Raw genomic sequence first — 72089 nt, forward strand, 5'->3', positions numbered from 1 at the left:
TAGATGACGGGAGAGGCAGTGGGTAGGGATATACTTATTGAATAAACAGAGGCAGTAATATGATAGCTGCTGAAATTATGCCAAAAAAATTGAAGATTAAAGCTGGATGAAACCTTAGAGAAGACTTTACCCTCTTCTGGCCCAACTGGGAAAATGAGACCTAGAAAGAAAATTTTTTTCAAAAATTCACAGGCAGTTATTAGAGGAGCCCATTTGGAATCTGGGTCATTTAATTCTCTATCCAGAGCTCTCACCACTCCCAACACTACCTTCTACAATGGCATGAAAAAGGACTCACAGGTAAAAGACCCTAACGTGCCTTTGGAAACTGCTGCCCCAATCCTAATGAAATTAAAAAGAGCTTGCTAACTCAGGCTCTGTCCCATGTCACTAAATCTTTAGAGACTGAGAAACGAAACGGGGCATTTAGATCCTTTCCTCAGGCTGACCCTTCATTCTGTTTACACATGGGCTGGCCAGATGTTAGAGAAATAAACATTTGCAGCTGTTATGTTGGGCGTGGGGGGAGGTTAGGGTGGAGTCCATGAGGTTCCCAGGTTTTGATCCAACACAACAGAACACATTTGATTTTTACTGCTAGCTTAGAGTTCACTGCCTTTCGCTATTCCCCATAAAGCTTGAAGTTTGCCATTTCATGTCGAAACCTACACTGATTGATGAGAAGGGTTTCGATAGGTAACTCGAGCCTATCACCACAGTGGTGCATGTGACCAAGGCACCTGCTCTACTGACTGCTGTATTATAACTTTGGGGGCTGCTCTCTCCTCATCCCCTGCATTTCCTGATGCAAGGTCCAGGGTTCTCCCTAGAGGCAAGGCCAGGAAGGGTATATTGTGAGAGACAGTGTATTTCAATGAGCAGAACGTGAGTTCGGGGGTTATGTAAGACCCAGTTTTAATCCTGGCCCAGCCACTCACTGGTCATATGATTGTGAATCAGTTGCTTATCTCTGAGCTTTGTTATCCTTAGTTTTCCTTAAAATAGGAATACTAATACTTATTTTTCAAAGTGAAAGGATATAGTGCCATAATGTATTTGACATTTATAGTATTCAAGAGTGTCCAATAAATTACAGCTATTATTATTATTTCTTGAGGGTTTTTTCTTTTTTCTGGAGCTTGTATGAATGATGTAGATAGTAATTTGTGACACTCTAGGGGAGAACATTAGGCCTCTTGCCCTAATACTGTTCCTTAAGGGCTCAAAAAATGTGATGACTTATTGTTATTGTCAATAATAGTCTATTTTATTTATATGTGTTTAAAATTTTTCAAAGCCCTCTTCTATTCTATTGTGAAAAATTTTAAATCTGTAGCAAAGATGAAATAATTTTATAACAGCCATTTATCTACTTCTTAAATTCTACCATTAACACATTACTGACCTTGCTTTATCATTGATCTATTCATTTATCCAGTCCTTCATCCATCAACCTATATTTTTATGTATTTCAAAGTAATTTGCAGCCATCAATATACTTACCCTAAACATCTACAACATGAATATCATTAGCTAGAGTTCAATATTTGTTTACTATTTTTTCCTTTAGCATACATTTATATACAAAGAAATGCAGTCTTAATTATAAATTCACCAAGTTTTGACAAATGCACGACTCTGTGTATCCCAAACCTCTATTAGCATACATAGCACGTTAGCATCACCCTACAAAGTTCTCTCATGTTTCCTCTCCATCACTCCCTATCTTCCTCAGCTAGAGAGAAACCTTGTTCTTATTTTTTCACCGTAGATTAGTTTATCTGTTCTAAAAATTAATATAAATGGAATAATATAGCATGTACTTGCCTATATAAGTATGCCTTCACTCATATATTTTTGACATTCGTTCTTATAACTGTATGCATTGGCAAAAAGCTGTCTCTAGTGAGTGGTACACATGCCCCCTTGAGAATACTGAATTAGTAACAACAATAAGCTTGTGTGTGTACAGAAAAAAAGTCTCAATGAATAATCACCAAAACATGTATAGCTTTTACCTCTGAAATATTTAATTAGGGCAAGAGGAAGAAATGGGAAATTTTTATTCTTGAATATACACTTCTATATTGTTTGAATGTTTTACCATATACGGACATTTTAAATATAGAAAACAAATAAAATATTTTAAAAACAAAATAAAAAAACAAATAAACTAAACTTCTTGTGGAGTAGGAAGAAGGCTGAGAGTCTCATGCTGCCTGAGCCAAGGAGCATGTCTCTTGGCTTCCCTGAGCACTCTCTGTGCTACTGGATAAACAGAGCCTGGAAACCGAGTGGGGATCGCAAGCTCTGAATGAGAATAATACTTAGAGAAAAAGAGCACCAGAAGCATAAAATAAGGGCAGGTTTCAATAGGAAAAAGGCACAAAGAATAATTAAGATGGTTGAAAGAAAGAATCCTGAAAGAAGACTAATAGAATAGCCCAGTGAGAAGAGCCATAGAATGCTACAGCCATAGATATGTAGAGTCTTAAGGGACATTTATCGTGACACCCTTATTTTGAAAAGTACAAAATAAGACCCTACTTAAGAAAATGACATGTAATCTCACTTAATAATTGAACTTGAGAGCTCTTAGAGATTATCAAAGCTCCTTAGAGGCTGTTCTATGTCTGTGCTTCCTCTGAACAGTGCTAGATACTAAGGTGCTAGTTATTGAAAGAGTGAATCTAATGCGGTCTCCTCATTTTACAGGTATGGAAACTGAGACACAAACTGACACTTGCTCAGAAGAAGACATATCTCACCCAGAGGATAACAGTTATTGATTACTAGCCTGCACAAAGACATTGCAGTAAGAGATAGATTGAAATTACCTTTGAGGGATCTAGGTTAAATATAAGGCAGACCTTCTTGGCAGAGAATGTTGTGAAACCTCTGTTTCTTAGAAATCTTTAAGAATATAAAAGAGTTTCACATGTTGAAAGAGTTTAAATGTGGTACTCACTACTCACCAGGCTAAAAGATCTCATTTCCTCCCAGTTTAAAAAAAAAGAAAAAAAAATTAAGACTTAGGTTTCTTCTTGCAAGTCTGACCCCTAGTGGTCACCATCTCTGGGTTGTACTGAAGGGAGAAAAAGGCCAAGAAAATGAGGACAACCAGACTTTGTTTTGGGAATTGAAAATGAACCTCAGATATTTTCTAGTTAAATGATCTAATTTTATAAACAAGAGGTCTAAGACCAAATGAATACAAATAATTCCCCAACATCAGCGACTTTGTAGTAAAGCTTGAAGTGGAACCCTGAAACTTTTTTCTGGTGCTTTAGGTTCAAGGTCCAACTCTAACGTCCTCCAGATTCTCTCATCTTTAGTGAATCTAGAAGCTGGAGCCTGATCAGATAGTTGTGCTTCAGATATACCTATGGTCCTGTTCACTAGCCATTAAAAAGAAGTTATTTTCTTAAGCTAATAGAGGATTGAAAAATAATCTTTCTGTTCTTAGCACCGTGTTATGGGCAGATGACCTCAGACAAACTGCTGGCCTCTTTGAGCCTCAATTCATTAACATGGAGGAAACTGTATGATCTCTAAGGGCTTATCCAGCTCCAATGTTTAAGGCTTTCAGGCATACATTGTATCCTGGCAAATGATGGAACTGTTACCAATTCAAAAACACTCCTCTTCTTTAGAATAGGGATCCAGAATCTGGGATCAACAGAATCCTGTAGGATCAGGCTTCATGAGCAGATCTATGGACTCTCTGAAGTGGCATGTAGTTGTTAATGCATCTGTATGTTTTCTTGGAGAAGAATCTCCATGATTTCATCAGGAGGGTCTAGGGCCACCTAAAAATTTATAAAAATCACTGAGTTAAAATAGACAGTGGAATGAGATTCCCAAGAAAGTGAAAGACATAAGCTCTCACACTTAGCTCTAATTCCATAGGCAGACTCAATATCTCTTTAGCTCCTTATAGACATATAGATAGCAGATATACACTGCTTCTACATTCAGGGTATGGGAATCCAGTTCTCATTCTCTCCTTCTATTATTTGTTGAGAAACACTGATTATTCAGTAGACGTAACTCCCGCTTAGCTGACAGAAGCCCTCCATCCCCTTTGCAAAGTATTCTGGCCACTAAATACTCATGGATGGTAGGCTGCTCTTTAGTGTCCTGGTGCCCATCTCCTCTCACCAGCTGTATGTTTACCAAGCATGAGTTGATCCCCCCAAACCTATTTATGTCATTTGTATTAGTTAATATAATTATACAATTTAAATATTATGCAAACAGATGAACTATGAGTGTGAAAATAAAGAGACTTATTTCAATGAAAACTAAATTAATTGCTTTGGAAAGGCTCAAAGGGGATGAGTTCCTGAAAAATACTCTCAAATTGGTTTGTGGATGAGGCATCCATAAAAGGATGACAAAAATTAAAATCTAGGAGAATTCTTCAAGTTTTTAAAGTTTTCCTCCATTAAGACAAACAACAAAAGCAGACAGATAAAAACAAAACAAAACAAAAAAACCGAAAATGGAAATAATGGAGGATACATTATAGGAGTGGTTTAGTCAAGAAAAATGAGAAGAAAATCTGGAATTAGAAAATGCATGCTTAAAGAAAGGGCTTGACAAACTGACTGGCAAATGAATATCTTAAGTTAAAATATGTGCAATCATATGATTCCCAACTTTAAACCAACTTTGCTGATTAGATGACACTGGTAATAGTGTTTTGGGTTTTTTTTTAGGATTAAGATTAAAATATCAAAGTTAAGTCCAAGAAAACTGATTTACTTGAGTCTCCTGGGTGCTAATTTCTTGAGGGTTTGGTCTTTTTTAAAAAGTCCCATAAAATCTCTTTTTATTCCTCAAAATCTATTTCTTGCAGGCACTTCTCACAGACTCTTTTCTTTTTGACAGTCAGTAAGCTTTGCCTCAGATCCAGGCACCAAGAATTCAACATTTAAAACCTCTGTTAATTGAGTATTTGTTCACCTTAGCAAACTAGTCATATTCACTGAAAATCTGGAACCAGATTCATTGTTCAATGCCTCAAGATTTCAACAGTGCAAGGTCATTTGTGATCTGTCAATATCATGTTCTCCCTTTTCAGAGTGTATGAGCTATAAACATGGACATGCTCTTTGACTTAGTTTTTTCTGGGGAGTTCATGCTATAGAAACAATATGACTGATAAAAAATGGGCTTTGCAAAGGTATTTATGCAGCATTACATCTAATGGTAAATTCACCATAAAATACTTAAATATTTAGGAACAGAGTAATCATTTTATTATGATATTTTGACCAACTATCACATGGTAGTTGTTGCTAGTTGTTTACACGTAGTCATGAAAATGATAATTTTGAAGAATTTCAGCAAAATTATTGGAAAATTGTTTATGATGGTATATTAGTAAAGAAAAAATGCAAAATAAAATGAACCTCATGATTACAAATGTAATAAATATATATATGTAATTGGTGACCTGGGGAAGTTTTGGGTTTTTTATCTTTTGCCAATTTCTCTTCTGTCTCATTCTTTCAATGATTAGAAAATCCCACATTATGCAATGATTCACCAGTTTTTCAACCCTGGTATGCTGAAGGCCTTGAGATGTCTGAGGTTTGATGTAAAGTTGCCCAGAACCACAGAATTACCCCCTAGGGAGTGAGGATTAGGCAAGAGCTCGTTCAGTTATAGGCATACAGGGTTGGGAAGTGCCTTTGAGGTCATATGGGTCTGATCCCCATTCTACGAAAAGATTTATCATAGCACTTACCAGCAACTTGACCTTAACAAGTTACTTATCTACTCTGTACCTCAATTTCCTCACCTGCAAAATGAAATAATAAAAGTATCTATGCCCATAGTTTGTTGTGAGGTTTAAATAATATAAATATAGTACATGGCACAGAATAAGCTGTCAATAGGTGTTAGCTATTAACATCATAAAATTTAGTGGTTGAGCCAGGGCTAGAATTCAGATTTCTTGACTTCCTCATGGGGGTGATTTCTATCACACCACATCACAGACCTTCTGTCTTAATCTAGGCTGGAATCCTTTGCTTTGCTGAGTACCAGGCACAAAAATGGCTATTCCAATAATACTGAGGATACTATGGCTTTACGTAACTCTTGCCTATTGGGTGACCAATGCCATACGTTACAGTCAGGACTATATATGGAACTATCGGGGATATCATAGGAAGATAGTAGTAGCTACTGAACTGAAATAACTTAAATAAGACAGAACTGGGCTCAATTTTTATGGCCATTTATGTCTTGGTTGACTTCTTGATCATCACTTGCTTTTATGAGCCACAGTTTTCTTATTGGCCAGATGGAGATTAACAGGGATACTCCTTCCTGTGCATATATGTTGTGATTTGCCATATATAAAAAGGCTTTGTAAAATGTAAAATGGAATACAATTCAAAGCGGTGATTTCGAGTTTTAAAATTATTTTTGTTTTAAAAACACTTATATAGTGAATTCTATGTGCCAGGCATTATTTCAAAAACCTTACAAGAATTAATTAATTGAATGGACTCTTGATAGCAGTCTTCTAAAGTAGATACTGCTATTATCCTAGCTTTACTCAGGTGGACACAAGGAGGTTAAGGAATTTGCCCTACATCACAGAACTGGTAAGTGGTGGTATTGAGGTCTGAACCTAGGACACTGCAGTCTGGCCACAGAGTCCAACCATAGCTCTCATGCTGCTTTGTTATCATTGAAAGTGCCTTGGCCTAAAAGTAAAAGCAAAACAAAACAAACAGAACAAAAAAACATAAATTTCTAGAGTCTATTTTACTTTTTTACAAGATTCAGTTCAAGGTAGTACAGTCTAATGCAATGGGATCCAATGAAATCCTACCCAATCTTATTGAGTTTAACTCAATACAACTCTTGAATGTTTAGTTTGTGCCAGCAGTCATTGCACTAAGTAGCCTGAGAGCTAACAGAGAGGAGTAGGACCCGAGACACTTGGGTTTTGATAGTAGCCTCCTAGAACTACAGAGTCTGAGTGGGGGGACAGCTGAAAAACAGGTACGCTGGACCCATGAATAGTAAATGGTCTTTGACTGGGTTTATGTCTTCAACACTGGGATCATTGTATCTGTCTGGTTCCGGATCGTGTGGCCAGCAGCCTTCGGCTACCGTTTTAAGCTAACCTGAAGTCATCTCATTGTCCTGGTATGCGTGAATTTTTTGCTTCTCTCTCCCACTAAGCACTCCAAGGGAAACCTTCATATTGGTGGGATTTTCTATCTTTCGACCCTTAAAAGTAATGGCAGATATAAATCACCTTGCACAGTGACTGGCCCATAGTTGGTGACAATATTACCACCATTCTCCTAAACCTTTATAATCTGGCCACCTTTCCATAGTTCCCTTTGAGAGAGAGAGAGTTCGAATGGCCCCACAGGTCAGGCTGCACATGACAACCATTTGTCTCTTTTAGGGAGTTCTGTCTTTTCTGTTCCAAGATAAAAAGTGAGACAAACCAGGCTGAGCATTACAGATCATGCTCCTGCATGTCCAGGAGTCACACTGCACGGAATGAGTATTCCCCATGGGTAAACTGTTCCCTTACACAACACTTTTGACATTACACAATTGAAAAGACTTGCACACTAAAATTTGAGGCATATGTAAGTACCTCATAATTAACTGCTGTCTATTTAACCAGACAGCTTAGCAAGTTAATTTGATGTTTGTTACGAAACTTAATAATTGTCAGTGATTTTTAAAAACAATTTACTGGTATAATCATTAACTACCCCTAGATTATCTTGTCAAATTGATAATTAAATGCCTCAAAAATTCATTACAGAGCCAGTATATATTAATAGGAATGTAATTAAGTAATGTTTTGCTTATGTAATCTAGAGTTTATTACTTGTACACTTATTTATCTTTTCTACACTTATTAAATCTTCCTAGGGCCCTCTTCAGAATCAGTAGAAAACCAAGAGTCAATAAATGTCTTATTAGATTCAAATGAGCAACTGAATTGAGAAACTGTGAAATAAATATGGATTCTTCCTATCTGTGGAGAGAGAGGAGAGATTATTTCTATTTCATAGTAGAATTATCAGCTGGGAAAACAATTCTCTATTCATTCCTTCTTCCATTTCCTTCTGCGTCCTTCTTTCTACTTTGTTTCCCTCCCTATACCTTCCTTTTCTTTTCCTTCTTTCTTTCCTCTCTCTCTTTTTATTCTTTTCATCAAATATTTAAGTGCCTGTTATGTACTGGCCATTATGTAAGACACTAAGAATATAAAGGTGTGATTTCTAGTATAATGTAGCAAAGGATAAAGACCTGTAAAAAATTGCAATGCAACGTGTTTAATGCTACCCTAGAGGTAAGTACTAAGTACTAAGGCAGCACGGAGGAAGGAACAACAGGCTGTACTGGTAGTCAAGGAAGATTTCTCAGAAGAGATAACATTCAGGTTTACCAGAGATCAGGATGCAGGAACTTTACAGGGAGGAAAATTTCGAGAGGGACATTCCAGGTAGAGGGAATGGCATGTGCAATAATAACTTGGGGACAAGGAGGAGCATGGACCACTCAGGAGTTAGGGGAAAAGGAATGAATTTTAAGTTGTTGAGTTTCATGATCAGATCTATGTTTTTCGAAGGAAAACTTTGAAGGATAGAGTAGGGATTTCAGTAGCTTTTATTTACATAGTTATGATGTCCAGTGGCTTGCCCTGATATCCTGACTCCTCAAGATGTACATTCAAATTGCAGTCTGGTGGGGTCTTCCCTTTCACACCCTCTCCTCCTGGTGGTCATCACATGCCCAGAGTTTTACAGGTTGCATTGGACTTCTGTTGTCTCTGTACAGACATTCATACTTTTCAGATCACAGGTACAGAGTTTGAGTTTAATAAATAAAATCATAATTCCTAAAAAAAGGAATCCATAGTTCAGCTTGGTTATTCCCAGAAACTCTCTGACATACCCAGGAGTAACAGAAATCAAACTCAAGAATGTTTGGCTATATGAATAACCCTGGATAAATTTAGAAGGGAATGGCCCTTAAATTTATATTAATGGTTTTCAAACCTCTCCATAGAACCCAGTCATTCATAACCTTCTTATCTTTCATAACCGCTGAGACACACGGGAGTTAGTTGTAATAATTTTTGTAGCTTACCAAGTGTCAATCACTATAAAAGGCACTGCTTGCGTGGATTTTCTCCTGGCTAGATGGCTGGGTGCTTTTTGGTGAAGAAGGGAAAGAGGGAGAGGGAAAGAAGGTGTAAATAAATAGTAAAAAAAAAACTTATTCTGGTATTTAAAATTATATGGGCTCTTTTCAGCAAGTAGAAAATGTGTTCAAAATCTCTGAAGACTCTTTTTCAAAATGCTTGGAAATCAATTTCATTTCTTAATGCTATTCTGAAGCTCAGGCCCATGGAAGAATCTGCTTAGAGGGCTTTCCTTGCTCTGGGAAATAAGTATGGTGCATTTCTAATACCAATACGCTCTGCATGTGCCAGGCCTCCCTAAATGATACTTACTGTGGCCAGCAATGTTTTTAAATGACCAAAATGATCACATTAGATGATCATATTAGACAAGGTCAGGGGGGATCAAAGTCAATGTCTAAGTAATCCTGAGGGTACAAAATTCTTTAAACTCTGAGCCTGAAAGTGTTTAGAAGTAACTGACAAAAGACACTCTATAAATACAAAATAGTTTACTAAAAAAAAAAAAATGTTTTATAGAAAGCAGAACTTTAAAACCCTACTCTGAGATCTCTCATGACCAGAGAGGTAATTCAGTTTGTCAAAGCTTCTGGACCAAGATGCGAGATGGTATATTTTTTGAGGCTAGATTTGATTGAGGTCTGGACCATAGTCTGGCAATCAGGTTTAGCGTCCCTGGTCTGCCACTTACTAAGTGGATGACTTGGGACCAATAGCTTTCTCTCTCAGGACCTCAGTTTCTGAACATGTAAAATGAGGATAATTGCCCCAGGCCTTTCCATCTCACATCATTGTAGGAAGGATCAAACAAGATGATGAGTGTAAAATACTTCGTAAACAGGTCATAACATGCAACAAAAATGTGAGGGGTAGTATTATGAGTAGATATAAAAGGTTATAAATGTTTCAGAGGAAAATATTTAGTAGTTAAAGTTATAGTTAAAGTTAGGTGCTCTTTTGTGCATCAGGTTCTGGCTCCCAGGCACTGATGCACAGATTTACACATTCCCATTCTCTGAGATGGTTGTTCTTCCAAGGTGCTCCCCTACGGACACAGTTACTGTAATTGCCTGTTGGCCTATCTGCATCCTGTGTTGGTCTGTAAGTTTTGTGAGAGTAAGAATTCTGCCCATTGTGACAGTCTAGCACAGTGGTAAACATACAGGATTTACGGACAGGCAACCTGAGCCAGTCCTAGCTCTAGCCCTGGCTTTCCCACTTACTGTATAACTTGGGGCAAATTACTAAACCTCTTTAGGTCTTAATTTTTTCTTTTGTGACATGAAGTCAATAAATATGCCTACCTCATAGTGACACTAAAAAGGAGAAATGAGTTGGTACATTAGTTCTCACTTATTCACAGTTTCATTTTCTACGGTTTCAGTTACCTGGGTTCAACAGCTGTCCAAAAGTATTAGATGCAAAATTCTAGAAATAAAATATTCATGAGTTTTAAATTGCACACCATTCTGAGTAGTGTGATAAAATCTCACTCCATCCTATATGGGACATGAATCATCAGTTTGTCCAGCATGTCCACGCTGCATGCATTACTTGCCTGTTTGTCACTTAGTCGGCATCTGTATGATCAGATAGACTGTAGAGGTATCACAACGCTGGTGTTCAAGTACTCCTTATTTTACTTAATAGTGGCTCCAAAGTGCAAGAGTAGTGATGCTGGCAATTTGAATATGCCAAAGAGAAGCTGCAAAGTGCTTCCTTTAAGTGAAAAAGTATGTATGTATGTGTAGGAAAAATGATATATATAGGGTTCAGTATTAGCTGCAGTTGCAAGCATCCATCAGGGGCTTGGAATGTATCTCCTGTGGATAAAGGGAGCTACTGTACACATCAAGTGCTGAGTATAAATCATGGAACATGGAAAGTCCTCAAGGAATATTTATTATCATTGTTGCTGCTGTTTTTCATATCTCCAGTGCCTGGAACAATGTTTAGCATATAATAGGTATTCAATAAATAGGCAAAGAAAGAATACAAAAAGAAGTCCTTATTAACAGATACTTATATTGAGTTTATTGACTCTTACAGGTTAGAAAAATGGGAAAAGACTGAGTTATGTGGGCTGGGTTTTCAAAGTTTAGGGCTCTTTCCACCTTTTTTGTCTCTCTTGGTAATGAGCATTTCTATCATGCTGGAAATTTGTAGTATTGGTATAGCACTTTAGAGTTTACAATTAATTTTTAAGGCCTTAATCTTATTGGATTCCCACACCAGCTCTGTGGGGAAGGTATTATTATGTTACTCACTTCACAGTTAGGAATGCTGAGGTTCGGAGAGGAGAAATGTCTTCTCCAACTATCACACATCTGTAAGCAGAAGCACTAAAATTGGGTTTTCTGACTCATTACTCTTTCCTCCTCCTTGGAACAGACCCAAGGCTAATCCACCTTAGGGCTGGGTCTCTGGTAGTGGCCATGGAGAGCATTCTGGAGAAGAACCTTGTTTGTCTAACTGTAACAACCAAAATTAGGAGAGTAGCCCCTTGATTTCTGAATTTCTTTTAGTAATCATTTAAGGGTCTCTCACCCATGAGTTTAATTAATCCTGGTGAAGCTCATTATCAGTTCTGCTTGTACTTTGGTTTTGAATCCTAATTTCCTTAGTATACTGTGCTTCACCATCATTGTGCTGGGTTTTCCCCTATGATAGGTAAGCTGATACAACCAGTCCTTGCTCTGAAGTTGGAAACCATATGCCCCGGAGATCTTTCAACCTAAGTCATATGGGTAAACCAGACACAGAAGTATAATTACACCATTGCTCAACTTCATAGATCCTGCAGATTGCCGGCAGAGAAAAGCATTTCTTTTGATAAATCTGAAACCCATGATAATTCTCTCTGAGGAATTACCAGCAGGTTGCAAAACACAACATGGTTATCCACTGCTTGACCTTTTCTCCAGTCCCATTTGCTTCTTTCTCTCTGCATAATTGCATACTTTTCACAATCTTTCCTCTTGTATTTCTTGAGACCCAATATTACTCTGGTTCTTCTATACCTCTATCCTGGCCTTCTCCAGTTATTTCATAGCCTCATAACTTTGGACATCTCCCTAAGTTTAAGCCTGTGTCTTTTGTTTTCTTTTTTCTTTCTCTCCTCTCATCAGCTCTGGTGTGAGCTCTTATGCTGGGCATTGAGTCTACAAAGACAAATAAAACATAGTGTTTAACTTCAAGGAACCCACCGCAGTTTGGAAGAGGGGAGATGAATGTGGAAACAAAGACTTCTAAGTCTAATAAACTATCTGTGCTTTGATAGGGCTGGTTGCAGCTTGAATGGAAAGAAAATACAGTAAAAGGGAAAGATAGAAAAGTCTCTATGGAAGGGATCTACAGGGATGTCTTAGAAGACAAATAGGTACTCCTTATTCGGATAAGAAAAGGAAGGATATTTGAGATAAGAGCTCAGTTTGTGCAAAGAAACTGAAGGAAGAAACTTTGAGTTTTGTTTTCCAGATCTGAAAAATCTAAATAAGACTTTTCTTGCAATGTTGATGCGAGCATTGGCAGTAATGTACAAAAGGAGAGCCTGGAACTCAGAAATTAATGAATGGCCAATAATAATAATCCTTTTTTTTCTTTTTTTTCTCTTATCAACTCTGTTTCCCTTTCTTTCTTTCCTTCCTTCCTTTTTTCCTTCTCTTTCTTCCTCTTCTTCTCTTCTTCCTATTCTTCTTCTTCTTCTTCTTCTTCTTCTTCTTCTTCTTCTTCTTCTTCTTCTTCTTCTTCTTCTTCTTCTTCTTCTTCTTCTTCTTCTTCTTCTTTCCTCCTCCTCCTCTTACCCTCCTCCTCCTTCTCCTTCTTCTTCCTCTTAACTAGCTAATATATGTCTTCTTCCCTCTCGTCCCCCTCCCCTCCTTCTCTCTCTTCCTTTTCTTTTTTTCTTTCTTTCTTTCTTTTCTTTTCTTTTTTTTTGGTAAAAAGATGGTATTTGACCAGAAGATTTTTTAAAGGCGGTTCTGGTTTTGATATCCCAAGGTGCCTTAAAATCCTGTAAGGAATCTTAACAACAGTGTGATCTCTTCTCCTCCGCACATTCTCCTAATGCTGGCCAAGCCTCAACATACTGTCCCCTTGGAACACACAAATCACTTGCTCTAATGATCGTCAGTTTTACTGACAAACAAATGCTGCCTCATTGGGTATGTTTTAACATTGCATGGATTGTCTGTTTTTTTGTTGTTTAGCTTTACACATGGGCTCAGGTTCTTTCCTGTATTTTACTGTAAATACCTTGAAACAAGGATGGGTGCCACTGGATTTAGAGCAGACATGTAAGATTTTAGTTCCGGTTACCAGAGCTTGGGTCAATTAACCACCATTTTCACATGGATTAATAGGGAGCATGATAATAGCCAACATTTGGAATTTTTATGATATTTAAATGAGAAAATACATATGATGTTACTTTATAAACTACTAAGTATTATGATAGGAATTTTATATTATGTTCGTCTCTGCCTTAATCAAGACTCTTATAATTGTAACTAACAGAAAACAAACTCAAAATAGGTTTAAAAAATCACATTTTGGGCATATAACTAAATAATTACAATAGATATCAAGTAAGAAAAATCAGAACTATGCTTCTCTTCTTCTACCAGCTATGCTCCTCTCTGTGTTGGCTTCTTTATGAGGCATCTCTTTTTCTTGGTGTTTTTTTCAGCAGCTGTATGTTAACATCCTATCAATTTAAAAGCCTTAACCCAAAATGCCTCAAGTAATTTTGGCAAAAATTCCGCAATCGACTCTCCATGGACTGACATGGGCATGTGCCCATCTCTAACTCAGTTACTGTGGCCAGTGAGATTGAGTATGCTGAATGGCCAAGCCTGGGTCTGCTCCATAAGTGGAGCCTGGAGGATCGAGGTCAGTTCTTCATAAATCACACAGATTGAGAGGGAGAGGGGTGGTTTTCTAAAGGAAAAGTGACGTGCTATTGCCAGAAGAGGAGAATAGGTGCTGGAAAGCCACAAATGGAAGAAATGCTCTGCAACACCCACCATGGCAGCCTTATCAATCAAAGCTATGGGATCTTAAAAGGGGAAACACTCTATGTGGCTGCACCGTGCTGCACACCTTGGGATGATACTATGATAAATCAGAACAGAATCCATGTCGTATGAGGTATAGCCATTCACTTAACAGCAAGTCCAAGGGAAGATGGATTGTGGAAAGTCCCACAGAAGGAATATTCATAGGGCATATATTGGGAGTCTACCAATGTTTAATTGCTTCGATTTTGTTGATTTCGAACTTGCCTAGTTTTCTTATACTGGCATTAGTGAGTATGAGAGCAAGAGAAACAGAGAAAGTTCTGAGACCATATTTTTAAACAAAGTCTTTTAAAATAAAACATTCACTCATTTGAATACCTGTCTGAAAGCAGGAGGGCCTCTGAGGAGTTCACCCCAGGACAAGCTCGGCGCTATGGAGCCAGGCTGCCGGGAGGCAGGAAAGGGCCGAGCCCACAGCGACAGAAGTATGTTGTCTCCTGCCAGCTGGGGCTGATCCCTCTTCCCCCATGCTTCAGGTAGCAAGAACTCCTGGCCTTTGGTGTCCTTTCTGGTGGGCATGGCTGGGGGCTCATTTGGGTGCCCATGACTAGTCTCTCAGTCTAGCTCTCGTAGCCATTGGCTATATTTGCTGATGGTCATGAGAAAGAATCTAAGAGAGACTTGGGAAATGCCAGAAGCTAAGGAACTAAAGGGTCTGCTCGCTCTCCTTTCTCTTCCCCTCTTCCCATCCCCCTCCCTTGTCTTCTTTCACCACCATCGTTTTCTCCTTTCTCCCTCTCCCATTTGGCCCTCTATGGGGATGAAATCTTCTTGAGGACAACATTTATGTCTTAATTATGGTCAAAGTTGAGAGACGATATTAAGACAAAATGCAAATATTGTCTTTAAACTTAAGCTGTAATAGAAGGAGCAACCCCACTGACCACAAACCCAAGGTAGGCAGTGGTGCTGCCTCCTCCACAAGGCACAGCTGATAGTTTTATTGTTCAGAGGCAGAAACAATTTCTGCTGGGAGATTCATGAGATTTTTTTCTGAAGGAGGTTTTACTTGAGTCAGGTCTTGAAGGCTGCTCAATGAGTAAACAAAATTAAACCTGGCAAATAAGCAAAAGACATAGGCACAGACACAAGAAGGGCTTGAGCTTAATGCCCAATAGTACATAGTTTGCTGATGGCCTCTAGTCCTTCACTCAAAGCTTGATTAATTTTTGTTTATACAAACTGCTAATAAACTTGGTTACCTACAGATATCCATGAGATCAAAACCAGCAAATCAGAAGTGGGAGAAGGAGCTGCCACAGGCAGACTGCTTAAAATGGAGAGAAGTACAAGATTGATGGCTTGAAAAAAAGAGAGGAGACAGAGGAAAAAAACCTACCACAAATCCTCAGGAATGAAAAAAATCAACAATCTGAATTGAGTGTGGAAGTCAAGCAGTTCTATAAATTTAGAGTCCTCTACAATGTCATCGGGGATCAGAGTCCAATGAAGAGAGTGGCAGCCTATAGTACCTCTCTCTGCCTCCCCGCTAAAAAAGGCTAGATTATATTCTTTATGCTTTGTTTTGGAATACAGAGAAATGAAAAATCAGTTTTAAAAAGATTTCCAATCTTGTTGAGTTACAGTAAAGTTTGTATTAAAAACATAAACCTTCAGCATTTGGAATGCTACATCAGAGAGGAATAATTTGATTTGACTTTTAATAAATTCAGAAGTGCTGTGGGTCATTTTATGTCACGCACCCCTTTCCCAGTCCCCTTCTTATCATCTCTATGCCTCCCACATTGCTGAGGTTTCTTTTCCTTCTTCTCTGCCTGGGGCTTTCAGTAGCCCCACTCCCGAGTCTGGCACACCTGGCTGCTGTTGGTTCTCTTCTATGGCATTTCCAATACTGTGGTGAGAGGGAAGGGGAAGAGCCCTGAGGTGGGGCCTGGAGACTTGGACACTGGTTTTGGCTTCCTACCTAAGAGCTGGAGATTTTAGGAAAATCATTTTCCCTCTTCAAACCTCTGTTTTCCCAATTGAAAAATAGGGATAATAGGGATAATAATAAAAATAGGGATAATAATAAAAATAGGGATAATAATAGGGAATTTTGAAAATCAAAGACATTAATGGATGTGAGCTTGATAAACTGACCAGTGAGTCCTTTCTCAATCCATACTCTACTTGTAACTACCCTCACCTCTAGTTATCACTTGCATGCTCATTTGTCTCCCTCATTTGATTATTAACTTTTATTTGAAACTGTTTTTTTTGTTTTTGTTTTTATTGTTGTTGTTGTTATTTTTGTTGTTTTTTAATATCTCTCTGAAGAAAGGCTGTCTTGAATGGCTCTGCCCTCATATGCACTGTATAATACTGGGGAGGGGCACAGTTCATATGACCGTGGTGGAAATAGGGTCCTCAAAGTTTGTGTGATGCAGGGACCATGACCAAAGTGCCTACTTAGCATGCTGCTGTTGCTCTAAATATCAATCATTAGGGGCTCCCTTTCCATTCTTAATATCCAAATCCTGTCCTAGGGCACAAAATATTGCTGAATACTGGATTCTGTGCCCTAAATTGAAAATTTTGTGCTCTATTATTCAGCTCCAGGCCCAGCTTTTAGCGCCCCCATTACACCTTTGATGGACTGTACTGATCTTACCCTTGGCAGACCTTCAGCTACTGAGGTCTTCTGGTGAAGAGGGGTTTTGGGCTATCAGAATGTCAAAGTAAAAGTAAAAGCCTTGACAAGCCTGGTTTTTAGGCTTTGGTGTTTTAATGCCCAAAGCTTCAACAATGGGGACATCTCTGCAGCTGGGCTTGAAAGTAAGTAAAAAAAAAATTATGCTCCCTCATGGCACTCTAATTACTAGTGAGATTTTATAGCATCTGTGAAATGTTGTAGTCTGACCTCTACGTGTTTTTTGATGGACTTCAGTTTCCTCATCTGCATATTGGGGCTAGTCGCATTTACTTCCCAGGGTTACTAAAGAGTTGTCACATGAATGCATCCGGGCACAGTGCCTGACCCCTATTATGTGCTCTAAAATAGTAGGTGTGGCAAGCAGCCCACCTCCCCCAGTCTCTGGTAGTGTCTCATTGTTGGATAGCTCTGACATAAAACTGTCTATCTCACAATGAAAGAAAAAAATCTATTTCTGTGTAACTTCGACCTATGAGACCTGTGGGCAAGGATGAGGTGTCTTCCCATTTTCCTGGCCTCTCTACTAGAGAGGACAGACAGCAGAGGGCCCCTGTGGTTAGAGGGTCGAGGAGCCAGACAAGCCTCTGTGGTTACACACTTATTTATTTCCTTATTTATTACTTTTGCAGCTAACATTTTTACAATCATGTTATTTTGTGGTTTATTTGCAAAATGCATTGTGAGCCAACTTTGCTTCAAATGTGCTCTGAGTTACAAAAGGATTGCATACGGAAGCCCAGAGAGAGGTGAGGGGAGGGCAGGAGAGCAGTTACAAAAACATGATATAATTGATATATCTGTTAACGATCTTTTCTTTGTAATCAGGCTCACCGAGGCAGATGGAGAAATGAAAACTGAGAAAGCATCATATACCCATGTGTAGCAGCATGAACAGACTGCATCCTTGAAGTGAATGCAAAGGGGCCAGCCTGGGGACTTGGGGAGAACAGCCCAGGAGGAAGCTCTACTCCCACTTACAGACCCCAAACACCAAAGTGGCATTTTTTGGAAAGACTTTAGGAAAGAGTAGAGATTGATTATAGAGGTGTGATGGATGATGAATTAATTCATAAATATCATCAAGGAGTTTTTTTATGATAAGTTTTTCAAAATTTTAATAAAAACAAAAATGCAATTTTCAGAGATGAGCTGAAATGAGGCTCCAGAGATGCTCTGCCAGAAGCTGCTTTTCCCTTTAACTCTGTATCCTTCTTTCCTCACCCCAGGCAATAGTAAATTTCTGGGAGGAAGCCCTGTAGTTGGTGAAGCCCATTTTGACTGTATTCAAGTTTGTTCTTGTATTATTCCATCTGGTGATTCCCCAAACCACTTTCCTTTTTTACTATCCTTGTAAATATTTACATAAGAAGGTTCTTGCAATGCAGGATCCTATATTGGTGGATTGGCTCAAAGCAAAGTCTTGATGTGTTTTATTTCTTTTACGAACAATTTGGTTAAGTGGATTCCCTTCCAGCTCATTAAAAACAATCCTTTCATTTTAATACCATCATCAGAAACTAAATTGTGTCAGAGGGAAAAATAAGTTTGCAATGCACAGCCTCCAGTGGCAATCTCTGAGCTGCTCTGTAGCTGTTAATGGTTGCTGCAAGAATTGGTGATTGTAGTTAATGGCTGGGATACAACATATATTTAAAGGCCTCATCTACCTAGACAGGACAGGAATCTGTGGTGTTTTCTGGGTTGCTCTGGTGGATAAGAGATCAGATAACTGAATCAGGAGATCAACACCCAGTTCCCAAACTTCAGACACCGTCTCATCTTGTCACCATTTCTAAGGCTCTGCCTTTGTTTGCTTTCTCTTCTCTGCCCTCTCTCTTGGACAAGTTCATCATTGTCACAACTTTAACTGATACCTCTCTTTAGATTTGCCTTCTTTTCTGAGCCCCAGTTTCTATGTTTCTGCTAGATAGCCATCACTATCTTAACTCAACAGCACCAAAGCCAACCTCATCTCCATCTGGATCTGGTCCCACTCTGGCTCCTGTGAAAGTAGCCTTCCGTACCTACCTAAACCAGCATCATTATCTCAAACACCTCCCAAATCTGTCACCTTTGACTCCTCCTGTCTCTTGCACCAAATGTGATCATTTACCAAGTACTGTTGATTTTAATATTTCATGTAGACTTGCATGGGTCTATCTCTGTTTCTATCCCAGTTGTTAATGCCCTAGGCTTTCTTATGCTTTATGTATTCATTTATCTATATGCTCATTTATTCAACACACAAATTAATTGAATACTTTCTATATGTCAGACACCTATCTGGTTCTGGGGATACAAAAGTGGACAAGACAAAAAAGAATCTGTGCCTGCTCTCATAGAGGAAGATACACATTAAAAAACTAAATTACAAAATGGCATGTTTAGTATGACTATAGAGGAAAAACAGGAAGTTACAAAGCCCTGTCTTCTGACTCCCCAAATCCTGCAATGTACTGTTGCCATGTTCATTAATTTGACTGTATCACTTTCCTTCTAAAATGTCACCAATGCTCTTTGTTATTACCTACTTATTTCATGCTACTTATTCATTCATTCAATCATGTTATTTTGTGGTTTATTTGCAAAATGCATTTTTCGTTCATAATTTATATTTGCTTGTGCTTCTTCTGTACCATGCTGTCGATTGTTTCCATGCCCTCGTTAATATGATTCCTTCTTCTTGCACTATCCTCTTTTCACTTCAATACACCTAGACATTCTTCTCTTGGTCAATCGAAGAGACAGTATCATTGACACAGATATCAACTCTTCTGGGAAGATCTCTTCACTCCCCACAGAATTGTAACATGTTCACCAGGTTCTTCCCCATCCTCTCATCCCTCCTATTACGTACCTGTAAACTTCATACCTTTGGGAGAACATCACAGCATTTGGTGGTGATTAATCTGGTTGTGAATTCCTAATTCTGTGACACTAGCCTTGACTTAAACTTGGTGTTCGTAGCAAATCTTCCTTGAGTTAAAAGCCCTGCTTTCACTAACAGTCTTTGATTTGGCTGGTTCCTTCTTATCTTGGTCATTTTTGCCTGGGGTAGAGCCTACTTCCCATAATCTGAAGTCTACAGAAGCTACTATTAACCTGGGCTCCTTGGTCCATATTGGACTGCCTGATTTAAAACATGCAGAAGAGACAACTTTCACATGACTATTTCTTATGTGACCTAGAATAAGAGGGCAATGCATTATAAAGTTGGGCAACAACACCTTCATGAGAAATATTACTTCTCTGTGTTTATGTTTTCTCTTCGTCCAACTTGCCGATGAAAAAAGACAAGATTTAAAGAATAGCATCTTGTACATGTTAGAATGAATTACAAAAAATGATAGAGATGCTAGAAATCAGATTTTATGAACACAAACTTCTATATTTGTTCTACTGGAATGAAATTTAGTTAGGTGGTATGATGTTTTGTCCACTTCATCTATAATGTTTTGATTTATTTATATTTAGTGTCTTCTCACCCTACCACTTTTGAAAAAATGACATGCCTTTCAGAAAGCAAAGGGCATCTGCTGTGGAGATGTTGTGAGCACTAGAGCAGCCTAAAACTGTTGAGTAACACCTGCCTGCAGCTAGACCAAAGATGGGACTGGATTCTGAAAAAGGCTGCACATTCTCACTATTGGAAAAACAGACATCATTTCGGGAAATATTCAATAAAAAGTGTTTGAGACAGAGTCTCATTCATGGTGGGAGGGATTGAAGGAAGCTGTTTTCCCTCTTAAGGCTTGGCTCAGTCTGGAGGATGCTATTTAATGTAACCCAGAACTGATTATTTTGTTGATCATGTTTCAAAACCCCTGTCCTTTAAACGAGTTCCCAGAGTATATTGAATGCAATTGTGGGAAATTTAACTTAAAAAAATTATTATTATTATTATTATTATTATTATTATTATTATTATTTTGAGATTTGAGGGAGAGGATGATAGAAGATGGTGAATGGAAACCTTCCCAAGGACTAAAAAATAAAAGCGGCTGGGGTGGAGGGCCGGGAAGGGGGAGATGAATAGAGCAAAGACAAGAATTCTGGGTTGGAAACTCTTGCTGAATGAGTCATCCTGCAGGACAAATAAAACCTCACTCATCACCCTGTCTTCCTTTTCTGTAGTGAGAGAAGCAAACAGTGGGACCCTGGAAAAACATCAGCAACTTCTTGTAGCATCTGTAGGTGGGGAAGGTTTCCAAGCCACAGAGAGGGCTGTGAACGCACTTACCGGGGCTCCAGATTTTCTCAGCCAAATGGGAAGAACCTCCAAATTGACCTTGGAAAAACATACTCACTGAAGGAAAAAATATTCTAAGCTCCCCCTGTGTATTTGTATTGAAAAAAATTTTTTTAATAAAAGAAACAAATAGATTGCTTTTCAGTTTTCCATGAAAAGAGCTTTAATGCTCTCAGATTCACAGTGGTAGAATTCTTAAAGTGGGTTTTGAAAAGCTATAGAGAGGACTTAAGCCTTGCCTCTCTTTAATGAATACGAGGTCATCCACATAGTACAACCATATTCATATTAAAAAGCCGAAGGGGAAAAGCATTCTTGCCACTCCTTTCTGCAAAGATTGCAATTAGCATTTTTATGAAGAACATAAACTCTCTGTGTATCAAAGATGCACTTTTATTACTCTGAAACTGGCTCCAATAAGCATCCCGCAAACGTTTGGCTCTTTCCCTTCCAGGAGGAGGCCAATTAAAATACAGCTTGTTTCACTGCCAGCCCCTACCCACCCTGCAGTGGGGCAACAACAATACCGAGATGGTAGCGCTGGCGCCCTCAAAAGTGACTTTTCAGTTATTGGGCACCTGGCAGGAAAATAATGAGTCCTTGGCTCTCATTGCACACATGTACACAAAAACAAAACTTGAGGCTTATTTTACCTTTTCCTCCTTACTCCAGTTATGAATTACTTGATTCAGAAAGATGATTTAACTTGCTACCAATTGTGTGAACTGTTCTCCCACCTCAGAAGCAGCAAGGCTCAAGGGACAGTGGCAGTTGACCATGTCTTAGTGGCATCAGCATGGTTTAACAAACTGTACTGCCCTCTGCACAGGAACTTGTGCCAATGAGCTACTTTCTAGAGCAGAGAATTACAGCTGCACAGTCCCTCTGTGGCTATCAACTGTCTATGCCATTTGACATTGTTTCTTCGGGTATTGTCTGATATGACCAGTGCTTTTCTTATTATAGGTAGACTCTCTACCGTGGTGTGGGGCAAAGATAAAAAGGACAGTGTCTGGCTGCTTTTGGAGCCAAAGGCAACAAGCCAGGCTTTACCTCACCCATTTGGTTCTATTCGTCAGCTAAATGGGTCTTGAGAAAATATTTAATCTCTATACACAGTGAACAATTTTGAATGGGAGTCAGAAAAAAGTATAAATAAACCCAATATCCCTTTCAATGGACATGGAAACAAACACAGTATAAACAGTAGATGGTCAGTAAAATTTTCTTGAATGAAGGATTTAATATGCCAACTCCAGGGAGAGTACTTTCTACACAAATGATGTTAAAAACATTTTAATGATATTTTCCTCATGTACCTCTATCCATTTCTCTCCACTTTCTGATGTGACAGAATTCATTCTTGTGCTTGCTATACTAATATTACCTCTGACAATGAGTCTTGTAGATTTCAGACAAAGAATTGGACTGATTTCATATGAAAACAGTTAAAGCAATGATTGTAAATTCAACAGTTTTGATGCTTTTGGCTGCAAATAAGAAAGTATTTGTCAAAATTAATGCAAACAAATCATATTTATTAATAAAACTTAGAAAATAAGGTGTCCAGAGAATATTAGTTCTCAAGTTGGATCAGAAACTCAAAAGTTAAGATCGATATTTCTGAATTGTTTTTATTTCATGCTTTCAAGATGTCCATTATAGTTTCAAGTATCATCTCTTCATACAATAATGTTTGAATCACAATGTAAGAGACATTTCTGAAAGAACTAAAAGACTTCCCATATCTAATTTTTCATAACTGTGCCACATGCAAAGTAAAAACAAATCTCCATGATTGTCTTAGAGTCATTGTATTAATTTCCTAAGGTTGCTATAATGAAGTACCATGGAACGGGTTGCTTAAACAACAGAGATTTACTTTCTCATGATATTGGAGGCTAGATTTCCAAGATCAAGGTGTCAGCAAGGTTGTTTTTCTGAGGCCTATTTTCGTGGCTTGTAAATGATTGTTTTTTAGCCATATCTTCACACGGTCATTCCTCTGTGTGTGTCTGTGTCTTTATTTCCTCTTATAAGGACACTGGTCATAATGGATTAAGGCTTACCCTAATGGCCTCATTTTAACTTTACTACCTCTTTAAAACCATATCTCCACATTCTGAGATTATGGAGGTTAGAACTTTATTATGCAAGTTCTTAGGGGACACAATTCGGCCTATAAAATGCTCATGATTGGTTCTCTGGGATATTATTGCTCAGGCAACATTGGGGTTTGGTTAACAAGAAAAAAGGAAGAATGACTGTCACAGATATTCTTACTTGTTAGCATTATTATTTTTCATGTAATGATTGTTGAGATGCCTCGTTTCCCCAAGTGTAATCAGTTTTGCAGAGGCCGGTACTGGAAATGATTCAGATAAACAAAAGATCAAGATTAATTGATCACCTCTGTCCCTCATCACATGGCCAGCCTGTATCTACAGGGAGCATATTTTTAGCAAGTGCGTGGTAAGAAAAATAAATTGATTTTCTTAAATGGCACAAAAATTTCTCTTGAGGAACAAGATGTCTTGGATTAGAAAAATTCTTGACAAGCTGCTTAGTAGGAAAGTGATACTCAGAGGTCATGAGCCAAGATATCAAAAGAGAAGGCTAAACTTTTTTGAATGAGTCATAAGTAGGAACTGAGGGGAATGTGGGGAGAAGAGGAGAGGGTAGGAGGAAAAAAACAAGACATTAGAAGGTAGTACAAGGCTGAAGACCTTGGGAGAAAACTGGACAGTAATCATACCCAATCACGGGAGAATCAAAGTCTCCTAGAAAAAAAGAGTCCCATGTTCAGTTTAAATATATTTTTATTAGTGTGATGTACTCTTCTTAGCCACCCTCCTTTGATCATCAGTAAAGCATACTAAGTACACACTTGTCTCAAAAGATTAGAGTTTTAGGAAAGAGGCTGGGATGAAAAGGCATTGGATATGTCATGTGCAAAATTGACAGAAAATCTAGAAATTGAACTGATTCAACCAAAGCAGGATTTCAGAAACATAGGTATCTGTAATCACTTTCTACTTTAACCTCCAGGCAAGAACAGAAATCTGGGGAGACTATTTCAATTTTTATAGAACACCGGAAGGGAAATGAGAGTAAGGGTGTGTTTATCTTATCTATACTTAAAGGGGCAAGGTGATCCCAGATGTCACCTAGGTACTGAAACATCATTACTTTTTAGAAATAATAATCCAACCATATGTTATATTATGAGTGATTTTAAAATGTTTTTTATAATCTGGGAAAACCAGCACACAATTAAAAAAGACATTTTATTCATTTATTTATTTTAAAAGCTTATTTTGAGATAATTTTAAATTGACATGAAGTTTTAAGAAAGAATGCAGAAATACTGTATACCTTTTATTTACTTTCTACCTATCGTAACATCTTTCAAAACTATAATACAATATCACGATCAAGGTATTGACTTTCATATAGTCAAGATACAGAACATTCCATCATCATAAGGATCCTTCTTGTTACACTTTAAGCCATACCCATTTCCCTCTTGGCCCATCCCTCCTTAACCTCTGGCAGCCACTAATCTGTCCTCTATTTCTATAATTTTGTCATTTCAAGAACATTATATAAATGGAATCATATACTATGTAAAATTTTGGGGTTGGCTTTTCTCACTTAGCATAATTTCCTGGGGAGTCATCCAGGTCGTTGTGTATATCAACAGTTTTTCTTTCCCCCTTTTATTTCTGAGTAATATTCCATTGTACAAATGAACCACAGTTTGTTTAAATATTTACCTATTGAAAGATATTTGAGTTGTTTCCAGTCTTGGGATATTACAATTAAATGAGCTTATTAGGAATTGCAGTATGTCCCTTCCCCCAGAATTCGTATGTTGAAGTCTTAACCTCTGGTATATCAGAATATGATTGTATTTGTACATAGGGTCTTTATGGAGGTAATTAAGTTAACATGAGGTCATTAGGTTGAGTCTGGATCCAATATGCCTGGTGTTCTTATAAAAAGAATAAGTTTGGAGACAGACATGCACACAGAGAGAAGAGGATATTAAAATGAAGTCAAAGATTGGAGATGATGCTTCAGCAAGTCAAGGAGCACCAAGAATTTCCAGTAAACCAAAAGAAAGCTAGGCAAGAGGCATGGGACAGTCTCTCTCACAACCCTCAGAAGAATACAATTCTGCTGGCTCCTTGACTCCAAAACTGTGAGACAATAAATTTCTGTCGTTTAAGCCATCCAGTTTGTGTACTTTGCTGTGGTAACACTAGCAAACTAATATAATGACATAAACATTTGTGTATAAGTTTTTAAATGAATATAAGTTTTCATTTCTTTGGGAGAAATGTCCAGGAGTAGAATGCTGTTTTTTATGGTAATTGCATGTTTAGTTTTTTTTTTTTTTTTATTTTAAATAGCCTAATTGTTTTCCAGAGTGGCTGTATCATTCCATGTTCCCACCAGCCATGTATGAGTGATCCATTTTTGCAGTCTCACCAGCACTTGGTGTTGTCACTATTTTTTGTTTAGCCATTCTGATAGGTGTATAGTGATATCTCATTATGGTATTAATTTGTATTCCTCTAATGGCAAATGACAATGGACATGTTTCATGTGCTGGGGTGCTTGTTTTTACTATTGAGTTCTGATATTTTCTATATATTCCAGGTAACATTCCTTTGTTGTATGTAGTTTGCAAATATATTCTTCCAGTCTGAATCTTATTCTATCAGTCCTTTAATAGAGTCTTTCCTGGGGCAAAAATTTGTAAGTTTGATGAAGTTTATTTTATCATTTGTTTCCTCTTATGGGTCATGTCTTTAATGTTATTTAGAATTCTTATCTAACCCAAGATACCCAAGACTTTTTCCTATTTTTTTTTTAAATAAAAGCTTTATAGTTTTGTATTTTACATGTAATTTCACAAACCATTTGAGTTACTTTTATATAAGATGTAAGGATTAGTTGAAGGGTCCCCCCCGCCCCCCGCATTTAATTATGTTTGCACCTTTGTCAAGAATCAGTTGGATATAATTTTGTGAATCTATTTCTGGGTTCTCTACCCCGTTCCATTGATTTATGTGTCTATTCCTCCACCAATACCAAACTATATTGTTTACTGTAGGTATATATTGACTTCATATCAGATAGGGTGATCTTTACCACTCTATTCTTCTTATTTCTTCTGTCAATCTGTCTTTTATTTAATGTATTTAGATCATTTACATTTATATAATTGATATCTTAGGGGTAAATTTGTCATTTTATTCTTTGTTTTCTGTTTATTCTATTTTTTGCTTTTGTTTTCTTTTTTCATGTCATCTTCTGGTTCACAGGAATATTTACTATAATTCCATTTTGATTTTTCTATAGCTTGTTATCTCTTTGTATGGCTGTTTTAGTGGTTGCTCTAGGTTTTACATTACATATACATCACTCAAACTGTTTACTAGTGTCATTTTGCCACAAGTGAAGTATACAAAACTTACTTCCCTTTATATTTCTCAACCTTCCCCCACTTAAAGTATAACTTTCTTAAACATTTTCTCCACATACATTTAGATCCCTATCAGACATGATTTTTGCTTTAATTGTCAAAAATAATTTAGAAAACTCATGAGAAGAAAAGTTTATTTTTATTTATCCATATTTTTTCCTTACCATGTACTTTCTTCCTTTATAATGTTCCAAGATTCCTTCTTTTATCATGTCTTTTCTGTTTAGAGAAATTTCTTAAGCATTCTATTACGGTAGGTTTTCTGATGGCAAATTCTCTTAATTATTCTATTTCTGAGAATGGCTTGATTTCCCTTTCACTGCTAAAGAGTATTTTCACTGGACATTGGATTCTGGATTGACAGTTCTTTTATTTAAGCAACCGAAAAGCATTGTGCCACTTCCTTCTTTCCCCTATGATTTCTGAGGAGGAATTAACTGTAATTTGAATGGTGTTTTTCCATATAGGTTTTATTTCTCTTTTGCTTCTTTTGGTAGTTTTTTATTTGTCTTCAGTTTTCAGAACCTTGACTATGATATGTTTTTGTGTAAATTTTTTTTTTTCCTGTTTGGTATTTTATCAGCTCTTGAATCTGTATGTTTATGTGTTACTTAGATGTTCTTTTCATTCTTCCTTTGTTCCCCCAAATTGGGAAAATTTTTCGTACATTATTTCTTCAAGAACTTTTTTAGTCTCACCCTTTTTCTTTTTTCTTCTAGAATTCCAATGAAACAAATGTTAGATTTTTTGTGTATTCCCATGGGTCCTTGAGGCTTTGCTGGGTTTTTTTTTGTTTTTTGTTTTGTTTGTTTTTCTCTCAGCTTAATTTTCTCTGTTGTTTAGATTGGGTAATTTCTTTTGTTCTTAAAGTACATTAATTACTCTTTCCCCCTTGTTTTGCTGTAGGACTGATCTGCTGAGTTTTTTTATTTGTTATTGTATTTTTAAGTTCTAAAATCTTAATTTGGTCCTTTTTTTATCCTTTGATTTTTCTGAGGTATTCTATTTCTTTGTTGGCAATTTCTATTTTTGTATTTGCCTCAACTGTGTTTACCATTGTTCCTTGAAGCATTTTTGCTATGGCTGCTTTACAGTGCTTGTCAGATAATTCTAACATCGCTGTTATCTCAGTGTGTAGCCTCTACTGATTGTCTTCTTTCATTCAGTTCGAGACCTTTCTGATACGTGGCATCAGTGTTTTTTAACTGAAACCTAAACAGTTTGGGTACTATGTTAGGAGAAACCAGATCTTATTCACACTTCTGTTTTAAATAAGTTTTTCTGACTCCACCTTGGCAGTGGGAGAGGAGGGCACTGCGTTGTTACTGCCATGTGAGAGTTGAAATTTGGCCTTCACTGACACAAATTGAGGTGGGCTCCTCAATACTGCTGGATACAGTTGGGAGTTCCAGTGTTCTTTTCTTTCTTTTCTTCTTTTTTTCTATCCTATTTCTTTGAACAATTTGAGAGCGAGATGCAAAACTCAACAACTTCAGTGTGTATTCTAAAAATAAGAATTTTTGTTTATAAAACTATGGTACAATTATCAAAATTAGGAAATTAACATTGAATATTATTTAATTTTACAGTTACCAACTGTCCACTTAGATTCTTATAACACAAGAAAAAAATTAACTCAAGCATTTTATAGGAATGTCCTCTCATGTTGGACCCTGAGATCCGCTGTACTATTTATTATACTAGGCAAACAATCTCCTAATTCTTTTTCTCTCTTGTTCTTTTTCTGTACCAAACTCACCCTGATTCTTAATCTTTGAAGGTGTATTATAGTCAACCAGCCTAAAATTGTTTTACTTGTATGTAACTGGATCTCTACCTGTACCAGTCTTTGTTGGGATAAAAAAATCAGTCATTCTAAATAATGCAGGAATAATATTATTTTATAGAATATTGAATTCTATATAGAATATATAATAATATTTTAATGTAGAAATCAGGGATTACCTGGGAGAGGAAAAATTAAAAAGAGTGCAGTCAAAATATCAGAGAAATAGCTTGAAACTCTAAAGTGAGTAGTTGCAAAAATGTTGCCATGAAACTACTCCAACTCTTGAGTCTCAGGGAAAGCTCCCCATCAACTATTTTGGTTAGCTATGTAATTAGCCTCTAGCCGTGCATGTGGTCACTTTGATCTCCCAAATCACTTCTGTCTTCCAAAATCTCATGTAAGTTTTTCTTATTGGCAAACTCTAACTTAGAATCATATAACAAAGGGGATTCTGAGAAAAGTAGTTAGGTGACTTCTGATTTATCTGTTTCCCTGATGAATGAATTTTGCCCTATAAGAGAAGAGGTAATGAATGGGAAAACATCTAGCTGACCTAGGCAATCTGTCTTCCTGGAAAATTACTCTAATAGAGGTATGTTGCTAAATTCTGCCACTGATTCCATGACATATGATTGTTTTTCCCTTTCTCAAAAGAATGATGATTTTTTTTTTTATCATCACTTTTCCAACTGATTTACCCTGTTACTATCTAAAGAAGACATCTATGGTATGGTCTAAACTTTACCTTCATTTCTTTTGAAAATTTTTTCTTCTTTTCCAACCAATTGGTTTCAGTTGGGGTTACCATGATTTTTCATGACCCTGATCCCATGTTTGGCTACAGTTTATTGGTCTATGGATGACATATTACTCAAGTTGGACCAATCGAATGTTTTGTTCCCTGTAAACAATTTGTTGGTCTAAAGGTGGGTCACTTATCAGACTAGTCAATCAGAATTATTTCTGAAATTTTCTTGAAAAGTAATTAAGAAAAAAAAGTTAGTTTTTGTCTTTCGGTGGAAAATTTAAGAACTCTTGGCAACTGAGTTTTCTATTATATGGAAAAAGACAGTTTGAAATGAGAGGAAAGGTAAGTGGTACACAGAAAAAAGAACAGAAAAGAAAAAGACATGGAAAGAGAGAAGGGCGTGGTCATGTTTAACTTTCTGATTCTAGTTGTTCCAAAATATGCTTCATAGCTCTTCTCCTCATGGTTTGCTTATTCAAATGTTGTTTTGCTTATGCGAAGCAATTATCATTCTCTTTCTCTTTTTCACTGAACTACCTCATACCAGATTCCTGTTACTTGTAAACATATATTATTATAACATAGAACAAGTAAAATATAACACATTTGTGAAGCTTCTCAAGCCACTTATTTTGGAAAGTGGTCATTTATTCTATTCACGAAAATTACCTGCACATTTACTGATGGAGTCTTTCAACAATCAAAGTTAATGGTTCAAGTTTGAGTGCTATTGGTTTATGTAGTAGATGCTACATATGCATTTTTATATAACTTATTCAATTTAAATCTCCTAAAAACCAAAATAGTAAAAATATTTGTTCAAGTTTTAAAAGTAAAAAAATATATTAAAAAAAAGCTTTAGAGAAGTTAAGTGATGTTTAATAGATCATCCAAAAAGTAAGTGAGATCTGGGTTCAGGGATTCAGCTTTCACATAAAGCACTTTTATGTGAATTAAAGTAATGTTCACTGCTGATGGGCACTGCATTGAACCAAGATGCACAGCTTAGTGTGCAGAGCATGGACTAGATTTCAGACTTCACTTGTTTTCACCAGATGGTTGTCCTTGTGCAGTGAAAATCCTTGGCAACATCACCTGAAGAGTTTATGTATTAGATTGGATTAGAAATTTTTACTTTAAGTTCAATTATATCTTTTCTTATTTAACTATGCTACATCTATTTTCACTTCTACGAATGGCTTAATTTTATGAGATATCTAGAACAAATGAAGACTATATCAGTCAGTATAAACTAGGTTATGCTGTGGTAACAAATATCTCCAAAAATCTTAGTAATTTAGCATAATAAAATTTTACCTAGTGCTCATTTAAAGTTCAGGTGTTTTTCCAGGGTAACTGAACTCCATGTGGTAACTTAGTATCTTAGGCTACTTAGATTTTAAGGTACATCCAAATGGATACATGCTTCTGGAATTCCTTGGCAAGGGAAGAGCCAAGCTATAGAGTAAGGCATTTGCAATTAAATGTTTCCACATGAAATACACACATGTCATTTTCATTTACATTTCATAGTCAAGTCAAATCACATGGCCACGCCTAACTTCAAGAGGTGGATTAGCGCAATCTTTCAAGTACTCAAAAGTAGAGGATACCTAGATATTGGTGAATAACAGTAATGATTATCATATGGATTTATGACTATTCAATTGGAGTTAATAATTAAGGCAACTGTGATGCCACTATAGTCTTAAGTCAGAATACTGTGAATCAGTACTAAGGAAATTATATTTTCTCTTTCTGTCTCCTCTCTCTTTCTCTTTTTGTGTGTGTTTGTGTGTGTGTGTGTGCGCGCGCGCGCGCACGTGCATGCTTTTGCCCAGTATTATAGATAACCTGTCTTTTGTATATCTCTTCTGAGTTAGAAATCTAGTAATAAAACAAATGCTAGAATACTATTTATGCAGCTTACCACACAGGGTTGTTATAAACCTGAAGTGAAATAATGGTTACAGAATGGCTGGGTATACTTTAACATTTTAAGGTGATACTATTGCTCTCTCTTTGGACTTCCACCAGGAACATCTTGGGATGACTATTTATGGAAAGGTGAATGGTTGATTCTTCAGATGGTATAAATCCCCATTTCTAGACAATCAAAAGGCTTCTCTTGGCAACAGACTCCAACATGCATTTACTTACTCAGTGAAAAACTTAGGTGTGGAGGAGTGGAATAGGCCTGGGGTAGAAGGTAAGGGTGATCAGGGCAAGTCAGTGATACGGATGTGGCTCAAATGGGAAAATAAAGCACCCATAGTATAAATGTGAGCCTACTGAGGTCTGTTCTGTGATTCTCTTTAATAACGGAGTCAGGAGGTGTTAATGAGCATGGCACAGGGCACACAGCCATCAAGTGAATTAGTCATAGCTTGATTCTTTTATGTGCCTTGTCTAATGGCAAACATTATCCAGCAATCACAGCAGCAGCACTCTCAGATGGAGCAGAAGGTGTAGAAGAGAGTAATGAGGCTGCCTAAAAACTGTTTTACAGAGCCCTGCACCAATTCACAACAGATAATGGAACCGAAAGCCAGACAGATAATAGAAGCGACAGCCATTTATTGCTAAGAGACTGTCTGAATATTTGTGCATAAAACAGCTCGCTCCAAGTTCTTTAATCACATTTCCTGAGAAAAAGTGGCAAAAAGGAAAGCCACGTGGCAGGCTACTTCCATTAGTGCATTTTAAAATGAGTATAAAGAAGAGGAATGAGTAGATATGAAGTAAAAGAATACTGACAGAGACCGCAGATCAGAAACAGAGCCTGAGTGTTTTAATCCAGCAAACTGGGACATGTTCTCCTTGTGGGTAGAGCAGGGTATTGGAAAAAGATCGCATCTTGCAGTTATTTGATATTCAGGATTGTTAAAAGAATCTTAGTTTACGATTCTTCTTTGATTCCTGAAAGAGAAGATGGCTCGCCCAGACCCCATTCTCTCTTACTTCGTGCCTAGACTTTGATACTTTTTTAGCATTATGGACAGCAAATGGGGACAGGTATGTTTGGTAAAGTCCTGGGGGATGGAATGCATGGCTTTCCATAAGTTTTTATAAAGATTGTCTTTTGCTATAAGATCCCCCAAAGGAAACTTATATTATAAGATATCTCCTAATATAATATAAAATTCAAAAATTTGCTGTTTGCATTTTTTTCTCCACTCCATCTGGCAATCATGTGTTCTGTTCTGGTGCCACATTTTAAAAGGGACATTAACCAGATGAAGTGCATCCAAAAGGAGGTGTCCAAAATGTCACTGGAATGTGAAACCATATTATTTAGAAGTGTCTGGAGGGCCTGAAGAAGAATTTGACATTGAGAAGTTTGTGAGTGGGTTGCTTTACAAAAGTATTCAAATAACTGATTACTTTCTCATAAAAGAGGAATTGGATGTGTTCTGTAGGACTTCAGGTAGTAGAAAAGGATGACTAAAGTGAAGTTATAGTAGGCTGACCTTAACCTTATTATAGGAAATCTTTGGCAGTAATTAGAGCTGTCCAAAAATAGAATGGACTATCCGGAAGAGTAGTGAGCTCTCTGTCAGAGAATATGTTCAAGCAGAAGCCAAATATTTGCTTGTCTGGGATATCAGTTAAAAGCTAAGCTGGAATGTTGTCCTAATTGATGTGAAGTCCACTTGAACCCAGAGAGTCTGCGATATTAGTCTTGATATTAGTCTCCTAGGGGAGGATCTCAATGCACTGTAACCTGGAACTCTAGAGCTGAGCAAGGATAGAAAAATGAGAACTTTCTAAAATGGTTTTTCTTCTCTTCTGAAGTCAGAAAGACTTCAGCATTTACATTATTATGGTTATAAAAACAAGGTTTATCATGGAGACAAATAGTAAATCATGATTGTTTAAGTTTTTGTACAATTTTTTGTTTTCCCTGCAGTTAATACTTGTCATGTTTACTAATTTTCTTTATTTTTAAATACATGTAATCTCCAGATACTTTACCAGTTTTATAAAAATAATCTGCATTATTATTTTATGCACAGTCAAATGCTCTCAATAATCCATCAAGTCAAAATATAAAAATTTAGTACCCAAGATTGTTAGTTGTATAACCGTAATCCTTTCTCCTTTTCTTTTTTATTAATAGAAGCCTGGTATTTGTTCAGGGCACCAATATGTATAGCTTTACAACTTTATTTACTAGTCTGTCTTGCAGCAAATATTGCCATAAATACAGTCTGCACAAGGAGATGTAAGTAGATGTCTAGTAGGAATTTTGGAGAAAGTTTATTTCCTGTTAAAGTCATTACCCATGCCTTTCAGCAACGTTTTGTAGTTTTCATTGTATAAATCTTTCACCTCCTTGGTTAAGTTAATCCCTAACTATTTTATTTTTTTTGGTGCTATTTTAAATGGACTTGTCTTTGTAATTTCCTTTTCTGATTGTCATTGCTAGTATGTAGAAATGCAAATGGTTTCTGTGGTTAACTTTGTATACTGCTAACTTTGTTGAATTGATTAGTTCCAATAGGTTTTGTTTTCTCATGTATGTGTGTGTATACAGAATCTTTAGGATTTTCTTCATATGAGATCATATTGTCTGAGAACAAATATAATTTTATCTCTTCTTTTCCAATTTGATTGCATTTTACTTCCCTTTCTTGCCTAATTGCTCTGGCTAGAATTCCCAGTTCTGTGTTAAATAGACGTAAAAGTGAACATCCTTGCCTTGTTCCTGATCTTAGAGGAAAAGCTTTCAGTTTTTCACCATTGAGTATGATGTTCACTGTGGATTTTTCATTTACGGCTTTTATTATGTTGAGATAGTTCTTTCTAATTCTAGTTTGTTCCGTGTTTTTACTCTAAAAGGGTGTTGAATTTTGCCATGTGTTTTTCCATATCAACTGAGATAATCACATTTTTTCCCCTTCATTTGTTAATGTGGTGTATTATATTGATTGGTTTTCATCTGTTGAAATATCCTTGCATTCCAGTAATAAATCCCAGCTGGTTATGGTGTATAATCCTTTTAATATGCTTCTCAATTTGGTTTGCTAGTATTTTGCTGAAGATTTTTGCATCAATGTTTATAAGAGTTATTGATCTATATTAGTAATTTTTTTCCTTGTAGTGTCTTTGGCTTTGGTATCAGGATAACCTTAGACTCATAAAATGAGTTAGAAAGTGTTTCTGCCTTCTCAATTTTCTGATAAATTTCAAAAAAGGATTGATATTAGCTCTTAGTGAATTCATTAGTGAAGTTCTGAATTTAGGGCTATTTTTTTGTTGAGAGATCTTTTATTCTATCTCATTAATTCTCATTACTTGTTATAGGTCTATTTGAATTTTCTATTCATGAATTAATCTTAGTAGATTTTTTGTGTCTTGAATTTGTCCATTTCATCTAGCTTATCGAATTTATGAATGTAAGATTATTCATAGTACTCTTTTTAATTTTTAATTTTTGTAGATAGTAATGTCTACTTTCATATCTGATTTTAGTAATTTGAGTCTTCTTGCTCTTTTTTTCCAACTAGCTAAAGTTTTGTCAATTTTGTTAATCTTTTCAAAAAAAACCATTTGGTTTTATTGATTTTTATTGTATTTTTATTCTCTATTTTATTTACCTTCATTCTAATCTTTATTATTTCCTTTCTTCTGCTAGCTTTTGGTTTAGTATCTTTTTATTCTATTAGTTCCTCAAGTTGTAAAGTTACATTGTTGTTTTAAGATCTTTCTTGTTTTTAATGTGTTTGTAGCTATAAAAATTTACCCTCAGTACCGCTTTCACTGTGTCCCATAAGTTTTGATATGTTGTGTTTTCATTTTCATTCATTTTAAAGTATTTTCTGATTTTCCTATGATTTCCTCTTTGTTTCATTGGTTTAAGAGTTTGTTGTTTAATTTCCACAAATTTGTGAATTTTCTAGTTTTATCTCTATTACTGATGTCTAACTTTGTCTTCATCCTGAGATGGTTTTAGTAGATAACTTTTATGATACCTATCTTTTAAAATCTATTAAAACAATTTGTGTAACATATGTTTTATCTGGAAAATGTCCTTTATGTACTTGATATTGAGTCAAGTGTTCTATATCTATTAGATTTAGTTAGTTTATTGTGTTGAGTCCTCTATTTCCTTACTTATCTTCTGTCTGATTGTTTTATACATTATTGGAAGTAGATGATTGAAATCTCCAATTGTTACTGTAGATCTGTCTATTGCTTACTTCTATTCTGTCAGTTATGATTTATATATTTTTATGGTCTGCCATTACACATATAAATGTTTACCACTGTTATATCTTCTTGCTGTATTAAACCTGTTATTAATATACAAAGTCTTTCTTTGTCTCTTGTAAATTTTTTTTTATTTAATGTCTATTTTGTCTTATATAGTATAGCTACCCCTTTTCTCTTTTGGTTACAATTTGCAGAGAGTATCTTTTTTCATCCTTTTACTTTCAATCTGTTTGTGTTTGGATGTGAAGTGAGTCTTCTGTAGATAGTATATAATTGGATCATATGTTTTTATTCATTATAATAATCTGTCTTTTGATTAGAAAATTGAATTTATTTATATTTAATCATTGACAAGAACATACTTCTATAATTTTGTTATTTGTTTTCTATATATCTTGTGCGTTTTTTTTCCTCATTTTCTACATTACATTTTTCTTTCGTGTTTAATTTTTTTGTAATGAAATATTTAATTTTTTTCTCATTTTCTCTTGTGTATATTCTATAGCGATTTTCTTTATGGTTACCTTGGAGATGGCATGTAACATCCTACAGTTATTACATTCTTATTTGAATTTCCATTAGTTTAACTTCAATAACATATAAAAAATCTGCTCTTTTACAGCTGTTTTTTTTACCCTATTGGTATGTTGATGTTACAAACTTACATCTTTATATATTTATACCCCAAAACATAAACTAGCGTTTAAAAAAATTCACTAGTCTCTTAAATTATGTAGAAAACAAAATGTGGAATTAAGCACCAAAATTACAATAACATTAGCTTTTAGACTAATGTTTTTTTAATGTATTGGTCTCTTAAACCATATAGAAAACAAAAAGCAAAGTTACAAACCATTGTTACAATGATACCAATTTTTGTAATTGCCCATATATTTACCTTTATTAAGACCTTTATTTATTTATATGGCTTAGAGTTATTGTCTAGTGTCCTTTCATTTTGCCATGCAGAACTCCCCTGAGATTATTTTGCAGAGCAAATCCAGTGGTAATAAACTCCCTAAGCTTTTGTTTTCTTAGGAATATCTTAATTTCTCCCTCACTTTAGAAGGAGAGTTTTGACAGATATAAGATTCTTGTTGACAGTTTTTTCTTTTAGCACTGAATAAATACGTTCTTTGACCTATGATGGGATTATGTCTCAATAAAACCATCCTAAGTTAAAAATATTGTAAGTAGAAAATGAGTTTAATAAACGTAACTTACTAAGTATTCAGCTTATCCTAGTCTATTATGAACACATGCTTAGAACACTTACATTAGCCTACAATTGAATCAAGTCATATAACACAAAGCTCATTTTATAATGCCCAGTATCATGAGAAAGCACCATACTGCATATCACTAGCTCAGAGAAAGATTTAAATTTGAAGTACACTTTCTACTAAATGTGTATCACTTTTGCATCATTATAAAGTAAAAATATCTTAAGTTGAATCATCATAAGTTGGGGGTCAGCCATATACAGGCTGCCCCCTGTCTTTTGGCTTCCAAAGTCCCTGATGAAAAGTGTGATGATTATTTTATTGAGAAACTTTTGTATGTGACAAATCTCTTCTCTCTTGCTGGTTTTAAAATTCTCTTCGTCGCTGTCTTTCAAATGTTTGATTACAGTGTGTCTCCATATGGATCTCTTTGAGGTCAACTCCCTTTGAGTTCGGTAATCTTCTTGGATATTATAGTCATGTTTCCATCATATTTAGAAAGTTTTTAACTATTATTTCCTTTGCCTTTTCTCATTCTTACTCCCACAGTCTGCATGTTTGTCACCTGGGGGCGTACCACATATCCCTTAGGCTCTTTTTACTTTTCTTTAATCTTGCTCCTTTCAGCATCTCAGACTCAATAATTTCCATTGTATTATCTTTAGGTTTGCTGATTCTTTCTTCTGCCTGTTTAAATCTGCCTGTGAATTGCTCTAGTGATTTTTTTTTTTTTTTTTAATTTCAGTTATACTTTTCAGCTCCAGAATTTCTTTGTGGTTTCTTTTTAAGTTTTCTTTCTCTTTATCGATTTTTCCATCACATTTATACATCATTTTTTGACTTCTCCTCATCATTGTTTAATTATTTGAGCAAATTTAAGATAGTTGTTTTAAATAAGTCTTTGTCCAGTAGATCTGTCATGAAGTATTTTTCAAGGAGAGTTTCTGTTGATTTTTTTTCCCCTTTGAATTGCTGTACTTTCCTATTTCTTTATATGCTTTGTAATTTTTTTTTTGCAAACTGGACATTCAAATCTACTATTGTAGAAACTCTGAAAATAAGATTCTAAATCAGGTCTTTTCTGAGTCTGCATCTTTCCTTGAGCATGCAAAGCCATTTAAATTTTTCTAATATGTTCAGTTATTTTTGAATGTTCTAGTCTTTAATGTTTGCTCCCTAACTCCAAAAATGGCAAAAAGAGAAACATAAAGGGAAGTGAAAAAGAGCACTGGCCCTTTAAATCTCCTGAAAGTCGCTTTGACTGGAGGAGAGGGACTTGCACCAATAGGAGGAGGTGCCACAACAGTGGTCACCAATGTTTTGTCTGCAGGTCTATGATCAGAAGCAGCAATATGTCAAATCATTACATTGTACACCTTAAATATATACAATTTCTATTTTTTAATTATATCTCAATAAAATTGTGGAAAAATGTTACTGTTGCACATCCAGGGCTTAGCCTATGCCTAGCATGTAATGAAGAATCAATAAATATTGCTTTAATAAATAAGATAGTTTGTAAAACCTAATACATTGACTTGCTCAAGAAACTAAATTATAATCTAGAGAATCCTTTATAGTTTATATTGTATCATAATAAGTAAAAATACCATTAACATGAAAATTCAATATATATATATATATGAAATGTACTTCAATTATATACAGAAGCTTTTTATAATTTAAATAATTTATTTATAAATAATTCTAATTTTCAATAATCTGTATTTTTTAAAAAAGCAGCAATAAGTGATCAGAGAACAGGTTCTAGATATTTGGAGGGCAGAGGCCTTTTTGCCCATCTTTATTTCTGATGGTGTAAAGTTATGTGCAAGTTGCTCCAGGAACATATCATACCTGCCTGCCATGAAGATGAGGGTAGGGAATAGGTGGCTGCTACTGTACTAAGCATTAAAATTGCCTGAAATTAACTGCATTTTATCTTTCAAGACTTCCCTAGAAGCTGCAAGTCTTCGATAGACTCGAGGTCAAAAATAGTTACATCAAAAAGATTCTGCCAATGCAGATGTCTAAGTTGATTTCTAAGTTGGGACAAAAGATTCCTGGTGTTTCCTATTCCACCATCTTCCCAGAATCTCTCTAGAGTAAATTTGACCTCTGTTTTACTGAAAGATGCTAAAGATAAGATGAGCTCTATTACATTTCTTACTATAAAGATTGAAAATACAGAAATGACAAAAATATATCATATGTGTATGTTCCTATTTTACTTATCAAAATGTTTTTATATCCACATGTCACTTTATCCTCCAAGTATCCCTTGAAGGAAAGTAAGGCAAAAGTGTTCACTTTACAGAATAGAAATTTACCTCAGAGAACCCAAGTTGCCTTGGGTAGCACAGCAAGCTGATGCAGCTCTTGGCTCAAGACTAGGTCATTTGAATTCTAGTGCTTGCTCCACAATATTCCTCAGCCTAGTAGTTTGTGTTTATATAAAAAAAAAAAAGATTGGTTTAGATTAAAGAGCATTAAAAAAGAAGTACTCTGCCTCATGTAATCAGTCCCACCGATATTTATACTTGATTCAAGGATATATGTTTTCCACATTTTAAACCTTTTTCTCATCTGCAGAGGCCAGAGTTTTTATGTTTTTTTTCTTGTGACTTTCTTCCTCCAAAACCCATTCTTATAAAAAGAACTGATACATCCATAAGTTTCACAGGTACTTCCTTATATTTCAGCTATTGGCAGATCTGAAGTCTAAATCATGGAACAGAAATGTGACACTATATGTACTAGAGAGCTGGGTTGGAAATGTAATGTTTTCATCAGGATGAATTTTTCAGTTTCTGGGTTCACACATTGTAGGTAGGGCTTTCCTGTTCTGCTTGCCACTGGACAGATTCCATAAAATATATGGTCTCACAGGTATAGAAGAGCCATAATATACAGTGCCTCTATTTTATAAATGGTTAGATGAGTCCCAATGAAATAAACTAATTTTTTAAGGTTACTCCATGCAAATTTGACCTTTGTTCTTTGAAAAATGATGCAGGTAACCTCTAGCTCAGTAACTAGCAACCTGTGAAAGGTTGAGTTCTCTGGGAAGTAGAATGCTAATACAGAGATTAATGTGAAGCCTATCTACTAAGAAGTGTCCTTGGGATCAATGCCTGTAGGAGGGAGGGGGTGAATGCAGGAGTAGGCAGAGGAAGAAGTAAAGCTTCCATAGGGAACTCAATAGCCTGGTAGCTTTAGCGAACACCACAAAGAACTCTGAAGCTAAAATATGCCTTCAGAGTTGTTCCACTTTGCAATGGCCAGGGCTTTACAATCTAACCTCCATCAGTTCTTGGATGTGAGCCACACCAGAACGGGAGTCACCTTGGGCAAGACAGCTCTGCGTCTGAGGCAATTCCTGAAGGGCTGACAGCTGAACGCTGTCTGTGACAGTAATTCCAGAAACTGTGCCTCTTCCTGTCCGTTACAAAGCCTTGCTGAATGTGAGGATTGGAGATTGTGTCCAAGTGTTATCAACACTTGTGGCAAAATGTGGGCTTGAAATCAGGATTCCCTTGCTTCTAGCCCCTGTATTTACTACTCTCCTTTGCAGTTGGAATTCATATTCTTTCTTGGGAGTTGGTGATTTGGAATATTTGTGGTTCTTAGATATGAGCTGTTAAAGTGTGGAGAGTTTTGCCAATCTAGTTGGCTCAATCTATTTGTCTTCATGTTCTACCACCACAACAAAATTATTTAAATCTATTCATAAAAATTTAACAGCTCCCACTATAGAATGAAATATTTAATACCAAGTTCTCCAAATGTCTCTCTGAAATCCACAACTTAAAAAAAAATATGTTTACTTTGTTCTCGCTGGAACTGCATGTTGATAAATGATTAGTCTAAGGAGTTTTTTGAATCTATATTGTTCATGTGTGCACACATCACCCTTCATCTGATGAATAGTGAACTAGAATTCTCCAGTACTAAGAGGATTGGGGGACGTTATTGGGACCTTGCTCTCAACCAATAGTCTTCACTCAGGACTTGAACTCAGTCATTATATTCTACCTGCTCAGTATATTGTCTTATTTTTTAAAATATCAATTTCTCAAAGGTCACTTTCTTCAAGAGGATTGAATGACTCAATACATAAAAAACATTTAACCACATCTAGCATATACGTGTAAAACTTTGATAAATATTAGCTATTATTGTCTTTTTAAATTATCCTTTTAATGGCTTTTGAATCTTCCAAATGAAGTTCCATAATGTATGCCCTACAACTTATCACTTTAAGTATGTTAAAGGCAAAACAAGTATTTTTTTTTCCACATGTCATTTTCACCTGAAGCTGTGGTTTCAGAGACAATGATTATGTTTGTGTACTACTTACTATTTGCTTCATACCATGTCTCATACAGTGTCACAGAGAAGGACAGAATGAGAGATTGAGCATTCCAAAGTCATCTACAAGGCAGTGAGTTACAGGGCTTTAGGGTTGGAATGGACCGAGAGACCATCTGGCTCCAAGGGTTCCTATAGCTCCTTCAACCAGTATACCCCCGTGTCTCCACAACATTCCTTCCTTAAAATGATAAAACAGTTCATCTCTGAACAACTGTTTTACAATTTTCTTAACTGAAGACTAATTTTAACTGTGGGACTTTCATCCAGGCTTCTAGTTCTTCTCTCTGTCACAATACAGACTGACTTTCTTCCCTCTTCTTTAAGAATGCCCTTCAAGATTTCTGGAGACCTGTTACTAATCATTCTAAAATGTAGTTATAGAGCTGTGCCTTGCATATTGACTGACTTTAAAAGCCAATTTGTGTTGCTTAGTCTCCTGCTTAATACTTGGTGTCTGGATATAAGCTAGATTTAGTTTGAACCTTGGACGATTGGTTGCATAGGTCTCTCTCTCTCTCTCTCTCTCTCTCTTTCCCACCCCCCTCCCACCTTCCTCTCTGGAATTTGAGGTCAACACCCATAACATACTTTAGACTCCGTTTCAGAATTGTACATCTGTTCTTACTCAGCAGATCATAAACTGCTTGAACTCATAGGCCACATCTTTTACATCTTTCATCACCTCAATGCCCAGGAAAGTGTTTGATACATCGTGGGTACTAGTATGTTTTAAATAATCAATTCATTGACTTCCCAGTAAGCAGATGAGGGATGACTGGGGAGCTTGAATGAGGTATCTCCAAATCCAGCTCTGAAGCTGAATTTTTGACCCTCTCCAGAGCTCTCCAGGGGTATTGTAGAGTGTCTTCCAAGAAAAATTCTAAATTAAGAGGAATTTATCATTATTACCAATCATTCAGCCAAATTTGAGCATTTATTAATCCAGAAAAATCCTACTGACAGCTTTACTTTTGTTGACTTTTAAGACTTAATGATTCTATAAGGAACAGAAAATCTGTTGCAGATTATGTTTCCTTATTTTAAGTAGTTAACAAAAGTGTTTTTGAGCATGTACACTTGGCTAAGGAGATTCACTTTGAAATGAGAAGGAAATTCCCTTTATGTACTGTCTTTTTAAAGGGAATCATCTAATTTTCCCAACCTTTGGGGATATTTTCATTACTTTTAAAAAGCTTATAGTGAAAGGAACATTTAAATATAGGCTTATATAAGCGAGTCATTGGTAAACTGACTAATTAATTAAATTCATTTTGCATTAATTAAACACTCATTAAATTAAAGGCATGGTACCAAATACAATGAAGCGTGTAAACGTGAATGGAAACATGCACAAAGTGCAAAGAACTCCAGATAATCAGCAACAACGACAGTGTTAATTATACTAGTAATGGTAGCTGCCATTATTGAGTGCTTAATAATGCCGGAAACATTAATCAGATTGTGTCTAAAACAATCCCGAAAGATAAGTATTTATGGTATTCATATTTTTATAGTTGAAGAAACAAAAATTCTGAGAGGTTGAATGACTTGCTCAAGTTTACAAAACTACCAATTGAATTTCTTTTTTTTATGTTAAAATATTTGTATTTAGAATTAGCCAGCTGGATTCAGTTTAGATGACCTAAATTTTGTTGGCAATATCCAAAGCATCATAGTCAGGAGCCAGTCGAACATATGCCTTTTCCTCTCCATCAGGCCTGATCAGGGAGGCTGTTGACCTTGGCCATGCCAATGTCATAGAGCTTCTTCACAGCCTGTTGGATATCGCGCTCATTGACCTTAACATCCACAATGAACACAAGTATGTTGTCTTCTTCTGTCTTCTTCGTGGACAATATCAAGTGAATTTGAATACAGCTCTCTCTGAATCCATATGCAGTTTTCCTGCCTCCACTAAACAGACTTTCTTGTCATCACAGGATCTGGATTCAAGTTTGGAGTCTGCCTCTTGATGCTCAATAATCTTGTTGAGTCTTAATTTTCTCATCTTAACAACCAGATGATGATCATCATTGCTTCACCTGTCTCCCAGGGAGGTGTTCTAATCAAAGAGACTAGTCACTGTGAAAGGGACTATGAGCTGTAAAGCACCATACATATGCAAAAGATAACAATAATAACAACTAGTAGTAGTATTACTTATAGTAACTATCTTCCAGTTGCTTATGATCTAGAATAGGAAATAGAACACATAAAATAATAGTGTGAAAAATGACGACTGATGAAATACAGGTACAGTGAAGGAGTTGGAGGTGCCCAGAGGGAGAACTCTCCTTGTTGGGATGTCAAATAGGGAGGTACTAAATATATGTGCATATGGGCTCTATGCGAGTAGCCATGGCTTCTGCTCTGAAAAAATGACTTTATTCAACAGCAAGAATAGGCAGAGGTGAAATATTCTGCAGCAAGTCTTTCCTTCTGGCAAGCAAATACACTCCAACAACTATAATGGAATTCTAAAAATGGCTGTCTCAGAATCATCACAGTACCAGTTAAAAATGTAGTAATTGCTTTATAGTAATTGCCTTAGAGACTCCAAATCGCAGGTCAGCAAACCATGTAACCTGTGGGCTGGTGTGCTTGTTTTTTATAAATAAAGTTTTATTGGAATACAGCCATGCCCATTACATAAATATTTTCTACGGCTTCTTTCTTGCTACAATGGCACAACTGAGTAGTTTCTATGTACATATATATACAGAGACTATCTGATTCTTTAAAGAATCCTGCTCTAAAAGGAGATAGCCATTTGTTAACAAAACAGCTCATTATGCTAAGTACGTATCTGTACCTATGTGGGTAGAGATTGCGGGCAGAGAGGGGTGAACAATGTGGGTGCAGTTTACTTTTCTGTTCACTGACCATGGGACCCAACTAGTTGGGCGTTAGTCACTAGGAGAAGTAGTACACTGTGATCAGTGGTTTACAAGCTCGGCTACATATTAGAATCACCCAGGGCTCTTTAAAAACTCAGTGCAGAGGTGATACTTTAGACCAATTAAATCAGAATCTCTTAGGGTGTGCCTAGACATTGGGAATTATTAAAGTTTTATAGGTGATTCCACTGTGCAACCAAGGTTGAGAATCATTAATGTAGTGGAAATAACCCTGGCCTGAGTTTCTGAAATATAGTTCCAACCCAAGCTCTGGAATTATTTTATTTCAATTAAATAGTGGAATGTCTCAATGAGAAATAAATCAGTATTCTATGCTTTTTTCTTTCTAAGGCAAAATTTTTTACTATCTTCCTTAGGCTGGGGTTATGCCTGAGAGGCTCTAAAGTAATAACATTCTTATTTTGGGTTTGTGCCTTGTTTTCAGAAATTGTTCTTGCTCTGTGTACAATGGATTGCAGAGTTTATGGACTCTGGAAGGCATCAAATGGGTATGGAAAAGGAAATGGTCATGGGGCAAGTCCATTTGGAATTTAAGATATGTTAAGTAAAACAAAACAAAATGAAATCTGTGTGTTTGAATAGAGTCCTTATGCATTACTCTGTATTTATTTCCAGCAGAATGAGGCATGAAAGTCGCAGTTTATGTTCTTTTTTCTTTCTAAAGCCTTTTTACTCTTTCTGATTGAGAGTGAGTCAGAAAAGGTGATTGGGAGAGGTATGGGAACAAACCAGGGTTTTGCAATTTGTTGTGGAGCTGTGGCTGTCCATTTGACACCACAGGACTAATTATTTTACTCTAGCACAGAGTAGGACTACTGAATCAGAGACCACATTCTGGTTAGTCTAGCCCCATCTACACTTTTATAGCCCATTGCCTAGCACCAGGACTGTAGAGCCCAAGTTTTGGGGATTTTTTTAAAAGCACGATCAAAATTCAAATATATTAACTATGGTTGTGAAGCACTTAACCCTATTAAGTCATTAACTCCCATTAATATGGTTAACTTATTTGACTAACTTGAGGGGAAGGTCATTGGCGTGGTTAATGTAAATGTTGCTTAAGAAGAGGGTAGATGCTAGATCAAGGAGCAGGGTAAGAATGATGCTAATTGGAGAAGGCAGCTCTACTGACACCCTATAAGGAGGATCCCAAGACACTGTATAGCTAGGGATTCTATTAAGGGGCTCTCCCTAATTCTAAAAGTAATACCTGACCATCAGAAAAAAAAAAATTAAAGATGCAGAGAAACATTAAAAAAAACTAAACTAAAATTACTCTGTAATCTTTCCTCCTAACTACCAACATTTCCAGTCTTTTGTTTCTATTCACTTATTAATGCAAAGTTTTTTTTGCCAACAGAAGTTTGATATTTATTTCTAATATTTACCTATAGTGTTATCCTATGACTCTCAGATTATTAATGCCCAAATGCAATAAATCTAAATCGGTTTGCTGACGTATCTTCTCAGAGGTGCTGATGAAATGTGAAAGTATGTTAACTAAACTGAGTATTCCCACTTTGATGATTGACATCTCTCTTGAAATAAGGGGGAGAATAGTGAGTAACTTACTGAGTGAGAAGAAAGGGATATGGCATAAACAAGTTTGTGCACGCATTCTAAAATGTTCTCTAGAATATATAAGAATGTTATCTTTTAAATATTTAAGAAAGCACTGTCAGGTCAGTCAACATTTCTATTAAAAAAAAATAGAGTGATGTACAATACTCAGGAAAGTGCAATAACTGTGGGCAAATTTTAAACATGGAGAAGCATTGATCTACCCAGAAGTTATTGTTTTTTCATTAAAAGTGATTTTTTCAGAGTTTTTTTCTTTCAATTTTTTAGCACATTACTAAACTTTGCAGGGCTCAAAAACAGTCACAACACAAGACTGAGAATTCCCACCCTAAAGAACAAGGGAAAGTATATTAGTCAGTTAGGGCGGCCATAACAAAATATCACAGCATATGTGGCTTAAACAACAGGCATTTATTTTCTCACAATTGTAGAGGCTGGAAGTTAAAGATAAAGGTGCCAGCAGGGCTGGTTTCTGGTGAGACCTCTCTTCCTGCCTTGCAAATGGTCACCTTCTCACTGTTGACCTTAAACAAATAATCAGTTATTTCTCTAGCAAAATGAGTTTATTTGGGTACAACAAAGTATTGCAGTTTTGGACATGCAGACTAATGGCAAACCACGCACAAGGCCAGAGAAACAAAGAAGACGAAAGCTCATTTATGGGTTTAAAGGGAGCTGTTGTAAATAAAATGTCTTTTGGAGGAAACTGAAAATTGAAAGTGTAGTGATTTTTCATTGACTGAGTTATGGCAGTCTCTTATTGGCTGAACGGATAGTGAGCAAGGAGGAATCTTTTCTTCATCCTACAGAAATAATAATGTAGTGTGACTTCCTGTTGGAGATGCAAGGTAAATCTCTTCCTGTTGGAGTCAGTAGTGTGCATTGAGTGACAGATGCATGAGAGTTTTCTCTTGTAGCTTCCAGAATCATTTTAAATGAGGTTTCTGTTTATTAATTTTCATATTGCTTCATCTTTACATATCTTTTCTTCTGTTTGTACATTCTGATGTCTCTTTCTTCTCTTATAAAGACACCAATTACATTGAATTAGGCCACCCTTACAACCTTATTTAACCTTAATTACTTCTTATCTTCAAATATGGTCACATTGGGGGTTAGAGCTTCAACATATAAACTTCGGGGAAACAGAGAGAGCGTGTGATTTTTGCACATTGGAGGACTGGTGATGTTTAATTAGCCTTGATATTGAGGAGGGATTTTCATGCCATGTGGACAAAACCACGGACCCAGGACAGTCAAAATCATGTTCAAGTAGGGTTTAAGTTTAGCTGGAAAATAAGACCGTGGAGGAGAAACTTATGAAATGGGCAAAAAAGAAAGACTGAGACAAAGCTGCGGAGACTTGGAGGAGTAGGCTGAGGATGGATTGCTTCATTTGGAAGGATAGCTGTGAGCCACTGAAGAATTTTGAGCTGAGGAATGACGTAAGTCAAAGTTTTACCATAGAGAGAAAGGTAAAGGTATAAGATGGGAGGTAAGGAGGCCATTTAGGAGGCCACTGAAATAATCAAGGATGGGTATTCTAGAGACAGCTTGATATGGTATAGCTGTTAAGAGCATCAACTGCAGAGCCAGACTATCTGGTTTCAAACCTGCTTTACGCCACTTTTATAACTGAATAACTTTAGGCAAATGACTTCAGTGCTCTGGGCTTTTGTTTCTTTGTAAGTAATATGGAGTGGATGAAGGTGTCATGAGTTTTAAATGAGTCAATACATGTAAGATGCTTACAAAAATGCCCGAAATGGAATGCTTCATAACTGTTTGCTTATGTAATGAAAGTGGGAAAGCACTGCACAAAAATCCCAGATCAATACCTTCTTTTTTTCTTGACAAAACTTTTTTCTTGACAAAAGTTTTTTCACTGAATGACTCCTGTAGTTTCTACTACATTTCTGTCTCAGACCTACATTTGTAAACAATTAGATTTTTACTCAGCTTGTCCCACTCTGCCTCCCCTGACTCTGCAAAAAAAAAAAATATATATATATATATTTATTATAAATATATATTTATTTATTTATATATATATATAATATATATATATATATCTCACCAAGATTCAGAATGCTAATAAGCAACCCACATCATTTGCATGTAGAAGATACAGCTGTTCTAAAAGTTTACATCTCCACGAAGTAAGGTATGTAAATAGGAAGTCAGAACTATGCTAAAAATTATCATTTTTCTTCATTTACTTGAATAGCCAGACTGTTATGAACCAAACACTATAAACTGCACAAGAATATAAACACATGCAGAGTGCATGCAGAGAAGCCCACGGGGAAGCATTATTGTCATTAAAAATATTGTCAGGTTCAAGTTCTTGACTAGCGTTTCCAAAGGCATACAGAATTACATCTTTTACATCCAATTCAATGTTTTATGCTGCTGGTAGATGGTATTTGGACTCAGTTTGAGTTTGTCTATGTTTAGGATAAATTATGCAAAATCCCAAAATCATCTGTTTTGTAAACATAAGAAAGGAAGTGATTCCAATGAATAGGAAAAGTTGTTCCAAATTGGGAAAATGGAAAATCAGGGCCAGATGGAAGTGCTGGAAGGCTCAAAGTGCTAGCATTGTGAACAGTGAGTTTTTTCCTTCTATCGTGCCTTGAAGTAAAAGAGGACCTTGTTTCTGATTCTTGGAAACAGAGGTAGGAGTCTTTTGTTGTTGTTGTTCATTCATTCATTCATTATTTCACCAAGTATTTATTATTGAGAACTTACTATGTGCCAGGTGCTAGAGTTTCTCAGAAATTCATATTCCAGTGGATTATAGAAAGATACAGCTAATAGAAAAGTTTGATCATCATACAATTCAAATTCATGACTTTAAATATGGGGAAAGTGAGGCCTAACTCCAGTAAATCATGTGTCAGGACTAGGCTTCTAGCTCCCTAATTGTCATTCCAGTGCCTTGGCACTTGAGGTAGACCTTTAGGTATTCTTTACACTGTTCCCTGTAAGGAAAGCAATAAAAGGCAGGTAATCAAGAAGATGACCAATGGTGTCACTGAATGATCACTGCTTCAGGGCCATTGAATCACTTTCTGCTGACCTTGGAAAAGCAAGCATTGTTTATGAATTCCTTTGTATAAGCAAGGGATAAAGAAAGATCACCATCATGGTCAGTCACATCTAAGGTCTTTAAGCCATTAGAGCTAAGAAAGCAAGGGACTTCCAATTGAAAGAGATCTAGAGTTAAATTCCAACTCTAGCATTTTCTAGTTGTTTTTAATTAACCTTCTCCTTAAGCTTCAGTTTTTTTTAAACCTGTAATTGAGGTGTGTAAATATTTCTCACTACTCAGTATTGTTGTGATATACTAGGGATAAGGTAGTGAGCACATTGCCTGAAATGTGATAGGCTTAATGAATGGTAGTTAGCATGATCATTTATCTCTGTAAACAGTGAAGTGTTAAACAAATGTAGTAAATTATTATTACATTATGCGTATGTGTTAAAGTTCAACATAACCCACTGCCCTTAGAGAGCTCCAAATCCAGCAGACAAGGCAGACATATACATAAATAACTTGCCTACAGAATGGATTATAGTAAGAATTTTAATTAAAACAACTAAGTATCTTGAAATAGAGGAGGAAGGGAGACTAATTTAACTTTCTCTCTACCTCTAATCATGCTTCATTTCCTACTGAAGATAGAATTAAACAAAAAATTTTAGTAGTTTTTTTTTATTTTTCAAATATAGTTGACATACAATATTATATTAGCTTTAGTTGTATAGCATAGTGATTACATATTTATATAACTTACAAAGTGATCACCCAATAAGTCTAGTGTCCATCTGACACTATATATAGTTATTACAAATTATCGATTATATTCCATATGCTGTCCTTTACATTTCCATGACTATTTTGTAACTACCAATTAGTACTTCTTAATTCCTTCTCCTTTTCCATGCATCCTTCTAGTAACCCTTCCCATCTGGTGACCATCAACATGTTCTCTGAATCTGAGTTTGCTTCTCTTTGTTTTTTCATTATTTGTTTTTTAAATTCCACACTTAAGTAAAATCACTGGTCAGAGTATAGATAAATGCTGTACTGATCTCCTCCCACAACCACATCAAAATTACAACTAAATTACAGAACAATCATCACTGAGAACCACCTGAAATCTAGCTAAACAGAAATTCTTGAACAAATGTTTTCAATGAATAAAAGTGATTTAGTGGGTTGAATGTGAGAATTTAGTTTAGGTAAATTGAACAGTTGAGAAGAGGTTCAATAAAAATTGAGCCTTTTTTTACTCTGAAATTGTTAATATTATAATGCCCACTATCTTGTGCTAAGAGAGTGAGAGAAATTAATACCCTTTTCTCAAAATTCATTCAAGGGGAAAGAATAGGAATCAGTTTATGCATAAGATGTGACTTCCAAAACCAAAAACAGGCAAGTGGAAATGTGGTTCATTTAGAGGTGCAATGTTTTGTGATGTTGCTGCTTCTGATAAAAAAAGAGAAGAGAATAAACAGTATAAAATGTCGATGTTATAAAACATTCAATGTGAACTAACATCGATAGAAATGAATAGCGAATTAACATAATTAATGCCCACCTGCCTTTGTGCAGTCGTTTATTGTTGAAGAGACAAAAGCAACTCAATAACCTTCTCCAGAGAAAGTTTGCACAATCTTAATAAATGGTTAATGATTTTAGGAATAAAAAGAAAAGGTAATGTAATATAGGGTCTCAGAAGTGACTTGGATGCTGAATTTCAAATTTAAGAAAAATATTTTTTATGTAACTCAGTCAGGAGGGTTAGAAACCAGATAACTTTCCTCCCCTTTCACTTGTTTTTTAACCCAATTACTCTGACATTCATTGTATTTTACTTACTAAAAGACATCATAACACCTAGGTTTGACACTTGGGTTCCACTCACTAGATAAAAGATATTTTATTTAATCATTAATTTCACAGTTTCCACATAATAAAATGAGGAAATTGGGTGAGATAATAATTGGGGGTTTTGAGTAGAGTGGTCAGATTTAGCAAAAACAAAACAAACATAATTAAATTTAAATGTAATGGGGGCATTGTGTATTTTATCTGGCAATACTATCTCTGAAGTGTCAGTTATACCCCCTTTAATATGTTTTGAATAGTCACTGGACTTAGGAATCAAAATATACTGAATTCAGTTTCTATTTTCCCTAATAAATCTGTACTGGATGATGTGACTTTGAGTTAAAACCAAATTCAGTTGCCCAGTTTTACAACCATTAGTCACAATTAAATTTACTAAAAATTAAATGCAGGCTATCCTCCTGCAGGAGGAGAAGTAAAGAGAGGAGCTAGAAGTGTTATTCCAATCCTGCCCCCATCCCTACCCCTCCCTGTTTCACCCTGTTCCAGATCATCGTCTGTGACTATTGCTCTTAGGATAGAATGGATTTCATTTTACTGCTGTTCATACAAACTTCACAATAAATTTTAAGGAAAAGAAGATTGAATTAATTCATTTAACCTTGATTGAAGGTTAAATGAATTGTCATTTTTTAAAAAATAATAGCTAGTACATATAGAGCTATTTGCCAGAAACTAAGTATTTTACATTATTAACTCATTTAATTCATTCATCAATCCTATGAATTAGCTACTATCATTATCATCCCATTTTACAGATGTGGATACTAAATCATAGAAATGTTGAGAAACTTGTTTAAGATCACATGGCTAGTAAAAGACAAAGTCAACACCTGAATCCAGACTATCTGGTTTCAGTGTCTGTGCTCTTAGCCACAACATTAGAAGGTTCTTGTCATTAATGTCAGCATTCTATCACTGATTACTGGAGAAAATATTTAATACAAATTTAAAAAGGACACTAAAAACCATCTAAAATTGAAGAGTGGGCAAGAAAACTTCTATCTACTTTACAGGTTATATGGTACATGGATACCTGATGTATGTATGATTAATGCTATATATTTTATACATTTATATCAAGACTACTTTATATAGATGTGGATATTTCTGGAAGTCAAGACAGAAAAGTTTGAGTGGTAGATAACCATTTCTCTAGTGTCTTTCTTGCTATATCTCTTACATTGTTGGCTTTTCTTTATTTGCTGTGGTTGTCACATAAAGACCAATTTAGTACTTCATTCAGCAAAATTTTACTGAGTGAATAGTGCGTTTTAGAACTATTAAATATAAATATATACAAAACAGGTTTCTTTAATAATGCCATCGATAATTGGCTCTGTGGAAAGGCATTTGAGACTAAGAGAGGACGTTTTAGGCAACCCTTGTTTGAGAAGTAGGAAGGCAAAGAGAGGATATCACATACTAAAAAGAATTTTCCAAACAAAGACCTTCTTTGAAAGCATTCTTGGAAAAAGTATCTCGACAAGAAAAGAAGCAATAAAAATGATAAAAATAAACAATAACAAGAAGAAACTAATAGAGTTTGGGAAAAAAGGGAATATTAGAATTTAGGTCTAACTATGTGTAAAACTGACCCAAAGAACAGTTGTTTACATAGGTGTTGCAGGTAGAATAATGGCTCTTCCAAAGATGTCTACATCCTAATCTCTCGAACTCATGAACATGCTACCTTATGTGGCAAAAAGGACTTGACAGTTCTGATTAAATTATAGATTTTAGGATAAGGAGATTACTGCGGAGCATCAGCATAGGCCCAATGTAATCACAAATTTCCTTACAAGAAGGGTGGGGGAGGGTCAGAGTCATAAAAGTTGTGATGGCTGAAGGAGAGGAAGGAGTGATATAAGGAAGGGGCCATAACCCAATAAATAAAGGTAACTTCTAGATGCTGGAAAAGGTAGGGAAATAGATTCTTCCCTAGAGTTGCCGTAAGGCATATGGCCCTGCCTACACCATGAATTTAAGACTTCTGACTCCCCCAAAATATGTAATAATAAATTTATTTTAGTCTCTAAGATTATAACAATTAGTTATAGAAGCAATAAAAAACTAATATACAAGGGATGAGTTGTCTCTTTCTCACTTAACAATCAGTTGGTAGATGGTCTGGGGCTGGTGGGAAGGTTTTGATCTATCAGTTGCTAAGAATCCTGGCTGTTTATAGCCTGTTCATCTTCCCTTTTAAGAATGTTGCTTTCATTGATGGTCAAAATATCTTGCAATGACAATATGTTTCGAGCAGCTGGATGAAGGAAGAGGAAAAGAAAGGTCACGTTCTTTTTCTTGAAGTAAATATTCCAGAAATTGCACACATTGCTTCTCACATATCTTTGACCAGAATTTTATCACATGATCATGCTACAAAAGAGACCGAAAAATGTAGTCTTTATTTGGGGTGGCTGTGTGCTGAGCTAAAAGCCGGGATTTCTATCACTATAGGAAAGAGAGAGAATGGATATTGGAGACAAGTAAGTAAGTAACTTAGTAAAGTTATTACACTTCTTACTAAGAAAAAAATTTGTGAAATTATCTGTGCTGTAGATCATCAATGACACCAACAAGGCTTTGGGAGATTCAGTGGGAGACAAAAGATACATGAGAACATGTTAAGGTACTTGTCTAGTTGAGGAAAAATTATAGATATTGATTAACGTTTAAAATGTCTATGATTTAAATAAAGGCATATATCTTGATAATTTAAAAATAAACTCAGAGTATAAAAATTGAACGTATAATTTCCAAGCAACAGAAGAAAATTCGATCTGTTCAATAAAATGTATATTGAAAAGAAAAAAATAAAAATTTTCTAAATAGAAATCAAAACAATTTGGTAGAAGTAAGTTCTAACAAAGTGGTAATTATCATACATGTAAATGGATTATACTCACCAACCCAAAACGGATCCTTTCTGGTTGGATTAAAAACAAGAGCCACCCCTATGTTATCTATGTATATAAGCTACGTTTAAACATTAAATTAAAATTAAATTTAAATTTAAGAAAATTAAAACTGCTTGGAAAATTTTTTTAAAAAGGCATAAAAATGACACTAGGCAATTATGATCTAATAGTAAATCAGAATAGCAATTTCAAAGTTGAACAAATTAGAAATGATAATAAATCATTATTAAGAAAAAGACTTAATATAGTGGTGTGGTAATATAAACAATAGATCAAGAATATATAACAATTATAAACATATTTGCTTCCAACATATCAGTGTATGTTCAAAACGCATAAAGTGACAACTGACAGGACTATGGTAGAATACAGGTAAATTAATATCTGGAGTTGGAGAATCCTGGAAAACTATTACTTCAAACAGATAAAGAGAAGAATAGACATAAAATATTTGAACAACAGCATTTAGAGGAAATTTAGTGCTTTAACTACACCTATAAGAATAAAAAATAAAGAAGCTTTCCACTGAAGAAGCTAGAAAAACAACATAACATTATCTCAATGATATGAAGAGGAAATAATAAAGAAAATAAAATCGATAAAATAAGAAATAACAATATATAAATGAGCATAAATAAATTTGAATTCTTTGGAAAGATGAATAAGATAAGTGGTAATACTGATTAAGAAACAAAGATAAAAATTAGCAAAGGACAGAATGAAAAGAAAGGTAGAACTACATATTGTAATGTCCCGATGTATAATTATACTTATAGGCTAATGTATAACTATAAAGTATAATTACAGGTGTAATGTAGATTACAGAAACAGCAAACACTATTAATAAGACCTATAAACTGAAAAACTTAGGTGAAATAGATAAATTTTGAAAAAAATCCAGAACCAGCAAAAGAAATAGAAAATTAGAAATTAAAAATTTCAAATTTAAAAATTATAAAAGAAACTGAAATGGTTATCAGAAAAATCTTCATCTCAACTTTCTCTACTCTCCATCGAATTCCCAGGCCCAAATGGTTTATAAGTGATTTAAAAAAAGCATGAAATAGCTTTTAAGAAATAAATAATCTTATTCTTATATAGGTTGTCCTAGATAATGACAAAATAAAAGAGACTGAGGTGCCTAAATTACTTCCTGAGATTAATGTAACACTGATGTTTGATCATATAAAAATGTTATCTGTAAAGAAAATTATAGGCCAATTTTATTCATAAACATAGATATGAAATTCTAAGTTAATTATTTGATCACAAATAACATTAAATACATATGTATGTATAAAATTACATGCATATGTAATTATACACACACATATATATAAAATATATATATTTTACATATATATAAAATATAAAATCACACACACACACACACACACACACACACACATATAATTATATGGTTTATCTCAATACCACAAGAAGTTTTCCACAAGAAAAAACTAGTCAATGTAACAAAGCACATGCATTTACTAAGGAAACAAATTATATACTTAATCCAATAGAGATAAAGAATATAAAATTCGATTTCTATTAATAGTACAATTTTCATAAAAACAAGCTTAGAAGAGAACCTCAATAACTGAAGCCTATATATATAAATGTTCTAGCAAACTTCTATTTAAAAAAGAAACTTTAGATATATTTCATATATGAATGCCTCGTTATCACTACTAGTTAACCTAGGGCTAGAGAATATAACCAATATAATAAAACAAGAAATGCAAAGTATTTTCAGATGACATAGTCATTTATGGAAACTACCATGAACTTCTACACTATTTGGTGCAGAACCCTAGTTCAGGATAAAATATGGTTGTTACCAACAGTAATAAGTAAGTTAAACATATTTGTCATTCACAATGTAAAACTTATAATATAGATATATTAACCTAATAAAAAGTGTATATGATGATTTTGAAAAAATACATCTTTATCAAAAGGCATACAAGGAGATCTGAATAAATGTAGAGATAAACCATGTTCATGGATGGGACAATATAACATTTAAAAAATGTCCAAATTTCCCAAATTAAACAATGCATGGATTCTCCACAGAAAACTGAAATACTGGGTTTAACATATTTTGAAAAATAATAGTCCACGAGTAACAATGACAATTTTGGAAAAGAAGAGGAAAAGGGAATATTTAATCTACCTTATAATACTACATAATCATAAAAGAAAAGATTGTGGCCTGTAACATGAACAAATAGAACAGTAGAACAGAGTAAAGAGCCTATTTCAATTTGCCTAACAAAGTCCTACTATATATCTATTTGCCTTGCAAAATTACAAAGACTATCCTCTTTTACTCTCAAATCTCTCTTAGTTTGGATTATAAATTATACAATGTCCTTATATATAATAGATCAACATAATAGTTCAGTGGAAAAAAAGATAGGTTTCTTTAGCATTGTCAAAAGTGGCTTAGTAAGTGGAGAAAAATGAAAATAGATAAATTTTCTAATTCATTAAATGCTTAAATGTACAGATAAATTATAAGCTAGTAAGGAAATATTGGAAAACACCTTGGTGACTTTGGAGTGGAAAATGATTTCTTGAGCTGTACCCAAAAAAGTCCAAACCATAATGGGAAAAATGGATGAATGACTACATAAAACTAAGAATTTCTATTCAATGGAGGACACTGTAGATAAAGGTAACAGATGGGAGACAGACTGAGAGAAGATAATTACAACATTTAAAACTGACAAGGGATTAATATCTAAAACAATTAAGCAATTCCTGCAAATCAACAAGAAAAAGAGAGGAATTGGCAAAGAATATGAATAGGCAATTCACAGAAGGGGGAAACCCAAATTACCTACGTGCTCATGATGGGATCCCCAATATCACAAATAGTCAGAGAGATATAAATTAAAACCACAATGAGACTAATTTTATACCCATCAGATTGGTAAAATTAGAAAGTCAGATGGTACCATTGTTGGTACAGATGCAGGGAAATGAGAATCCTCATGCACTGCTGGTGGGAGTGTAAATTGGTGAGCCATTCTGGAGTGCAGTCTGTCAGGAAATTGAGTATATGTATATTTCATGACCCAGAAATTCCCCTCTTGATCTATACTCTAGAGAGGGCCATAGATGACAAGGATAGTCAGAGTATTATTGTTGCTTTATGGAAATATCCAGAGAAAAACAGAGCACAGTAAAGATAGAGCTGGCTCTCTGTGTCTGCAAGTTTGTAATTCCACTTCAGTCCTAGGGCAGTATCAAGGTCCAGATAATCCCTTATCCCTGGCACTTTCCAAAATTTTTAGTACCCTTTTGGGAAAACTAGGAAGTTAAATGAATACATGAAAAGTGTTAGGAATTCAGTGGAGCACTTAAAAAAGTGTATGTTACCCCAGGAACAGTGATTGTTAACCCACTATGTTGTAATTATCTATAGTAGAATATAGGTTTCAGTGACAGTCAAACCAGAAATCCATCACATCACTGAGTGCAGACATTTGGAGGTTCCATGGAAGTTTGGAGACCCCTTTTGCTCTTTCCATTCACATAGCGAAAGGAAAGCAATTCTATAAGTGAATATGGCAGTGCAAATATGTATCAAAAGCCATAAAGTTTTTGTAATTTTAGCATAATTCTAGTTTGGAACACCAAGTTATTAATAGAGAACATTCACTTATTTTCTTGTCATTTCCAGAAAGCCTGGAAAACAAGTGAAGCTTGTCCTGATCCACATGTCACTTCAGACAGATCAATCTCATATATCTCCCTATCCAGATTTTTTGAGATTTCAAGGAATCACAGAACATTAGAGCTGTAAATAGCTTCCCAAAAGTTAACTAATATAATTCTAGCTCTCTATGGAATTCTCTCTATAAAAACATCTATTCCCTAATAAGTTAACCTCAAGAATCTATTGAAACCATATCATGGATCCACTACTGTAAGGCACATCATCCTATCCCTTAGCAGGGCTATGTAAGCTCTTCCTGAGAGAGGCTATGACTAGAAAGCTGCCTCCCTACTACTCAGGCCAAGTGATAATTCTTGAATCTCACCTCCCTCCATGAAACTCAGAAGTGAGAGGTCATGTTTCTTATAAATCTTGTCTTCTCTAGGATGTCCTCATTGTGGTGGGTGAATAAAATGAATTTCAATGAATATGAATTAATTCTAGTGAAAATTAAAGACTTTTCTTTTCCCCTTAGAAGTACAAGAAAAGGATGAAATTTAGATGGCTAGTTTTCTCTAACCATCCCTTTGATCATTTTCAAGTGTCCCCAGAGGTATACCTATCGATGCACAAATAAGCCTCTTTAATCTTGGCTGCCAAAGTGCCTGTTTCCTTGGTAGTTTCATCACTGTCCCTGCTGCTGATGTGTACTTTAGGTGGTGCCGAGAGAGTGATACCAAGGGTTCTGTCTTCTCTTGCTCTCTTAATCCCACCTCAGGCCACTGCTTTGCTTCCTGCTGTGGTTAAGGCCCTTGGTGTCTACCAATGGAATTACAATGCTGTTTAGTCTACCACTAAGAACACTGCTGTGCCTACCTGCTACAGCTGGCACCACTGCTGCTACTGCTGCTGCTGCTGCTGCTGTTGTCTCAGAAATGGAGGAAATCCCTTTCTCCCCTTCTTGTGCCATCGTCTGTTACAATGGTCCCACAGTGGTGTGACCTCTTATTACCAAAGCATCAAAGAGAATGAAAACACCCTGTTCAGGTCCGATTTGAAGGTTTTCTTATGCTGAGATTTGGACATAAGTCCAAACGAGGGACTGAGCAGGATCGAACATAAGGAGAAGACTCTGGGTGGTTGTCAACATCATTCGTCCTCTCCAGCTCAGAACCCATTTCAGGCATCTCTGCCTGGGCTTTGGCATCCATTCCTTAGACTGACTTATTTCCCAGGATACTCCTCAGGTCTGTTCAGTTCTAAGCATGCCCTCTATAGGTCCTCCGGGCTTCCCCAGACTTGTCTCAATTCTAGCCTGAGAACAGCTACAGCTTGTACTGGAACCCCTTTTCACTTTATCTGGGTAACATCACAGCTCTAGATAGATGGAAGAAAACAGAATCGGGGAATGCTTTCAGTGCTGATCAGCCATAGCCATTTTAGGATAGCATTAGGCTCCTCTACTTTCTCTCTCTTCCTTCTTTCTTCTTTTTCCCTCCCTTCTCACTTAGTTAAGAAGGAGTCCACCTAAAGCAGTATGGAGGTTCCTCAAAAAACTAAGAATTGACCTACCATATGATCCAGCAATCCCCCAAAGACTTGAAGACTCATATTCAAAAAGATATTTGCACACCGATGTTCACAGTAGCATTATTCACAGTGGCCAGGACATGGAAGTAACCGAAGTGTCCTATGATAGGTGGTTGGCTAAAGAAGCTGTGGTACATATATACAATGGAATATTACTCAGCCATAAGAAGAGATGAAATATTGCCATTTGCAACAACATGGATGGACCTTGAAATAATCATGCTAAGAGAAATAAGCCAAACAGAAAAGGTTGAAAATCACACGATATCACATATGTGGGATGTAAACCTAAAAGCAACAAATGAACAAGACAAACAAACAGAGACTCATGGACATGGACAATGGACTAGTGGTTATCAGAAGGGAGGGGGAAAATAAAAAAAAATAAAATGGTAAAAAAATTATGTATATATAATATGAAAAAATAATAAATAAGCTGGCATAAAAAAAAAAAAAGGAGTCCACCTCTCCTTAGAAATTAGATAATTTCACAATCTGGATTCTCACTTAGCATAGTTCATTCACCCTTAAACTCACTGTCAAGCCTAAGAAAATTAAGTAAAAGCTGCTTGAGTTATTCAGGTACCAGGAAAAATAGGGCATTGCAGCTAAGAATTTGAACTTTGAAATTGGAAAGTCTCAGGTTCAAATCCTGACTCTGTCTCTTTCTGGCTGAGCAATTAAGGTAAATTATTTACCACTCTCAGTCTCAGTTTTCTTATTTGTAAAATGAGAATAGCAATAGAACCTACTTCACAGGTCTATTGAGAGGAATAAGTAAGTAGTATACTTCATAAAGCATCTAATATGTGAGAGATAGTATTGTTAGCAATTAGTGAGCTAACCAAAACCATGCACAAGGCATGGCTGAGGTGCTCATGGCTTAAATTGCTACTTTGAAGTGGAGAGGTTAAAGTTTCCTGGTCTGAGACTTTCCTACAGATGAAGGGAATTTTCTACCCTATTACCTGGTGATGGGGCCCTCTTGTGGCAGAGGAGAATGTAATTTATTTTGGATGACCTGAGCTTAACTGTGATCAGTTTTCAAATGGAGGCAGAACCCAGCTGATTCTGCACCTGCCTTGCACAGAGCCCTCAGATTTGCACACCGAGCTGTCCTAACCCTTTTGCTAAAGGTCTATATTTTCTTGGGATGTTGATGTCAAATACAAAACCAGACATAAATCTCAAGGCTAATAATTTGGATTCTGATGTAAAAATCAACTTTCCCTCCCCCAAACTTGGAATTCTTCTGGGTGGTTAATGCCAGCTTTAGAGGTCTGTTTCTAAATCAAAGGGATACTCCATAAACAAACATTGAAGTGAATTGAGTTAACTGTTGAATAGCAGGACTGATTAAGTCATAAAGAGGCCATAAGTATTGAAAAATTATAACACAAAATTTCTAATTTAGGAATTGGAAAAAAATCTTAAGTCATAAAACAAGTATCAGAAAGTCAGAGGAAGATAAACTCTTCCCTGTGATGAAATTTTAATATATTTTTTGAACTATCAAGAATAAATTTCTTTCCTGATTCTCTGCTTTTGGGTTGCATTTCTCTTTCTACTGTCTCAGTTTATGTGTCAACCAAGTCTGCTGGACATATAAGAAGTTTTAAGTCAGAGGTCAATAAAAATATTGGTAATATTTTTTATGTATAATATATTTCCTAATTTATAGATTTCTTAGATAGCTGTTACATTTCAAAAATTTCGCATCAACCCTGGTCCATTTTAGATTTTCAAAAAATTGATTTTGAATGAAGAGCAAGGAGAGAGGTGTTATCTTATTTCTGCAAATAAACAAATAGAGTCATGGAAAGGTTATGTAAATTACTGGGCTAGCAGTGTCAGTACTGGCCTTCACCGTAAGGTCTTCTCACTACATTTTTACACTGTATCTCAAATGCTTGGGGCACACTTGATGAACCTGGGTGAAAAGAAATTCAATTTTGCTTAAAGAAAATTGTGCGACAAAATAGAAAATGAAATTGTTTCTTTAGGCATTGAGATAAAGCATCATATCACATTATGTAATCTGCTACGGCTGGTAGGAACCTTATTTTACAGATGAGGAAACTGATTTCTAGAGAGGGGAAGAGTTACTCGCATGAGATGCATAGATTAACACTGGAACCCTGGTCTGGGTCCAAGACCTACATAAAGGGGACAGTTGAAATAAGCTGGAGCAGGCCTTGTTCCCATCCCCACTTGTTAGTAGTGACACTGATCATACTGTTCATTCACTGTTTATTCTTCAAATATTTTGTAAAGTGGAGGCTAATACTGTGGCATCTACTAACTTTTAGGCCTTTCTATGTTAATCTGGCTTCTAAAGTCACAATTAAATGGGCCTGTGGAGAAAACAGAAGAAAGTCTGTACAGACTAAATCCAAACCAAGGAGTAAGGTAAGTCTGAAGCACAAAATACTGACTCGAATATAAGGCCTAATGGTGTCTGAGGTTTTTATGAAAATAAGATCCATTTTTGAAAGAAAAATATGGAGAAGGTACAGATGGAAAAGGGGGCAAAACACGAGTACTGCAAAGCTCCTGAGACTGGAAATTAGGGGTGTCAGGTTGTTCAGTCTTCCTCCCTACACTTCCAATGGCTCTCTTTGTGACCTGGAACAAGCAATTTCTTTCTGAGTCTCAATTTTTCCATCTGCTAAAATGACAAGTTTGAACCACATATCACACAGGCCCTTTATGGGATTTGACCTTCTGTGACATTAAGTGTTCTCTTTATTTTTCATATTTTCACCCCAGGTGAAAGAACAATTTGTCGATTTACTAAGAAGTAGGCCATCTCCAAAATCAATCCTCTGCTTAGCCTTTTAAAAATTTTTGGGCGACAACTGCCTCCAGGGACTGGCTTGTGTATATTGAGAGCATGCCATTCACCACCTCAATTTCAGCCTGGAATGGCACTGAAATTCTATGACACCCTCTCCTTTGAATTGGAGAAGGGCAGAGTGACATTGGCATTTCTGCTTGGGGCTAGTGGTTGAATCACCCTTTAAAACTAGTAGTTGGGTTGAGATCCAAAGATGGCTACTGACTGGAGCCAAAAGTTTCCACAAGGATGTCATTAAGAGAGTGACTTTCAATACCAAAAGAGAATGTCGGCGCTCTCGAAATCATAGTCTACGAATAGCGAGTGCCATCTACAGCATTTGAGTTATACCTAGTAGTGGGGACTTATACAAAGAACTTAATTTTTTTCATGTCTCATTTTTCTATTTAATAATGTCAGTGTTTTACTGGTGTCTGTATTTCCTAAAAATAGTAGGCACAAGGCAGGTATCCAGGAAATGCATGATACAAAAATGAATCTTGATGTCTAAAATAAGTCTATCTCTCAAAGAATTAAAAGTAGCCTGTGACCTCTACTATAAGAAAGAGATAAGTCAAGTATCATAGGGACTTTAGAGAGGTTAGATGGGACATCATGAAAAAGAAGGAATTTGAGCTGAGCCTCGAAGGAAGGGTATGGTTTTCATATGTAAGTATGGTAAAGAGTGGGGAGAGAATACCCAGACTAAGCATGGCATAAGCAAAAGCAAGAAAGAACTATTGTGTGTAGAAAAGAGCCATGGTCTAGGATGTATGAAGTGGATAAGGAGTTTAGAAAGATCAGTTAGTAGTCTTCTTGGGAAGAAACTAGAATGACAAACTCTTTGGGCTTCAGTAGAAAATGAAGAGCCACTGGATGTTTTTGAGAAGGAGCATGATATGATCAGAGCAAAAGATTAGAGTTAATTTATGTAAACTTATAATAAATGTACACCACAAAAGGGTCATGGTATTACATTTTATGTCAAAGTATGAATTGCTCTTTGAAAGTGTAATGATTATCTTGGGTGAAGAAAATGAACTCTCTCAGTCGATCAGAGTATTCATTAATATTCCTGGAAAATGACCAAATAAAACTCTTCTATCTTGGAAGATCTAATTTATCTAGCATAAGCAGAAATGTACCCTTACGGAGTTTATTTAACTGCGCCCTGCATTGGCTAAGGTCTACTTTTAATCAATGCTAAAAGACATTTTTTAAAGCAGTACACTAAACATCCTGTGTGGCAAAAGTGATATTTCAGTTCTAAGAACACTAAAAAACTTCTCAAACAAATATGATTTTATTTTCAGCGTTAGTACGATCTAATTGCCACTTGCATAGCACCTACTGAAAGAATTAACAGTAAAGTCATCTATATCCTGGTCCAATTTTCCATTTCATCTGCATGGGCGAATGACTTGTATAATTGCTATTCATCACTAGGGGAGAAGAATGACTATAAGTCTCAAAAAAGTTCTTGTAAATAATAAGATCAGGATTTATACATTTTGTGGTATAATATAAGTGGAAAAGAGGACAGTGTTGAAATTAGATATTTGGATTCCATTTTGACCCTGTTAATTATTAGTAGTTATACTGAAATGGGATAATTGACCCCTCTAAACCTTAGTTCTTAATCAGTTAAATTGAAAAATATCTGTATAGTGCATGAAATAGAAGCTGACACAATGTAAGTATCTGTTAAATTGTTGCTATTTAAATCATTATCATTGTCATTAATATTACATATTCACCCTAGATTGCATATCTACACAGTAAAAAAATTATTTGTAGGATAACTGAAACAATTTGGAGTTCCCAGGTATACTTGAATCACAGCGACATGGACTGAAGCAGAGGGCACGAGCTGGGACTGAATGACCTTGAGGCTGAGGAAACTTGCTGTGGTCTACATTCAAGGGTCCACAAACCACACCAAGGTCAGGTAGGACCTAGAGCCTGAAAGGGAGGGCTAAGAGGGAGGGGAAGAGTAAGGGAAAACCTAGCAAGAGTACGGTGCTGCCCAAAGTCAGAGGCAGAGGCAGGATCCAGAGAATGCAGGGCCTCAGCAAGGGGGCCAGCTCCTGGAAATGAAACTGGCAAGAGCTCAGCAGAGGCAAGAGGCCTCGTGAAGAAGCAGGATGTGGGGACAGAGATGTTGAGGAAATCAAGGCAAAAGCCCAGTTGGGTCTTGGTTGGTGTTCAAAGGCGCGTTCTGTGTGACTGAATTTCTAGGTCAATAACAGCAAAATTTCATTTTCAGGATCCACTGGTTGGTAGACAGAGACTGTGGGTAAACCTCTGCCCTTCTGAGGAGTTGAACTATGTACAACCTGTGCGGACAACACAGTTCTTTAAGGCTGATGATCAGGTATGCTACTCAGGACTGTTGCAAAAATCCAATGATTGAATATGTGAGGCATAGGTAGCTATTTCTCTGGGAAGTATCTAGGAAAATTTTCTTGGCCTGAGTTGTAGGGAATAGTTATGTAGGGAATTCTTTAAGTCAAAAACTCAGCAGGGAAATAGAATGAAAGGAGAATGATTCATCTGACCAACCAGAGAAAACTGAAAGATTGTGTAACAGAAACATCAAAACAGGATTTTTAAAGCTTTGCTAAAAGATTTACTGGTTTCTTTTTTAAAAGTTTGAAGATTAAGGTTTTTCCCCTGCAATTCACATAATGTTTCATATGGTGGGCTTGGCTCAGGGAAGGCAATTTTTGTTTTATGGCTATTAGTCAACTATTTCAACTGCCTTCCTCACCACCACCTCAGACTACCACCAAGAAAAACTGATATGAAAATTCCTGAGTCTTCATTGAACCCAGAGGGGAAGAAGAAAAGTATTAGAACCAGTAAGACCTCTATTTAAGGCAGAGAAAGATCTTGGAATCTAGGCAGCTTTATTATTTTTTTCCTGAAAATACAGATATGCTTTTTTTTCTTTTTTTTTTTTCTGGCAAGGCCAAGTAGATGGAGAAGGATGCTATAAAATTGATATCAAAGTAGGAGATTTAATATGTATTACTGAGATGTATGTGTGTGTGTCTGCGTGGGGGGGGGGTAGTCTTTTTCTTTTAAATATCAATTTTCCCTGACTAAACTATCTTTTAAAATTAAATTATACCTAGCATTAAGTTACATAGCCCCTCAAGACTACATTAAACGTTTTGTGTATAAACACATAAGCCAGAAATAGGAGGCACTTTTTCAAGGTTACCAATTAGCTATGAGATAACATCCTCCAACTCCCAGGCTAAGGGCATCGTTGCCACAAAAGGCTGCCTTACTTCAAGAGACATCTCATTCCATCTTCTTTCTCAAAACTTTCTCATGTTTCTTACTTAGGTTGGGGTCCCCAAAGCAGACTCTGAAGCAAGAATTCATGTGAAAACCAGTTTTAAGAAAGTGTTCCCAAGAACAACTGAAAGAGCAATAGGGAAAAGGGACCTGAAAGGAGACAAGGCCAAGCCAGGGTATTTCATGTGTACGTCCATCATTGTATTATCAGAAGTATTGTCACTGCGTTTTCTCTTTCTTCTTTATTTGGATATGACTCCTTCTCAATGGAGAGCTGGCCCAGTAAAGAAAGCCTCAGCAAATGTTGAGTACGTGAATGGAGCTTCAAGTCTCCTTTTAGTTGAGGTAATCTCTCCTGTGAACTCTCTGTGATTACATCATTTGCCTTTGAATCATAGTTATTTATATTCATGTGCTAAATCCCCTGATGTTTTATAAGCAACTTGTGGTCAAGAATCATGTTGGATTCCCCACGACAGAGCCTAGTGTGGGTTTTTGAACGTGGTAGAGGCTCACACAATGCTAGTTGGAATAGTTGAAACACTCTACCAGTGCTGACAGATGAACAGCTTGAATATGCAGTCTTGAACCAGAGTGGGATTTTTCATTTTTATTTTTGTTCACACCTACTCCTTTGGGGCTAGACTGTCTTGGGCTGCTAATCAAAGTGATAGCAGAACCCTTGGAAAGTATCAGTGTCATGTGAATATCGAAGATGTATAATCTCAAGTGCCTGAGATTTTTTACCCTCTGCTCATTCTTTTCTCTTCCAATGTCATCTTAAGATATTCCCCCCACCCCACAGGAGGATAATTTCTGAAGTGTAAGAATTAATCAGTCTTGCTTCCTCCTTGAAGCATTGCTAGATAATGGCTTGACATAACATCTGTAATGCTTTCTCTAAGTTCTCTAAGTCCCATTAAGATTGGGGAGTTGCTGGGAACATGGTACAGGCTTAGGAAGAAAATATTCCTTGGGAATCAGTGAGTGAATCACAAAATGTTTCATACAGAGTGGCATACAAGGCCCTGGGCTTATTTCCGTTTGTGTTGCCAGCACATGATGTACGCTTCAGCCATGAGGTACTTGCTTATGTTTGCATTAATACCATATCTTTTCAGGTCTAATTCATTAAAGTGGAAAATATCCCCTCTGGGCTGTAACATGAAAAAGAAGATTTTTGGATTGGAAATTATTTTGTAAACCTCCAGCAGTTTTATTTTGTCTAGACACAGGGCAATAAAAAGAAGGAAAATCATCAGAGATGATAATAAGATGACACGTGCAAGAGCATACATTCCTACAGAGCCATGATTTTTTTTTTTAAACATTCTGCAGCCTCATTTCTACAATCCCATCATCTTCTGAAAATTCTTCAACCACCCTTCTGTGTGTCTGAAACAAAATAAACCAATAAAATGCGCTCTTTAAAAAAAAAGACCCATGGATAGAAGATAAGAGGGGATTATTCTCATTTCTGAATCACAGTTTATATTGCTATATGTATATTAACATAAGAATATACGTATGCCAGGAATTTCTCCTTAGACCTCCAAAGTCTTCCTTTGCATTGTGAGTTAATTGAAACCAATTCTGTTTGGGTTACCCATTACCTGGATAGTGAGTTCTATATCCAGAGACTATTGGCCAGAAAGGGGCCTAAGAAATTATTTAATACACCCCACCTACATGACTCATACAAGAAGAATGAGGCCCCAGAGATGACAAGTAATTTAAATATTTGCTAGAACTGTAGTTTTAACCTAGCACATTGGGATCTTTCTACCACCCAGTGTTTTTCTCTTCTTGAAGTTTTCTCTGACCGGTTTAACAATGGAACCTTTCCATGTGATTGAGGACTGTAATCTTGGGATACAGAAGGTCCACAGTGTAGTTTGGCCACAATGGACAGTGTAATAGTCAGGTAGAAAGTGAAAGTATTAGCTGGTTATTATAACATGGCATCAAATACCCAAACTAAATGAATTATCTTTTATTCTATATATTTATAACTTTGTATGTACCTTTTGTGGGGTCCATAAAGCATTTCATTAGATCCATGGATTTAGAAGGGTCAAGGCACTGTTAGAATGAATAGTGTCCACAAATAAAGATTCCCAACACAGAAACATGTATCATAATACTGTTTTAAGAAAAATAATCCTTAATGCTGGTTTCTTGGGAAGGCAATAGGTTTTCTGTAAAGGTGATTGACCCAGGATGTGGCTAACTTAAAACAGCTGTATTTAAAACACATGCTCAGCCTTTATCCTTGAGGCTGAGAAAGAGATGGATGATTTATGGTTTTGCTGTTGAGGCTGAATGGGTGAAATGGACCTCAAAATATATTAACTACAAGGCACAGTCAGAGGCATTGAGAAAGGCCCATATGTGCAGAAACCAGTTCAAAAGCAAAATGGAGCAAACCTCGGATGGAGTAAGTCTCATTTAGACAATGCTCCTTCGTGAGCATATCTAGTTTTGTCCCTCTAAATAGTATTGAGATTCCAAGGGTCATTAGGTGTCCCAGGGCAGATATGTACCAGTTTGGCTTCATTACATACTAGCTCTGTGATCTTAAGCAAGCTATTTAATTGCCTCAAGCTTTAGTTTCCTAATATCTAAAATGCGGATACTGGTATTATCTAGTTCACAGAATTGTTGTAAAGATTACATGAGTTAGTCCCAAGTGTCTGGCACATAAGGAGGTCTCAACAATAGCAATGAGAATAATTAATATTTACTGAGCAATTCCTACATGCTAGGCATAGTTTGAACACTTCACTTGGATTAACACAAACACTTAGCATGTCATCTCACATCCCATCTTCTTTCTAAAAAAGAAAGAGAATGCAGATTCTCAGCTAGGGAGCGGATCCTGGAAATGGAACTGACAAGAGCTTTCATACATACACACATATACAAATACACACATCACACAAATAGTTACAAGTAAATGTGGGAGAATCTGAATAAGATCGATAGATTTTATCAATGTCAATATCCTTGTGAATTATCCTGGGAAAAGTGTCTGAGGAATATCTCAGTATTATTTTTTACAACTGCATGTGAATCAACAATAATCTTAATAAAAATTTAAATTATAAAAATATATAGTAAAAAAGAGAGAGAATGACAATACAGTTTTGCTAAGAAAGTCCTTTCTATCTTCAGCCTGAAATCTAAACTGTCTGAACACGCAGGTTTTCCAGAGTCTCGGTGTTGGAAAAGTAGATTGTCCCCACAATTTACAGTTGGTGTGAACTAAGGCAGTGACCCAAGAAACACGACAAGAGATTGAATTAGGGCTTGGAGAAGTTTGATTCCCTGGATGGCCTTTGTTTCAAATTGACCTTTGATTGATCAAGAAATAGGCCACAAAGCTGAGGGTGAAGTGGGTGAAGAGAGGCCTGTTGCTAGGAAACAGAAATTCCCAGACCAGTTCCTGGGGTCAAATATGGTGACTTAATAAGACTTCTGGATTTGTTATTTGCCCCAGGAATTGCTTGGAAGCAGAGACTCACACTCAAAAAAGGAAAGTGCCTTAGGGAGAGTTCAGTGGAGGCCCCCAGATCAGCTGACCAAAGCAAGGAACCTAGTCTAGGGACTCCTGAGTATTCTTGCTCAGCAGTGTTAATGTGTGCTGAGGAGCAGTCACCTCCAGGTGTGGTTCCCCACTTCCCATTTTCCCAAATGGAATTTTTTTTTTTACTTTAACTTTTTAAAGAAATTAAATTTGTTGGAGTAACATTGGTTAATAACATTATATAAATTTCAGGTGTACAACTTTATAATATGACATCTATATGCTCTCACGTGTGCTCACCACCTGAAGTCTAGTCTTCTGTCACCATATATTTGACTCCTTTTACCTTTTTTCTTTCTTTCACCCTCTTCCCCTTTGGTAACCACCATTCTGTTATCTGTATCTATGACTTTGTTTGTTTGTTTTATTTGTTGCTTTTTTATTTTATCTCCCACATGAGTGAAATTATATGGTTCTTGTCCTTTTCTGACTTATTTTATTTAGCATAATACTCTTAAAATCCATCCATGTTGTTGTAAATGGCAATATTTAATTGTTTTTTCTAGCTGAGTTATATTTCATTGTATATATGTACTACATCTTCTTTATCCAATCATCCTCTGAAGAACACTTCAATTGTTTCCATGTCTTAGCTATTGTAAATATGTTTCACTGAATATAAGGTACATGTATCTTTACGAATAAATGTTTTCAAATTTGGGGATAGATACTCAGAAGAGAGATTGCTGAATCATATGGTAGCTGTATTCTTAATTTTTGAGGAAGCTTTATACTGTTTTCCATAGTGGCTATACCAATTTACGTTCCCACCAGCAGCGTATGAGTGCTCCCTTTTCTCCACGTTCTCTCAGACACTCGTTATTTCTTGTCTTCTTGATAGCAGCAATTCAGGTAGGGGTGATGTGGTATCTCACTGTGTTTTCGATTTGCATTTTCCTTATAGCTAGTGATGTTAATTTTTTTTTCAAATGCAAATTTAAAGCTAACCCTGAACAATCCAGTTAAATGAGCCAAAAATTTCCTTTTTGATTAACAGTTTTTAGTTTTGTTTCATGTCACTTGCAATTAAGAGATCCTTAACAGATATATTGTTCATCTACTTTATACTCAATAGTGTATAAGTTATATACATGTACACACAGAAGCATAGCAATGTCCACACAGGAATGTCCACACACCTCCAGAGAGGCATGAACCTATACCTACAAGCACCAGTGCATCTATATATGCACACACACATGTGTACACACACATAATACTGAAAAAAAGCAATACACACAGGTACAGAAAAATTTATGGTGAGATATGTATGTGCATACAGAATAATCTCTCTAGAAACTATTATGAGTCATTTTCTGTATCACACCTTTGGGCATATCATTAGCCTTAGAGTATTCAAAGTCAGAGATGATGTGCTTATTGAAATATATCCATAAAGAGAGATACATTTTTTTTTAGCTTCAAAAGATGATGTGGGATTATAACATAATGAAGGCTTCTAAAGTTCAAAGTCTGCTAATTAGGTTGTGTGCTCAATTCAATACAGCTTCAGTTTCCACAGATACAATTAGGAGTCTCCGCAGAGCTGGGTTCAGGCAGGCTGCAGACTGATGCGCCTGGTATCATTTCTCTCTTCTTTGGCATATGCATGAAGAATGATGCTAAACTTCAGTTAGTTGAGAAGTAGTGATTAGAGAATGTGAAATATTGGCCGTACTGGGTCTAGTCATCAGGCAGGCTAGATAGTGATGAAGAGGGAAAAACAAATATTTAATATTTGCACTGAACTTGGATTGTAAAAGATATGGAGGAATAAGCATGATAAATGGGCCTTTCGTTCAAGGATTTCTCTCCTTTTATCAATGTCTTAAGGAAATTTAACATTGATACAATACTATTATCTACAGATTATATTCCATAATTGTCAGTTGTCCTATAATGTCCTTTATAACTGTTATTTTCTCCCAGTTCGGAATCCAATCTGAGGCCATGCATTGCAGTTAAGTGTCATGTCTCTTTATTTTCCTTTAATCAGTAACAGTTCTTCAGCTGTCCTTTGTTTTACATGTCATTAATAACTTTGAAAAATACGGGCCTGCTGTGTTAGACATTGTTCCTCAATGTGAGTTCGTCTGATGTTTCCTCGTGATAAAATGCAGATATTTCTTTTTTGGCTCATTTACTCCATAAACGATATCATTTCTTTCTTGGAGCATCACATCCAGAGGCACATGATGTCTGTTTGCCCTTTATTAGTAATGTTAATTTTGATCACTTGGTTAAAGTGTCCAGTTTTCCCAGTTTTTTTCATTTTTTAAATTTGTAAATAATTTGTAGCGATATACTTCTAGACTTAGCAAATATCTTATTCCTCGTAAAAGCACTTTTGTCTATCTGAGATCCAGTGTTGTTTTCTTGCCCAAATTTAAGTTTTACTGTAATGGTTACAAATTATTATTTTCTAATTTCATCCTTCTTTCTATATTTATTAGTTGGCATTTATCCATAAGGAAGTATTTTCTCTCTCTCTCTTCCTCTGTCCAGATCTTCTATCCATCTATTATGTTTAACTGGTTATAATCTACAAAAATCTTCATTAATTTTGACACTGAAATTATTCTAGATTTTGAAGCCCTTTCAAGCAGACTTATGTGTATATAGTATGTGCCTCTATATTTTTTAGACACTTTTTTACTTTCTGGCATAACAAGATGTTCCATACTTTCTTGTACCTTTCACGCCCCAGTTCTCAAATTAGACATTTTCTCAAGGAGCTATGGTTTCTTTAGTAGGCATTGTATTTAGAAACCAAGACCTGGGCATTAGGTGTGTTTATTTCTAGGGGAATGTCATTGTTTTACAATTTCAGTGGATAGAACTAGGAAATAGATGTCCATAAGAAATCATGAGTTTAAACTGGTTTCTCCAATTCCTTTCCACCTCCACAGAGCTCTTCTTGCTTTCCACCATTCCATAAGTTGGATTCCCTTTCTCCAAGTAAGAACGCTATTTCCCAAAAATATCACTATATTTACTTTTTTGTTCAGCCCTGAAACAAAAAAAATTATTTCAATATTGCTATACTTATAACATTATGAAAGCAAACCAATTAAAAAGAATTAAAGATTTGTTTGCAGTTTTTTTCTTCAGATGAAAGGGATATAGACAAAGTACAGTATTAAAAGTTACTTCAATAGTTCTTTTTCATTTATTGTGGTTACATTATTTGTTTCATATATGCGTAGGTTCATTTGTTTCTGTTTGTACTTGGTTTTACTGTTTCCTTTCCCATCCTTGTTGACTTAATTTTATTTTTTGAATTTATTGATAATTAACATGGTCACATGTGTTAAAACCTTAAAGTATCTTCGTAGAAGTGTCACAGTCTCCCTATTGCTTACTTCCCTTGTAGGTAAGAAATTTCATCATTTTCTGGTTTATCCAATGTTTCTTTTGATAAAAATAAACACAGATGTGTTATTTCTCCTTTATTCTCATACAAAATATACAAAAAATCACATGTATGTTACATACACTAAAAATAGTATATATGCTGCCATTATTCTCTTTTGTACTTTCCATTTTATACTTATCAACACATTCTAATTATGCTTCGTTTTACTTCATATAGTTTATCCTCATTTTTGAATGAAATATTAACAGGGATTAAAATCGTGAATTGATAGTTAATTTTCATCAGCACTTTTTACATATTATCCTATTATTTTTGGAATCTATTCATGCTGATGAGAAATCTGCCATCAGTATAATTGTTA

Source organism: Pteropus medius, unplaced genomic scaffold (genome assembly GCF_902729225.1).
Source record: "Pteropus medius unplaced genomic scaffold, Ma_sr-lr_union100, whole genome shotgun sequence".
NCBI classification, from domain to species: Eukaryota; Metazoa; Chordata; class Mammalia; order Chiroptera; family Pteropodidae; genus Pteropus; species Pteropus medius.